This window comes from Vespa mandarinia, chromosome 8 (genome assembly GCF_050613455.1).
Source record: "Vespa mandarinia isolate Hongniang chromosome 8, ASM5061345v1, whole genome shotgun sequence".
Taxonomy (NCBI): Eukaryota; Metazoa; Arthropoda; class Insecta; order Hymenoptera; family Vespidae; genus Vespa; species Vespa mandarinia.
In genome coordinates, this window is record NC_140817.1 from 8,742,187 (window position 1) to 8,803,822 (window position 61,636).

The following is a 61,636-nucleotide window of genomic DNA, read 5'->3' on the forward strand; positions in this document are numbered from 1 at the left end:
AATATAAATTAAGTTAAAATAGTATGTATAATACAATAAAATTATACTTTACTCTTTTGAATCATTTTGTACTTTACTTTTGCCTTCATTAACAACATCATTAAATAATTTAATTTCATCATCTCGTTTAACTTGTTCCTTTAATCCTATTTCATAAAATTCATAACATATAGAAGAAATTTTTTTTCTATATTCCTCAAAAGCATTTTCTGTATCACTATTCACTACAGATAAATCTTTTCCTTCTAATAAATAAAAATATTTTAGCACAAAATTTAAAATACCTAATATTACAGTGTATTGTATTATACCTTTATCATCAAGAAACATATGCCAAAAAAAGTTATCATCGTTCAAATATTCTACATAAGATTTAGATAGTAAATCCTGTAAATTTTTAAATGCTTCCTGTTCTTCAAATTGTTTTTTCTTTTTTGCTTCTTCCTCTTCTATATTACTAATCATATGTCTAAATCAAAATATATAGAAAGTTATATATAATTGTCCTTTGAAATTTATAACGTAATATAAGACATATTCACTGTTGTTTGATTATAGCAGATTGACGTTCTTCCTTAGTAATCATTTTATACTGATAATAGATTAATTGCGGTACAAATGCAATTAGGTATTCTTGATATCCATTTTTCTCCGTACATGGATTATTATTTATGTTAAAACTACATAGATATTTGAATTGTCTTAAATAAATGACCTGCAATTTGCTAATTATAATTTAAGTTGGAAATTAAAGGAATTATTGGAAAAAGGCTACAAAATTTAGTATATAAAGCATATAATATATAGATTCTATACATGTTCCCAGTCTGTTATCTGGTTATTTCCAATACTAAAAATGTGCAACTTATGCAAATTATTTATGCCCTCGATTTTAGAGATGTGATTATTAAAAAGTAACAATATTTCCAATTCGATTAAATGGTTTAGATTCTCCATTATTTTAATATGATTAAAAGATAGATTAAGTTCTTTCAAGTGAACAAGTACATCCAAATTTTCAATTTTTTCTATAATGTTATTTGATAAATGTAATTTTATCAAATTTGGCATTACCCAAAGATGATCGATGTTCAAAATATCTGTAGAAATATACATACGTATTATAAGTAAAGTTATCAAATTTGTAATCCTTTTTCATAAACAATTACATACTAAAAAATTCAATTCGTATTTCCGTGATAACATCTAGTTTAATACCATCTTCAAGAAAATATTTTCCAGCATCACCTTTAGGACCTTGATCGATTAATAAATTGATAAGAAGTTCTTCATTTATTACACCAGGCTCTAAAATACTTTTGGAAGCGATCGAGACATCTTGAAACATCGTTCACAAAAAAATATATAATAATAAAAATAAATAATACTACTACATAAAAAAGTTAAAAAGGTGTAATTTTTTTAATTTCGTATACTATCAATACTTATTATTATATCGATTACGTTGCCATGCAACTGTAAATTGTATTATTACTTTTCCTCTATCTTTTTGTTATGTTTTTCTTGGACATAAACAAATAAGTTTAATAATGACCTATAAAATAATGTAATGTAAGAAAATTCTGAAAATATTGTTTAATTTAATAACTTATAAACATAGTTCTACTTTCAAAAAAGCGCGGTATATCGTTGCACTTCCCATAATGCATCTATTACGAAATTTGATTAACAACATGCATTGTTATAATACTATCATTACATAATCGTTAGATTATTGGGAAAATAAGCATATTTGGTAAAACTTTTAAATTATCTATTTATAAAATTGATTATTGCAGAAGCTTTAATTATTTTCAAATATAAGACATTTCATAGATGAAATTTTTATCCAATCAACGAAGGATAAAACCAAGCTATATTGAGAGCAGTTGAGAGAATCGTAGAAGGCCACTAGGATACTGAAGCCAATCATCGTACAAATCTCAAGACGCTCGAATGAACTAACTGCTACATATCTAGTGTCGGTTGTCTTCCTACCTTTTGACATCTCTGTCTTATCATTGTGTAGGTCATATGATTCAGCCTTCTGCCATTCAACGGTGTAAGATCTTATTCGTAACGAATTACGAATATCGCCCTTATCGAAGATTTACACGCGCGCGATATATGTGCACTTGAATCAGGCTAATATAATTTATATTTGACACTGTTTCCGATCATCGACCAAGCATGTCATTTTTTGGAGTCAATGTAAATCCCTTTTCAACGCCAGTGGGCCAAAAAATTGGTAAGATAACTTCGATAATTTAGATTTCGACTGAAATTATGCGTATTATTGTTTAATCCTGCAAATTTCATTTACGTCGTCATAGATAATAATAATCCGTCAATAGTTACATCCATATGCAATTAGACGAGGATTTACTTTCTATTACTTTTCTAGATGAAATGTTATCATACGTCACGATGTTTTTTTCCCTTCTGATTCGATATTTCTATAATGTTAAAGATTAGTAGAAATGTATTTGTATTAAGAGGATTATTTATTCATTTACTCTTGTATCTGAAATTGGATTATGTATTCCAGAGCAAGCTACAGATGGTGGTTTGCCTAGTGAAAATTGGGCACTCAATATAGAAATATGTGATATTATAAATGAAACAGAAGATGGACCTAGAGATGCTATTAAAGCAATTAAGCGCAGGCTTAATCAAGCTGCTGGCAAAAATTATACTATAGTAATGTATACTCTTACTGTTAGTATCAAATCCACTTATTTTTTATATAATGGCTTGTACAAGTATAATTATTATACAAGTATAATTGTACAAGTATAAATATTATATTCTAATGATATTATGTTATATAGGTATATAGAATGATATTATCTTATATTGGTATATAAAAACACACACATAAATTTTTGGGTTGACTTTATTATAGAAATGTCTAATATTTGATCTTTAATATTTTCTTATCCTAGTTATTATATGTAATATTTGTGATTTAGGTATTAGAAACCTGTGTGAAAAATTGTGGAAAACGTTTTCATGCTCTTGCTTGTTCGCGAGAATTTGTACAAGAATTGGTTAAGTTAATTGGACCGAAAAATGAACCACCAACTGCTGTGCAGGAAAAAATTTTGAATCTTGTTCAAACATGGGCAGATACATTCTGTCATCAACCACATACTCAAGGAGTTGTACAAGTCTATCAAGAATTAAAAGCAAAAGGCATACTATTTCCAATGACTGATTTGGATGCAATGGCACCAATCATTACCCCTCAAAGAGTAAGATATTTTATATGCAAATTATACTCTTATAAAGTGTATAAACTTATTTATTATATTTTATAGAGTGTACCTGAAATAGAACAAATCTCAGGAAATTTGCCTATAAATGATCAACATATTTCCAACTCTACAGTGATACAACAACAATCGCAATTACAATCATCTAGTCAGTTAACACAATTGAATGAGCAACAGTTAGCAAAATTACAAAGTGAACTGGATGTTGTGCAAGGCAATATGCGTGTTTTATCAGAAATGTTAACATATTTGACAGATCAAACTTCCACTCAACCACCAGATTCTGCTGATCTTGAATTATTGACAGTATGTTATATATCCATTGCAATATCACTTTATATAGTAGTTTTGGTTAGCATATTAATTTTTAATTCATATACATTTACACAAACACATGTATATAAAATCTATAGGAATTGCATGCAACATGTAAAGCAATGCAAGAACGTGTGGTAGATTTAATTGGAAAACTGGCTAATGATGAGATGACAGCTGAATTATTGCGTATAAATGATGAATTAAATAACCTATTCTTGCGTTATTCAAGATATACAAAAAATAAAGCTGTACCTGCAAGTACCATATTAGCTCAAACAATAGGTCAACCACCAAATATTGATTTGAGTGCAGAATCAATAAAAAAAGAGGCAGATTCACTTATAGATTTATCAGATGAAATTGATACTGTACAAAAGCAGGTGGCAGGAATGGGTAAGCTGAGATATCATATCAAAAATAACACTTTTATTAAATCTTATTTGATTTTAGATATATCTGAATCTGATGATAATCTTAGGGTAGAAAAAAGAGAAAAGAAAGGAGGAGATAGTGATGAATTTGATATGTTTGCACAGTCTCGTAATGCAACATATGAGACAACAAAAAACAGGTGAAACTTTTTCTAACATTTTCATAATATATACACACACATATATTGGATATTATTATTTCATTCAAAATGTTATGTTATTATATAGCGGTAGCAAATATGAAGACAATATGGAACAGGTGAGCGGAGGAAGTCTAAGTTCAGCAATTCTCAATCGTAACAATCCTAAGTATTCCCATCAAACTGCTTCTACTACTGCTACTACTACTACTATTACTACTACTACTACTACTACTACTACTACTACTACTACTACTACTACTACTACTGCTGCTGCTGCTGTTGCTGCTGCTGCTGCTGCTGCTACTACTACTACTACTGTGCGTAATGCTCCTTATCCTTCTTAAGCTAAGTTACAGTATCATCTTTAATAGTAACACCATTGCAAAATTGAACAAGTTTATAGGAATTTACATGATGTAAATAATGCAACTGTAAAATCAAGTAACTATTTCTATAAAAGGCTATATCAAAAAATAATTATAATTTTATACTTTGCTTGAAAAAAACCTCCTGTAAACTTGAAATAACATCACTAGGTCCAATATTAGTCTTCCAACATAAAAATATAAAAATCGCTATTTACCTGAGAAAATGAAGGTACAGTATTATTGTAAATTGTTACTGCTTTGCATAGCTTTATATGTAATGTTATGTTTCATTATTCTTTCTTTTTTCTTTATATTTATTTATATATAATATTATTATGTATAAATATTTATTGTTTTGTTCAATGTTCGTCTTTGATTTAAATGCTTAGCTCAACCGGGAATCAGAATTCAATGAAATGGCAGCTTGGCTGAATCATACAGTGAGTAATGTGTTTTCATCTAATATTAAAATTTTTTAATATTAATAAAGTGTTACAAAGGATTTGGAACAGGTGAGAACAAGAATTTTTTAATATATAAATGTCGTCTCAATTCAATGTCATAGAATAACAACATGATCATTTTGCAGTAATATAAAATAGATATTGTGTCATATGGAATGTTACAGCCCGCTGTACAAGGTGATCAAGAATCTTTAACATCATCAGAGTTCGAACGTTTTTTAGCAGAGCGAGCAGCTGCTGCTGAAGCTCTCCCTACACTTTCAACTACAACAACTCCATCAAGTACTTCAAACTCTGGAAATCCAAACATACAACGTCAAATCAATAAAGATCAAGATAAATCTTTATTTGCTCTGTAAATGTTGCTGTCGAATCTCTTTTAAAGCAGGTGATAAAAGACAACACAGCTATATACTAATTAATGCCTCTACCTGCATCTGTTATATTAATGTTCATATTAATTTAATCAATTAAATGCAAAAAACAAATAAGAAATTAAGAAAGAGAGGCAAAAGCATTATGCATTAAATTTGCTTTTTTTTACGTACTTAACAAGTGTAGTACCACGCAGTATGTATTGGAATATTTTTGTTATAAGTTCTTACTTATAATGGATAAGTAATGATAAAATAGAAATCTAAAGAAAATATATATTAATTGTGCGACTTCTTTAGTAGAATGATAAAAAGTATTAATTTTGTCTTATTTGTATATATAGAAAATCCTATATTTACAAAATTATATTAAATTTAAAAAGAAAAAAATATAAACAGCAATGCATATCCCTTGCACTACCTTATATCCATAAGAATGCAATTTTATGTAAGGTTGCATTTATTTTTATTAATTACTGAAGCGTGGAACATTAAGTATCATATTTAATAGATCATCTGATGAATATTAATAAAAATATTTTTCTATGTTAAAGTAAATTACAAATGCTCTCCTATTTAAAATTTTGTATAGAATCATGAATTATAACTTGGTAATCATTATAGTTATTTTGTATATTATTATAATGGTTAATATTGTTATATTAGTAGTATTCTTTATGCCACTAATATCGATTAGTAATCGATTATTATTAAAATTATTCTAAAAATAGAACTTACGTATATTCTAAAAAAAGAATGTAAGAAAATTCCCCTAATATGCAATATTATGTTACTATCATAAGGACAACATGAATGGTAATTTTAGTTTTTAATATTTTTTCTTTTATTGCATGTTATATATTGTTAAATATGTGCACAATAATATTAATTTATATATCATTTTTACATTAATTTATAATAGTCTTTAATTGTTATTTGCACATGTAAACAAACGAAATGATAAAAAATTATTCCAAATATTTTCTTAATTTTTTTCTCATATACGTTCTACGTTTTATATACGCACCTTATATAAGCTAATGGGTACTAAAATAATACAATACTTTGAATAGAGAATTGTTACTGTTCCTAAATAAAAGACATCTCTTTATAATCTATCCTCGTTATTAAAAAAGAAAGGAAAGGGCCTATTATTAAGTTATTTGTGGAAAAATAGTTTATATAATTATTAGAATTCATATATTAACATTACAATGTAAAGTATGTACATGAATTTTTATATGAAGAAGCACTTTTAAACTCGTTTATTTCGTATTATTATAAAAAAATATTAACGATAGGTTAATGCAATAAATCAAAAATATCTTTCCTTAATCGTGTATGTACCTTTTATTCATCGCATTTATTATTCATTAATTATCGTTATATATTAACATGAACATTTACGTAACGTAACAATTTACGTAAAATAACGTTTACGTAATTCGTTAACAATTATTAACAATCAAATAAATAAATATCGATAGATGAAAGTTATCATGTTATTGATACATAAATACGCAATTCGATTATATGCAAGTAGTAATATGTCAATACTACTATGTACTTATATACAAAATATAAGAAGAATCTTAATAATATAACGTACAGAAATACAAATTCAGTCGTATGATAAGAGAAAACAAAAGAGAATCCTCATTATAATAAATTAATGGTTATACATACATAATTATTTGGTAATTCTCTTCAATTATCTTATTATAAATATACCTTAAAAGATATACATCAAAAGAACATAAGTTGCAAAAGCAAATAAAACGAATAGCTAAATTTGCAGTTAATCTTGTTCAAGTATTCGTTTAGTTTGATATAGGTTATATTCATATATAATGTCTGTTGTGCATTATCTATGGATATTTAGTTGTTTAATAGCATCAGTTACGTCAGTTTGACGTGACGTCATTTTTACGTCTAAATTTATTTGTCATCCTTTTGTTTTTAGATATATACATACTTAATTGTAAAAATTTATATTTTATTAACTTCTGCAAGAAAAGAAATTTAAATCAAGAAATCAAGTGTGTTGACATAATGAATCAAGGAGATATTGTCGATTTTACATCGCTTGGTAATTAAGTAATATTTTAATACTATTGTCATAGAGTTTCGTGAAAATAATTGTGCATGTACAAAACGTTGATTTTTATCTTTACAATTTTGATGCTTATATGCATGCAATACAAATCTATTTCTTACTCATTTACTATCAATGTCAATAAATTACATTTATTTAATATTGGGTTGGCAACTAAGTGATTGCGGAGTTTTGTCGTTTCCTTCTTATTTGAAATCCGGCAATCACTTAGTTGCCAACCCAATACTTGCTAATTATCCATATGGCAAAGTTAACGTAAGTCTACAAGTTATTTGTTTACACATAATTTAATTGTCTGAAATCGAACCATAAAGAAAAAGAAAAGGAAATTTATTATACTTTGTAAAATTAAAAGAATAAACTAATTACAAATTATTTTAGTTTGAAGATGTTAAAACTGTTTCCCTTTTCTATAATCTTTCTCTTCGAACCATATCTTGTTAATAAGACAATAATGCTATTTGTGTAAAATAATTCCAAAAAATATAATAGGAAGTCCTTTAAAAAGAATTTTTTTTGAAAACAATTTTCTGTTATATATTGATTTTTTATAAGTGAAATTGTGCAATTTAAAATAAAATATTACCTATTTTATTTATTATTACATATATTTATTTTATATGATTATATTACATTTTAATCACATTGACAAATACATAGTTGAAATATATATATTAATATTTTATGAAAATTTATCCTATGATCTCAATTTTTCTATTACATAAATTATCATATAACCAGAATTTGACATTATTTAATTTATTGGGAATTTGTGAACTGTTGAAAAAAAAGGGAAGAAGAACATGATAGCGATGATAAAGTAACTGTTATTATTTGACAAATTTTTGCATTAAAAAATCAGCATGATACAAGTGCATGATAATGTACATTATCCATAATAAAATTCTAAAATTTTAATAATACTAAAATATTAAATGTACATTTCTTTTTTATTTAAAAAAATTTCATATGCATATACATTTATTGATTACAGATTCCAATAAAAAACAGGAATTCTTTTACCATCTACTTTATCTAAGAAATCTTATTTTGCATTATCAATATATATACAAATAGTTATAAATAGAAAAATTAATAATAAATTTTTGCTTTTATAAGATATTTCTGTCACAAATGCAAATACATCTATTTTAGCGATAACAAATTCAGATTTTATGGATACTTTCTCCTTTTCTTCTATTATGTATGTACAAATTTATTTCAGTGTTACATATACATATGTATGTTATTTCAATTGTTGATCATATCATTATTAAAAAGAAATCTTTTAGATAAAGATCTTTCTAAACACATAATTACTGTACCATTCTATTATAATATAATAAAAGAATTTAATAAATTAAAACTTACACGCAAAATAAATAAATTATATATTTTTATCTATACTATAAGATAGAAAAGTTAAAAGTTAAAATTAATTTAAAATGTTGGAACTAAAAAATTATCTTGTATTATATGTTTTATTTTATAGATTCAGATATTCAAGAATTAATAAAACAAAGTGCAGTTGTACGAGAATACTCATATGCACCTTATAGCAAGTTTAAAGTGGGTTCTGCAATACTTTGCACTGATGGAACAATTTTTAAAGGCTGTAATGTGGAAAATGTATCGTATCCTGTTGGAATATGTGCAGAAAGAACAGCTATTGCAAAAGCGATATCAGAAGGGAAAAGAAAATTTAAAATATTAGCAGTAGTAGCAGATCAAGAAAATGGTGGATTTACCACACCTTGTGGCTTGTGTCGACAAACTATTGTTGAGTTTGGTAATATAACTATTTATTGTGCAAGGTCTGATATGAAAGATGTATTACGGACTACAATAAATGATTTACTTCCCTTTGCATTTAGTCCAGATATGAAAAATTAAATATTTTGTTATTTTATAACATAATTCTGTGACATAATTAAGATAAAAATAAGAACATAAAAATGAGGTCCTATAATAACTAATAAAATTATATACATAGATATTACTTAAAATGCTTATTTATACATTAACTTGAATAGCCTGAATATATATTTTTACATACAAAACTAATGCAGTGTAAATTTTTCTTATAGAAATAATTGATGTTTACTTATACACAAACAGTTTACACTGCATTTACTGTAATATTTTTCTTTTTTAAATAGTTTTGTTTATATTTATAGAAAAAAAATTAATGATATAATTAACTCTCAAAGAAATATTTATAATTTGATCTAGTTTTGATTACACATTAAATTAAAGTAAATATTACATCTATTTTGTTATCATTTGCATTGCACGTGCAGAAAAAGCACTGGGGCTACAATAGTCACTTCAGATTTTATTATTGTAATATATAATTTACCAAAATGGACACCTGAAAACAAAATAACATATATATTTTTCAATTTTATATTGCCTATACAAAATAATGTTTATTATATGAAGTTATTTAATATTAATTGTGGGTGATGTAACTATTTTATAAGCGTATGAACTGTACTACAATTTATATTATATTATATATATATAAAATATACATACGCGCGCGCGCGTGTGTGTGTGTGTGCGCGCGTGTGTGTGTGTGTGTGCGTGTGCGCGCGCTCGCTCGCATTATGTAAGATAAAAAATTATTTTTACTCTTTCCATATTTAAATGATATTTAATAAAAAGAATACTTACCATCCAATGTAACACTGGCAAAGATTTTCATTATTGGTAGCCTGCTGAATCAGTAAATCCACTTGATCTTGAACAGTCAGTGATTCTTCATGTGAAAAATCACGTCCTGTCAATTTGTCTCTCACTCTTGTTATAATAGCTAAAGCCTTTTTGTTTAATGCTTCTGGTTGATTATTATCACCTATAAAAAATATATTTATATATTGGTAATCAATAAATTAATTAAGTATTCATGAAAAATTCAAATAAAAAACTTTACATGCTAATAATTATATTAAACTGAAAGCTTAATTAAATTAATTTTGTAATTACAGCAGAAATTATAATTACCTCCGTTTTCAACACTACATGGTACACCCTTCTTTGGTAAAGTAGCTGTAAGAGAATCGAGAACGTCTCCATGTTCCTGGCTACTACTAGAACTCATTCCTTGTGCATCAGATCTCTTGCCCTTTAATGCTGTATTATCCATTAATCTCCAATTTAGAAGAGGGTCATAAACAAAAGCTTCTAATACAGCCATTAAACTATCTTTGTTACGATGTAGTACAGACATTACTGATTCACAAGTTCTTCTGTATGTGCCTTCAATGCCCGTGACCTCCATAGCATTTATTAACATTCGTGTCAAGCGAAATGGTATCTTTTCAGGGAATTTTTCACGAGTCATTGCAACTTCAAAACAATCTCCAAAATCAATATGAAGAATCTTGCCACTTAAGCGATCCAACATTAAATTAGATGGATGTCGATCTCCAAGGCCAAGTATGTAACCAACCATAGACATAACAGCAAGAGAACGCGTATAATTTGTTCTACGATCGAACCACACTTCGCTTGATGGTGACTTCAACCATAAAAGACGTGATAAGTCATCACCATGAGTATGTTCTAGAGCATGTTCAAAAACTTCAACCTTTTGCATAAGCATAAGATGTTCATAGTCTGGTGCCATCTATAAAAAACATATATCTTTGTAAATACAAACTATAAGATATAAATATGTATTACATTTAATTGATACTGTAATTTTACATACTCTTAGCATTATCCTATGTTCTATATTTAGTAATATTTTCTTTTTTTCTCTGTAATCCCTTATCAAAGTATGCAATGTATCACAATGTGGTACCCAACCAATAAGACCACTATTTGTTGATAATGGAATTACTGCATACCTCTAACAAAGTATGTCAAAACAGATAAATAGTATACATAATTTAATATATTTAGTATACATTTTGTTTAATAGTATACCTGAATAGTAAGATTTCTTCTAAAAGTATCTGGATCATGTAATAAAAGTGTATTTACTAAACCAAACAACTGCATTACACGCTCATCTTGTCTAAGATCTTCATGTCCTTTTAATAGAAACATATAATCTTTACCATTACTACCTAAAAGAGTTTTAAATATGACACATCAGTATAATTATTTGAAAAAAATATCTTGCCTTATGTATGTTGATATATACATACTATATGAAAAAATAATAGTATAAATAAAAATACTTCACCTTTAATACATAACTTTCTTGGTCGTTGTTTGCTTGTTATCACTTGCATTGAGCTATGAATACTTGCTATCCTGACTATAGGTTGACCTGGACTATAACTCCCAGGCACAGCTAATTCTAAATCTCTACAAAGAAGCAATTTTGGGCTTACATATTGAAGTTCTAAACTAGTCAACTGTGGTAATTGTCTTGATATTCTTCTAAATACATGATAATACACATCCCATGCTTGATTTAAATCTTTCACGTTTCTTGAAGCTTTATATCTATGGCACCACTCTTGTGCTTCCATTAAATCTTTTCCATAAGCTTGATTAAAGGATGTTTCTTTCAGAGTTTGTGGACCTCTTTCTAACATTGCATGTAATGGTTCCAATGTATCAAGCATCCCCTTGACATTTTTTTCTCCGAAATATAATCTGCTGGCTTCTTCTAATCCTTCATGCCATAATTCATGCCATAAAATTGCAACTCTAATTAATTCATCACTTGCCATCATAGCTTGTTGAACCAAAGTAGGACTGTGTTCACACATACTTTTTAGAATTTTATTTGCTGCTGTTTTTCTAGCATGACTTGCACTTTTTGAGGCAACTGTTAATGGATACACTAATGCTTGTGGATGTGTTTTTCCAATATCAATAAGAAGATGATGAATACATCGTCCAACTAAAGTTCTAGGTGTATCTATTCTTGCGATGAGTTGTGGTATTACTTGTAACCATGTATTAATTTCTATTAATCTGATACCTACCACAATAGCTTCATATACTTCAGGCCATTGACCATAATCAAACCATAATGTAAGTAATCGAAGTGTATCTTGTAAAGAGTTACCATGTGAAAGATTAATTGATCTAAAAAATCCTTCTACAGCTGGAACAGTGAACTGTGATATATATTGTGGGCTAGAAAGATTATTACGTGTTCCATTGCTAGGTGCATTCTCGATATTAGAATCACCTTGCTGATGTTTATAAAACAATACAGTTTCAAAATTAGTATAAGCAAAAGCATGCCATGCTTTATACCATGTTGGATCATGTTTTGTTGCAGCAGCATAATAAGATAATACTGCAGGTATAGAAGTTTCATTTATACCCTGTAAAGCTTCTAACCATTCTCCCAGTTTTAAATAACACCGTGCAAGCAATCTTTTTCTTGCATCCTGTATTTTTTCATTCTCTTGATTTATTACGGACACTATTGCAGGTTGTAAAGAATTTTGCACGAATCTTTGCAGATGATTATATGCTTCTTCTCGTTTGTTTGCTACCCACATGTTTTTACAATAAGCAAATGTTACTTGTGGATGTGTTGTTGGTAAAGGCTGATCCGGTGTTAATGAAGGATCTACAGCCAATAACATTACTAATGTTTTATGGCACAACATTAAACTACCACTTTTTCTACAAAGGCTAGCATATTTAAGCCATGTATACATATCTTCTTGTGGAGAAACTACTAAAGTATGTACTTGTATTATTTTTTGCCAATCCTCGACAATTTTTTGCCCACCTTGAAGTCTTTCCCACCACATAGATTTAATAGTAGATCTTCTTTCTGGAACAAGTTTATATTGTATTACCTCTTCTAATTCTGCTAATTTTTGAACTTCCACCATAGCATTATAAGCTCTTTGATAACTTTCACCAGCCATAGCAGTTAATTCTGTATCTAATAAATCTCTAGCACTATCAATAAGCTGATGAGCAATATCATATTGTTCATCATGTATTGCTAATACTGCTCTGTAAAAAGCCCCATCTTGAGTATCTTTTGGTATTAGTGAGATATATTTTTCCATACTTTCCCATTGACCCAGACCCCATGCAGCTGCTGCTGCCATTCTCGCCATTCTTTGTTTTATTTCATCATTTTGAATTAACCATTGTTTTGTAGCCTCATCATGTAATTGTCCCCATTCTCCAAGTGCTTCCAAACAACGCATTTCACCTAAAGTAGATTCCACATCTGCAGGGTCACTTTCTAAACGTTCTTTATATAAATGAAGTGCTTTATCCCAATTATGAAGTTTTTCATACCAACGTATTTGAACTTTAAGATCTTGCTGATTGTACTGATTCATAACATATTCAAGTAAACCTTCTGCAGCCTCCTTTTGTTGGAGTTTATTATTAATTGAAATTAAAGATTCAAATACATTACTATTTCTACTTTTATGAAATTCATCTTCTTTATAATGTAATGCTTTGGCATAAGCACGACAATGCATGGCTCTTTCTCCTAAGATTTTATTATCTAATGGTAGTGGTCCTTTGTCACAATGTTCCATAAATTCAGCTAAATTTAAAATTGTCTGAGTTATTTCAGGAAGATCTGGTACCATTAATGCTTGCTGCAGTGTTTGAATTAATTCTGTTCTATATGTGTCATTAAGTTCGGTCCAACAAGAAACAAATGCAGCATTAAATAAGTCACGTGGTAACTGTGAATAAGTTTGTGCAAGAGCCCAACATGATCTTAATGCTGGAGATGGAGATTCTTTAAGCAAACCAATAGAAAGACTTCTTAACCATTCAAGCCAGTCATCTTTAGATACTCTGCGAGTTGCTGTCCAAGCTTTTTGTAAATTTGAAGCTGATACATGCAATCGCTTTATAGTTGCTGTATCTGATGATGTTAAAGATAAATCACGATTCTTATTTCTTGAATGTCGATGTCTCATTAACAAGAAATCTTCACTGTCTGCAACAGTTGATTCTGTAAGAATTTTATCAACTAAGACATCATAGTGAGGATTACTAATTCTATGCTTTGTCATGACCTTTTGAACTAATGAAATAAAAATTTGATATTTTTTTCCCAACTGTATCAAAAGTGCACAGAGTGTATCCATTGCTGTGTTTCTTAATTCTGGACATTGATCCAATGTTCGTACTAATGGATGAACGATTCTTGATGCAAAATCAGTGAAATCCAATGTATCAGCTAAATGGTCTACTGTTTCCAATGCAACTTTATTCACTGCTATAGGACAGTCAGTTGCATGAAATAACTTCACAATTGGTGGAAGAACTAAATGAAGATAATTATCAAGATTATTCCCAAATTTTTGTAATGCAAGTAACAGCTTTACTGTTACTGCACGGTCTTTACTAGTATCGTGTGTTAATACTCTTAATATGTGTGGCATTAACTGCGGTAAATAAATTTTGAACTCTGCACCTAAAGCTATTGCAATATGTTCAACTAAAAGAATAAGTGTACTTTGTAGAGGGCTATTTACAATCCAAAATTCTTTAATTAAATTAAATATATCATCAAGATAATTTCGAATGTGCTGTTTCACAATAGCGATAAGAATAGCCAGTTGTTGAAATAAATATTCTCGAAAATTTACATCTGCTGTACGTACGACATTCAAGAAACTTGGCATCACTTGAGAGATGTATGGAACACATTTAATACCAAGACTTTTAAATATAAAAGTCACAGCTTGTACTACCATTGTATGATGTTGAGATAGTGTAGGATCACGGATGATACGCATAAGAGTAGCAATGGCTATTGCAGGATAATATTCTTCCAAGGTAGATGATGACATATTTACCAACATTTCACTCGTTGTCAAATCTTGTGTATTTTCTATTTCACTTTTAGTATCAGCCATTGATGTAAGTGTATCTAATTGTGAATCTATTTGGCCAAGATTCATTTTGTGTTTATATGGATCTAAAGCTCCTAATAATCCAAGAACTCTAATAGTTTCTCTTCTGATAGCTGGCTGTTGTTCTGTTTTCAAAAAATTAATAAGTACATCTAATAGAGATGGATATTGCATGTATGGTTTTACTGCATGTCCTGTACTTCCAACTAATTGCCCAAGAACCCATAAAGCAACACCTCTTTTCTCTGGTGAACTAGCATCTACTAACATTTCAAGTAATATTGATAATAATTCGGGCATCCATTGTTGCATTTCAGCACCATTAACTTCTGCTAAATCTCCTATAGCACGGAGTATGGCTAATATTACTCCAGGATTTGATTCCGCTTCTTTTAATTTTGGAACAAGAACTTTTAAAATTGGTTCCATATATGGTCGAATAAGTTGCGGTGCACTGACTACTAGTTCATCCAACATGCGGGCAGCTTGTTCTTTATTACGACCCATTCCAGAATGTTCCAATTCAGTAAGGAATTGTATAAGTGTTTTACGAAGGGATGGCATCACATAAGCAGGATTCATATTACTGAGTCGTCCTATAGTTCTGATTGCTTGTTCTCTTATATCAAACATCTCATCATTCATAGCAATAAATAATGCAGATAAATTTTCTGCCTGTGCTAAATGAATATCAAATGAGTCATTTAACGAGGCTAAAACTGATTTTCGTACATCAGAATCTGTATCTGTAATTCCTACGACTAATAATTTTCCAAGAACTGTAGAGACAGTGTTAGTTACTGTAGGTCCTGGTTGATTTAGTGCCAACCTTAATAATCGAGAACATGTTTTTACAGCCTCTAGTCGAACTTCTGGCTGTTCTGATGTTAAAAAATGATCAGCACATCTTCTTACAAATTGTAATAAAGGATTACCATCAAAATTGAATGTGCCAAGTGTTTTTAATGCAAGAACTGTAGAAGGAACATCTACTTCTGTTGATGGCATGGATACAGGGCTAGCTACAGTCCAGGGTGCTCCAGGATGTCTTAATGGCTTCTGCATTAGAACTTGAGATAGCATCCGTAAAAGACCTTGTGATATATCTGGTTTTAAAGATGGTACACTGTGTGCCAACTCTCTAAGAGAAGTTGTTAGAATAGGACTTAATCCAGTTGCTAACATTGGTTCTAAAAGATCCCTCACATCAGATGCTATAGTACGCTTTACAGCATGACCTAAAAGAGTGATACATATAAATACTGCAGGTTCCAAAGATGTACCACGTTTTTTATTAGGTGTTTCTTTTGATGGTAATAAACATTTTATAACTTCCATAATTTTTGAAAGATATGGTTTTATAGAATCTTCAACTGCAACAGCTATAAAACCAATAGTCATAAATGCTGCATATCTATCTTTTTCACGAGCTCTTAAGGTCATTAAAAGATAGGCCATAGATTCTTTTAAATGGTCCTCTGTAAATTTTTGCTTATTGAATGCTGCTAATCTTGGTAATAACATCATTAATGCATGTTGAATATGTGGATTTCTTGATATTCTTTGATTCATTACATCAGTATAAATATCGTCCAATCTCTCCTGCATTAAACATCGACAAACTGCTGACTCATGTATTGGATATAATGCATGTTGAGGCCCACAAGAATTTTGAGATGTTCCTGCCCATTTAGATACTATTGTTGTTTTTAATCTAGGCATTAATGATTGTATGTCATTTTCATTTTGTTGTGCAGAACAATTTAATCTTTCCATTAAAGTTTCATAATTTCTTTCCCACTGTACATTACTACATCTTAGTAATTCATTTAATACTAATAACGAACCATGTACTCTATCATCTCTGTTGACACCTCTTTCTCTTGCATATACTTCTTCAAATCCTGCCATTACTTCATCATAACACTGTTTGTACCATTGTGATTTATGCATTTGTTTTGCTGTTTCTCTTTGAGCAGTAACAACAAGTGCTGCTCTTAAAGCTTCAACAGCACCTTCTCGTATCACAGGTTTTGGATCACGTATTGCATTAAATATAAGATCAAAAAAAGGAGTAACTTGTTGAAAAAAATATGTTGGCATTGACACGGCAAGTTCTCTTAATACAAGTACAGCTGCATGACGTTTCCCTTCATGCCTATCTCCTCCAAGCCATTCGAAGGCACGTTTTACTTCAAATTCTACATATTCTGCTGTATATGTTCCAGAAACTAATGCTAGTTTGCCAACAGTTTTTGCAGCTAATTCCATAACTCCAACATCATTAGATGGTAAGAGATTCCGCAGATAATTTGCAAATCTTATAGTGCGTGTATTTATATTACCAACATCAGCTCCAATAAGACAAATTATAGCTAATATACCACCTTTTTTTTCATTCATATCAGAACTAGATACCATTTCAAATATATGATGATTGAATTCATCCATAAATGCTGTAATCTCTTCTTGAGAAACCTCACGTAGTTCTGTTTTAACATAAAAACATAAATCCTTTGCTGCTTTAGTACGTGTTTCTTCATGTCTTGACTTAAGTCGTTGAACATATTGTTGTACAAGTGTATTTGTCATGTTTGCAATTATTAATACATCATCAAACTTTTATTTTCTCGAATATATTTGTGTGAAACAAGTTTTTAAAATATTGCTATACTAGTTCTGCATGAAAAAGAAAGATACTTTAAGGTTATGTTAAAACATTTTGTTTCCATGCGAGTGCTTTCAGAGGCGCTTCGTAAAATCAATAAATCATGGTGGCTGGACTTAAGCTCCAGTTACTTGAAAACATAACCTTGACTTTTGTATAATAATATTTATTCATACCATAATACATTTAGGTTATATATAAGTTTCAGAATTTCTAAAAAAAAAAAGAATGAAGAAAAGAAATTATTGAAGATTTTTTTTACATGAATTTTAAAGATTTCAGTTTATTCTTTAAATTAATTATATATTTCTTTTAAAGGAATGAATGAAATAAAATACAAATTAATTATAAATTGAATTAATTTATATATATATATATATATATATATATATATATATATATATTAATTTATAAAATATAGATATTAGAAAAATAAAAAAAAAATGTAAGTAATGATTAACATAGATCTATTTTTTACTTTATTATATTATCAAAGTAATTAATTTTTAAGTTTATTTAAATGAATATAATTCTTTTTATTTAAATATGTACAATACGCATATATTGTGCAAAAAAAACGTTATATTACTTATATAGGAATTTTTAAATCTTTTGCAACTATTATCAAAATTTGATCTACACTTAAACACCAATTTACAATATTTTTAGATATTCTGCACCAATTTTCACCATGATGTGGTTCTGCTGCGATGCATCTTTTTTTAACTTCTTCTTGTTGTTCTTCAGCTCCATTTAGAAGTTCAAATTTATAAAAATAAGCCCATGCATCTCCTAAATCTGGATCTATTTTAACAGTTCTATTAAACCAGTCTCTACACTTAGAAATTTTGTGTTCGCACCAAAATAATCTACAACAAATAACACATATTTAAAATAATTAGAAATATTAATTATTAAAATTTACAGGTACACAATAAATTTTTACTTTGATACTGCAAGAAGAACATGTGGATCATGTTCACATTTTTTAAGAGCATCAACACTTTTTGTTTTTCGCTGTGGCCGTGGTTCCATAAAGATTGCTTCTCCCCAAAGTAATCCTGATGTAGGACATTCTTGTAATGCTTTTGCCATTAAAGTATGTGCCATATCACGTACACCACCAGATTTTAATTCATTTCTAATGGCTTCAAGCCATAATTCTGCATTTTTGGGATTACGTAGTCGTGCTTTTTCTAAGACTGATCTAGCTTTTGTTACTTGATTTTTTCTGTGTTCCAATTGTGCTAATAAACGCCACAAAGGAATTGAATTAGGACATTTTTTGATCTGAAAATATTGAAAAGTAAATATAAATTTCTAATAGAAAATAAAAAGTACAACAGAGTATAAAAATATAGTTACAGCTTGATTATAAGTTTCTAATGCTTTGTCCAGATCTCCTTGTTGTTCTTCAATCTGTCCTTTCATTAACCATAATTTAGGAAAATCTTCAAATGCTTCAAGGGCTTCCTTTAAAAGATGTAAAGCTGCCTCAAGATTATTAAGAGCCCATTCTAACTTAGCACTCTTCATCATTACTCTTGGCGTAGGAGCAGATGCTCTAGCTTTTGCAAGTAAACGTCGTGCTCTTTCATATTCTGCATTTTCTGATTCCAATTTTACAGCTGCTAACCAAATTTCTTCAGAATTTGGATTTGCTTGAAAAGCTAGAGATAAAATGCCTCTTGCTGCAGGTACATCTCCCTATAATACACATCAGAAAGAATATAGATTATGAGCAATATAATAGAAAATAAAAATACAAAATATAATTTGTACAAAAGATATAATTATAAATACTTACAGCCAACCATTTAGATTTAGCTCCCATAAGCCAGAGTACTTCACTTTTAGGACAATGTGCAACTGCTCTTTGTAATAAGGATTCTAAAGATTCACGTGTACCGTATGTTTTTTCGAAATAAGCTGCTCGTAACCAAATAGATTTCTTACTAGGGAATGTTGTTAATGCATATGCATATACTGCTCTTGCACATTCTAATGCTCCTTGTTGCGCACACTAGAATATATATAAAATTGTATTTATATTTATTTTATGTACGAAAAATTAATAGACATAATATAACAATTACAATAACTTACAGTTTCTGCATCTTCCATCCAAGTATGTTTCCTATCTTCCTCTTCAACACCAAAGCCAATAATGGCTTTAACAATAACTTGACAGCAGTGTACTGCTCCAGCTTTTTCTGCTTCCATAGCTTCTTTAAACCAATGTTCTCTATTAATTTCAACTCCATTTGCACTTAAAGAAGATATAGCTCGATCAATAATTTTTTCTACCATGTGTTTATTTCCATTGGCTTCTTCTAACTTAGCAGCTGTAGTCCAAATTTGTCTATCAGTTGGGATATTTTCTCTAGCCTTATTAAGAACTTTTCTTGCATTATCATAGGTTTCTAATCTGGCTAAAGCAAGCCACAAATCAACACTAGTTGGGCAACATTCTACAGCTCGACTAAGAAGAATACGAGCATCTTCTGGTTCTTCTAATTCAACTGCTGCTTTCCATAATCTTACAGAATTCGGAATATGTTCGAGAGCTTTTCGATAAACTCTTCTTTTTGCTTTTGCTTCAGTTTCTAAGTCAGCAGCTTTTATCCATATTCTGACAGATGTTGGAATATGTCGTACTGATTGAGCGATTACTGCTTTTGCAGTATCAGGTGGTTGTAATCTTGCAGCTTCTAACCATAAATCTTCAGATGTTGGATTCACTTCACAGCCTTTCATTATTAAATTTCGTGCTGCTTGAACTTTTCCTGTTACTTCTTCTAATCGAGCAGATGCAATCCAAGCAGAAGGATGATTAGGATTGGTTTCTCGTAATGATTTCAATAATAATCTTGCTTTTTTTATATCACTAAGAAATAAATAAAAATATAAATTAATCAATGCAACTTTCTATTATCCAAATTAAATAAATAAAATTCACTCACTTAATATCTCCGCCATATGTTGGAATCATACTCTGTAAATCAGTAAGATATCCTTTTGGATCGACAACAGTTTGTCCTTCTACAGAATCAGAAACTTGATTTAATTTTACATTCATAAGGGTATTTCTTGCTTGTCCAATTTTCCTTAAATCTAAGTCTCCAGTTGGTGTTAGCATTCCAGGTGTAGCTACGCCGGGCATCATAGATGCTAAACCACTTGATGGATCAATGCTGGTAGAAGTTTCGCCACCTAAATTTCTTGCTAATACAGAGTCTGGTAATGGTGTGAATTTTTCTGCTCTAGGATTTCTTTGTTTTCTGTTTCTAGCATCTCCAACTTCAGGAACATTTTTCCATTCATCTTCAGTAACATTAACTAATTCTCTTTTTAAATCTGAAAACTGTTGTTGGATTTTAGGACGTTCTTGACGGTATCGTTCCAATTCTTCTCTTAAACGTTTTTCTCTATATTCTTTACGTTTTTCATCCATTCGTTTATCAATTGCCTCATAAATTGCATCAGCTTCTTCATCATCTTTATCATAGGGATCCTAAAAGTATTTTTAAGTATTGACAATAATGTGAATAACACTTTGAATATTCTGCTAATATTGCTAATAAATATACTAACTTTACTAAAAAGAGAACCTCCATAACCAGAGAATTCATCATAATTACAATCATTTAAGTCTTCTTCGTCTTCTTCTTCCTCTTCTTTTTTCTTTGTACGTTTTGTAGGAGGAGCATGCCTATCATCTCTATATACATTAAAGATAATAAATAATTAATTTAAAAGCATATATTAAATGAACAAAGATATCAATATTATAAGAATATTTGAAAGGCTATTACATTATACTATTGCAGTCATTATATTAATTAGAAACAAATGATACAATAATACCTACAAAAATTATAGTGAATGGATAAAATAAATTATCATATAGTTTACAAATTAGTCTTGTTCCATTCTAATCTTGACTTTCAGATTGTTCGATATTTATTTATACTATTCCTCTATTCATATAGAGCAATACTTACGATACATCATTAGCATCTCGTGCTGGACCGATATCAGATCGTGTTGTAAATCCAGTGGCTCTAAAATAAATTAAATTTTAATGAATTTCTAGGAAAAATTAATTTTTGTTTAGTTTTGATGTATATATATAAACAGTGTAATAAATTGTATCGTTTAAATTACCCTCTTCCGACACCAGCTACATATCCGAGTGGAGCAGGTACACCAAGAAAATGTTTCTTGTTTCTCGTTGACAAAGATACAGATGGAACTGCCATTTTAATTTCATTCCATTTTCAACTCAAAAATGAACTATTAATAATAATTTTTCAATTATTAACAGACTAACAACAAAACTGAAAAACCACACGAAGTTTATTATCAGATCGACTCTATACAAAGCAGAAATTACGAACACGCATGAACTTAAAAATATATAGAAAGAATGCAGAATTTTATATTACGATCATGAGGATGTTATATATATGAAATAAAAGAATGAGATAGTGTCCACAAATTACATATGAACATACAAAATAAATAACGATAGAATTAAAAATGATAAATAATAGGTATGTATCTTTTGTTATCGTAAACAATTTCAATAATTATTTTTATGAATTTTAATAATCTAAAATATAAGGATAAGGAATATTCATTTGCGATTGAAGCGCCATATATATCGGTCAAATTCTTTTATAGTCGTTTTGAATTAGAATTTTAAACGAAACAACTATTTTTTTAATTTTTAGTTAGAAATATGAAAAATAATCTTATGATGTAGTCTTTCTTATATTTAATATTTTTTGGTTTTACCTAATTTGACATTTATTTCAAAAAATTTTTGAAAAAGTTTTATTTTTTTTGAAAAAAATTGTGTCAAAAATAGTGTTTCTTCGTTTATATATAGATATAAAGCTTTTTCAAAAATTCGACAAAGTTATTTCCATGTTTAAAACTTTATCTTTAAAATGAGACCTTCTTTATCAAAATCGGTGAAGTATTACATTTGGATTCATTGTTGGCGTAAATGCTTTCGACATTTTTCGTAAAATATAAGTTTTGTATAGTGGCGCCTCTTGAAATCTGCGATAAAAGAGAAGAAGTTTGTACCCCCATTACTGATTTTCATATATATGCTAAGTGGTGTATGTCGCTCCGAGAAGTAGATGATTACTTGCTTGTGTGAGCATAAATTGATGTTCAAATTTTTCGATCCATTTCAAACATAAGAACATGCTTTGCAATGTTCACACGGAGAAACCAAGGTAACTCACTTGGGAATTTTAATGAGATTTGAACAGGTGATTCTATGGAAAAAAAGGAAATATGTGATTAGCTATTAGTGCTTAAGAGCTATAGTTTCTGAGATAGTAATTTTAGAAATTTTAAAAAAATTTCTTTTTATATTTTATATACTAGCGATATATATTATAGAGAACTTAACTATTTTTTAATAGTTATACAAAAATAATTTATCATAATTGTTTATTCATTTTTATAAACATTACATAGTTCGTAACACATGTTGAATACAAAATAATTTTAATTTAATATTTCAATACATTTAAATTACGATCTAGGGATCGTCAACCGTATGTAATATCAACGAAAACGAACTTTCAATTGATTTTGACAGTTTTCGAGTACTATAGTATTCTTTTTTTTTTACATTCCGACGAATAAACATTGAAATTCTCTCTATGCATGTGGTTAAATTTAAATAATTTATATTTTCGATAATTTTCTAATTATTTAAACAATGTAAAAGTACACGGAATATAATGAACTAATACTTAAATAATAGTACATTCGTTTAAACTTTACATAGTACGTAACAAATGTTAAATATAAAATAATTCTAATTTGATGTTTCAATGAACATAAATTTTTAACTCGGAGTTATTAACTGCATGTAATATCAACAAAAACGAACGCTCAAATGATTTTTATTAAATCAGTTTTATTTTACATTCTGACAAGTAAACATCGAAGTTTTGATCTTTTACACGACTAAGCTTAAATAACATATAATTTCAATTATTTTATATTTATTTTAACAATGTATAATATATATGGAGTATATCTAACTAATATATAAATAATAGTACACATAATCGCGAAGTAATAATGTGTCGGATAGTAATTTTTATATTAATTAAATATTTCCTCAATATACTTAACAATTTCTTATTATAATAATGATACTAATAATTTTATTTTTATTTTTCTGCTTCGGAACTTTATTGCGCAGAGCAATGAAGGAATTGATTATTGTAAAATAATCAATAAAATAATAAATAAAAAATCACCAAGTAGAAGCAATGCTTATTTATTGATTAAAATTTAATCGCATTTTACGATTTAAATAACAAGTATACTTGAATTGAACCTTTGAAAAAAATATTTTTTACGATCACATAGATTATATTTACACAGGACAGTAAAGTTTCATGAATTAAGTAGAGTGTCATCTCGCTATTAATGAATAATTATCGCGCTTTAGAGTCAGTGCATCATTAAAGATAAACTCAATCTATAACAACCTACAAAAAGCTCAAGTTATTTTTTCAGGATTGTATTTGGGTTGTCGTTTTCCTTCCATATTTTAGAATCAGAGATGATTCTAATTCTTTAGCACTAATCACTGTCATGGAATACCCTGCAGCAGTGGTTAAGGTACGAAACAAAGGAGAGGCTATATATCGAAGAGACTCCGACAAACTATGGCTTAGAGAGCAACTGTAGGCTATTGAGTTATTTTCGAACCTTTCAAGAATGGCTCTTAGTCATATTTTAATTTTACTATGTTCTCGCTCAAAATGTTTTTATGATGATAGGTGTACGGTAGATTTGAAAAACTAAGATGATATCATTTTCTGTCTTCGGCCCCATTTTTCCATGCATATGCAAATAGGATTATTTCATATTTTATGCATTTTTATTATTAAAGTCAAGTCGTATACATTTTTCACTTATTTATTTTTTTTAAGTTTAATTAAATTCATTTTTTTATTTTTCATAATTATTTTTCATTAATTTCTTATTTCTATAAATTTAAATTCTCTAGATTAAAGTTATAATTACGAAACGTATAAGATATGGCAATTGAAACTGCGCTGGGTAAAGACGCACATGACGGTAAAACAAGCATACTTAAATATATGTCATATTTTTTACTTGCTGTTACAGGAAGATTAAAGGTTAAGAATTTTTCATTTTCGATATAAATTGCGGAATATTTCGAGTTACAAATATTTAAAAATTATATTTACAGGAATATAGATTTATTCATGATTCGTGCGGATTATAAAAATGATAATGAAATACATAGATATGAAAAATAGATTTTGCGGTATTATCGATTTAAAATCGATTGTGTTGAATAAATACTAATTTAAATCTTTATACGGAAGAAGAAAAAATTTTTCGATTAGATGAAATTTGAAATGGTTCTTTACTATTTTTCAATAAACTAGATTTCGTGGTACTACAGATTTTTTGCGTTTTTTTCCGAAAGGCATTGAACGTGATTAAAATTTAATTTGATTTAAAAAGAATAAAGTCATCGTCAATTTGTGAATCTCCATATGCAACAATTTCTACGTAAGATCTATGTAAGATCTAGATGCACGATATTATTTTTAGCATAATATATATAATATTTTATATCCTTGTGTGTTCTATTGTAAATGTGTTATATCGAGCTAATAGTTGCTTAAATAAGCTTTAGCTGCTTATATGAGTTTAATCAGAAACAAAAAATATAAAATTTATACAGTTACAAACACTTTTCAGTTAATCTATCTTCAAAGAAGTTTTAACATATGATCTTTTTCTGCTTTTGTTAGATGTACTAATATTTTTACTATGTACATAAATTTCTATTATACACCAATTCAATTGTTAGGTCACACATGAGAGGGTATAACTTATCAAGCTTATATATCGATACGATAAGCACACGGTGGAGAAAATGTTTCCCGCTTGCGTTTGTAGTTCATATTTTGTCCATACTTGTCGCTAAAGTCACGCTTCGAACGAAAGGTGATGAACAACCTTAATATATACGAATGGTTCTGTGAAATATTTCAAATGATTTATAACTTGATGTGTGTACGTATACTAGTCGAATAAAAAACATTCGATTCGTTTGTTCTATCTAATGTTCTATGCTATGATAAAAGTTGTTTTGTGAAATAAAAAGTTTGAGACTATTCAAATGCATCAAATTATTACAATAATAAAATCATATTGTAATATATTACGTTACATTGAATTTCTTTGAAATTGTCAAATGTCAGTATGGTAAGTATAAATAAATGTTAAAACGTTTATGGTGTGAAGGAGAATAGATTATTTAAGAGAAATATTCGATAACCTCCATTTTTTGACATTTCTTTAGTGCCAATTATTATCGTTATATTTTTTTAATCAAAGAATCTTCTGATCTTTGATATCTTGTGTTTCATCGAGTCGCAATGGTGCGAGGGAACATAAATCTCTCACGACCATCTCGAAAAAAACGATATGTCGACCTCATGACGGCTGAATGATTTTAATGATTTCTATGTGAACGTATTTTTTCATGTACATTTATAATTGACGGAAATAAACATTGAAGCACTGTGTGTTAAATGTTCAAACTTATTTAACAGACAACAGGTAATATTACAATACCTTTTTGATTTCAATAACCTTATGTTTTATAGAACATATTTATGATATTGATATATTATTAAATCTTATCAAATTATTATTAATTAAATAATTAGCAGGGTAACATTGGCTCACGTATATAGTTAATGAAATGGGTAGTGCCTGGTGGCAGTGCGCTGCATGTCTGAGAGCACAGGAAGAAGATATTTGTGAATTACAATTAAATCACTGTAATCTTTATGATGTACCACCTGATGTGTTCATTTATGAGAGAACATTGGAGAAATTATATCTTGATGCCAATAGGGTAAATATGCAGTTATATTGTTGAAATTCAATTATTATTAATAATGTATTTCTATATTATTTTTTACTTGCTAATTTAATTTAATTTTTATAATAGATTAATTATTTTATAAAACATTACAATATATTCTGCAGATAAAGGATCTTCCAAGACCACTCTTCCAGTGCCATGAATTGAGAATACTTTCCCTTAGCGATAATGAAGTTACTGTTTTACCACCCGCCATAGCATCGTTAATTAATCTTGAATATTTAGACTTAAGCAAAAACAGTTAGTATATATTTAATACTCTTATTATATATAAAATTAAATGAAATACATTAATTTTATAAATCATCTCTCTATTTCAGGTATAAAAGAGTTACCAGATAGTATAAAAGAATGTAAAAATCTTCGTTCTATAGATATTAGTGTTAATCCTTTTGAAAGATTTCCTGATGCTATTACACATATTGTTGGATTACGGGAGCTATATATAAATGATGCATATATAGAATATCTTCCAGCTAATTTCGGGCGGCTTTCAGCTTTAAGGACATTGGAACTTCGAGAAAATAATATGATGACACTTCCCAAAAGCATGAGCCGTTTGGTAAATTTGCAAAGGCTTGATATTGGTAACAATGATTTCACCGAATTAGTAAGTATAATAGTAATGGATGACTATTGTTATAAAATTTTTTTTAATTATTGAATTTTAATTTTGTCTGTAGCCTGAAGTTGTTGGTGATCTTGTTAATCTTACTGAATTATGGATAGATGGTAATGATATACGACGTATATCTCCAAATATTGAACAGCTATATCGTTTAAATCATTTTGATTGCACTATGAATGCAGTACATCTTATTCCATCAGAAATACGAGGATGGAGAGATATATCAATAATGAACCTCTCATCAAATGAAATTTATCAGCTTCCAGATACACTGTGTTATTTACGTACAATTGTGACACTTAAAATTGATGACAATCAATTAAATGCACTGCCAACTGACATTGGTCAGATGTCAAGCTTAGAAGAGCTTATAATCACTAAGAATTTCCTTGAGTATTTACCGTCTTCTATAGGACTTTTACGAAAATTGCATTGTTTAAATGCAGACAATAACTACTTGCGATGTTTACCACCAGAAATTGGAAGCTGTACTGCGTTATCTTTGCTTTCTTTACGATCAAATAATCTTACGTGTATACCGCCAGAAATGGGCCATTTATCCTCGTTAAGAGTACTTAATCTTGTGAATAATTGTATCAAATTTTTACCAGTTTCCATGTTAAATTTAACTAATTTAAAAGCACTATGGTTAAGTGATAATCAAAGTCAACCATTGGTTCCATTACAACAAGAATTTAATTGTGAAGAAGATATGATGGTATTGAGTTGCTTTATGTTACCTCAAAAGCAACGTCAAGATCTTGAACGTAAGTTTAGATTCATTTCATAATATGTAACATGCGTGCATTTAGTGAGTAAACTTATATAAATACTGTAAATATTACTGCTGCTATAGTGGATAATGATCAGCAAGATGAAGACTGAAATGGTAAAGTATAATTAATGAAATAAATTAGAATAAACCAAAATTCTTTAATTAATATTTTAGTTTGTAAAATTTACATATATATTTCTTTATAATATAAATTAATGTTATAATAAATTGTTTACGTTTGTTATTATTAGAAATGGCACAAGCTGTAGGACCAATTTCAAGCTCGATAATTGGATCTGGGAAAAGAATATGTTTCGCTGCTGAGGTAGAATCTGAAGTTCCCAATCAACTTCATCGAGCACCTACTCCTTATCCAAAAGAATTACGTAATCTTGCCAGGCATGCTCGCAATTTACATCATCAAACTACACATGACCAAAAAGTATGTTTAGAAAATATTATATAGTTGAGCAAAATTCTATAATAAATACAAATTTACAATTTCAGATGAATTTAGAACAGCAGACAATGATTAAAGAAGCTATCATTACAAAACCTTCATCTACTTTAGAAAATGCATCCAAATCTGGAACTTCGTTCTCACAAGGTTTTACTAATAAGGTATTTACATTCAATAACAAATTTTTAAACATATTTTTTGAGTACAGACATCCTAATGTAAATGTTATTTGATTTCTAGAGTTTATCTTTATCTATATCAACAATTGATCATTTACCAAAAGATTGTAAGATTAATAGTTCTGCAAAGTCAATAGTGCATCAGGAAAAAGAACACTCCAATTCAGAAGAATCTTCAGATGAGGCTAATAAAACAGTACTTGCAAAAGAAAAGAGTCCCGATATTCGAGAAGCAAAATATGTACGCAATCCTACATCTGATTATCTTGCCAAGATACCTACAGTAGCAGATTACGTAAATTCTACTTGGATGCCAGATGAATACTCTAAAGCAAATATAGCTAAGATCGTGGAATCTGATAAATTTATAGAACCATATAATACTTCTATTATTATTGATGGGAAAAGTTACGATCAAGTAAGATCAAATGAATTTCCCCCAGTTCCACCACCATATCACATTGCAGCTGCATTTTCCAAAAAGGCTGCACTTTTTCAACAATTTAATAATAGTAAGTTTTAATACATATATATGCATATACACATATCTTATTTTATGGTAATGATAGAATAATAAGAATATAAATGATTTTGAATTTTTTTTAGTATTACATCAAGAGAATCATGTAACAAACTTACAAAATACATCTAACATATCTAATGTTGATGATATCCAAAATTCAAATGGAAATATAGAACCTGTTAAAATAGAGGAATATGTTCATGCAGCTATAAAGAATCCTACATTCGATGATAAAGAAACGAGTAATGCTTCAGCTAATGAAAAAAAAATGGCACTTAATACTAATGATCTTGTATCATCGCCAGAGACAACAAATCTTAATCAAACAATTGAGACTGATCGGTTCTTTAAACCAAGTAAAATTCCAGTTCTAAGAACAAAACATTCGGATACTGTAAACTTTAATTGCAACAATGATACATTGAATAAAAGTGTAAACTCACTTATGGAAGAATGCGATTTACCGAAAACATTAAATGTATTAAGTATACCTACATCTCCTATTACAGGAAAGAAGTATAGGAGTCCACTTTCTTCACAAGAAAAAACTTTGAATCAATTAAAGAAAATAGCAAATGGCAATATTTCAAATAATAATATATCATGTGATAATACAAATGATAATAAAATGGAAAATATAGTAAAAAACGAAACAAGTACGAACGATATTTGTCATAATTCTGATTCTTTTATTACAAATTGTATGGATGTTGAAAACGATGCAGGCTCCGATAGAAGTACGTTACTTTCAGCTAGTAACAAATCTTTGAATAACACAAATAATTTAGATAATAAAGTGCATAAGATATCCAATGAACCATTAACATTAGAAAGAAGACCACGATTTAAATGGATGTTTGGACCTCACAAAAATGCAAATGTGGTACGTTAATTTATAATATGTACTAATGTTTGCAATACTATAATTTGTTAAAAATTATAATGTTTACTCTTTTATAGTTGCCTGTTCAAGTAAAAAAAAACCCTGGTCTTGGATTTAGTATAGCTGGTGGTGTAGCAGGAGCTGAAACTGTAAGTTGTATTCAACATTAATATTTTCTATGATTATAATCAATAAAAGTTTTAATTTAATTATTCGTACATATATATACACATACTATACATATATATACATACATATATATATATACACCTATATATATGTATATGCAATAACGATCATGGAACATACATGAATCTCCTATCTCAGGGTATTATTGTGACAAAAGTAAATCCTGATGGCCCAGCTCAAGGTACTCTTAGACCTGGTGATAAAATTTTAGAAGTTGATGGAATAGATTTCACAAAATCTGATCATAATAATGCAGTTGCCGTTCTTCGAGCTACTGGTGCCGTGGTATCTATGATGATCAGTCGTCATCAATAATGAAAAATGAAAAATCTTTTTAAAAGTACACTATCGTGTATAAAACTAAAATTGCGATCTACATAGAAATTTTCACCTGGATGTTCTAAAACCAAATTTATTAATGAATGTAACTGTATCCCAGTGTTGTATGTTTGCTAAGAATGCCATGTATAAATTGATACTTAAAATGCTTATAGTATGCAATAACTTTAAGCTTTTTAAGAAGATACTTGGGCAAACTAAAATGTGATCTATATAATAATGTCTGAATATGTTATTTTTTAAAATTTTAACATTTTTTATGGAATGAGATATAGTATTTGGTCCTTACAGTATAAACGTGTTTTTACTAATAGAAGACTAGACAAGGTTCTTTCTTGAATCTTAACTATCTAAAAAGCAGAACTGTGTTGTATGCAGTTCTGTAATGTTGTTTAAACAGTTGAATTATGTCAACTTGTTCTCTTTTGCGAGAATTAATAATGTGCCAGAAAACAAAATATTATTTATTAATTATGCACATACATATAGATAAATACACACACATGTTATGCATAAATTATATAAAAGATTTATTAATTATAGATGAACAGGGTTTCTACAGACATACGTATATCTGTCTCTGCAAAATGTATAATTTGCTATATTCTTGATAATTCGTGATGCGCGCGAATATTATCTTATATTTTCTATAACTTTTATAAATTTATATCACAATGTATAATAACTTTTGGAACAAGATAAATATGTATGTGTATTTTCAAATATGCAAATAATTCTATTATATTATATTTTCATTTGTATTTATAAGCAAATTAATCTCATAATTATTAAAGGATATAGAAGCATATTTTGTGTGAATGTGATGGATAATTAAAACTATAAAATAATATTTTTCTGTAGGAACCTTGTTAATATATAGAAAGCAGAAAAAGATATTCTTCTATGTGCCGTATTAAGTAACAATGTTTATATAGTTCAGTTCATTATTATTGATCACATCAAAGTTATTAATATTTTTATATTATCTGTGACTGATTGGATTCTTCACACAATAGTATATGTGTATATTTGTTAGATTTATGTTGCAGTATGTATATACTGTATTTCTTTCCTCTTATTTACAAAGGCTCCTCATTACAAAGTACAGTTATTTTTTTTGTGATTTAAACAATTTTATAATATTTAGCCTTAACTTGGTACAAATAATAATTTAACAGACTAACAATAAGAACTTATTATCATGGTTGTGATTTATCTCATGATTTTGAGAAACAAATGTATATCTTTTAAAAACTATGCTTTATAACAGTCGATAGTAGGATATTATATTTTCAGTATTTTTTTTTTTATAAAGTTGTATTTACAAGTAGAAAATTATCACAGAAGTATACAGTAGCATATAATGAAATATTTAGAATCATATAAGGAACAGATAGCTCAAATTAATATAATTTTAATAAAATTAATTAGAATAAAAACCTGTAGAAAAGTTAGAAATTCAATGTTATTTGAATTTAAATTGAATTTTTAAAGAAAGCAATAATACCCACACGCACATATATTATCAATCCATACTTTAATTTTACTTTAAGTTGGAGTTATATATATGTAATTATCCAATTCTTGGAATTGGTATACTTAATCTTATTACATCATGTCATACACACAATGTTAGATTAGATTACTGCATTTATAATGAAACACAAGTATATAACTAAATTTGCACAGTGTGTTGTTGCATTTAAATAATAATCATGTTTACATAGGTATATATTATAAATTTACATTCACCAAATTGAATAGATTCAACTGTTTAAAAGATATTGGTTATATATCTTAAACAATTATACTATATTGCTTGAATCTATAAGGAATTGTTAGTTACATAAAGAAGATAAATTATACAAAAGAGATACAAGATGCATTTTTAAAAGAAATGCATTTGAGAGAGTTGCACTTAAATGTATAAATTTTACAAAGATGAACTTATACGCATATGTATATCATTTCAAAGCAGTTCCTTCTTTTTTAACGTAACTCAGTAAGAAAAAAAGAGTAACTAACAAGGGGACAAAGAAAATCTTTTTCGAAATTCTTATTTCTAAATGTGTAGGTATTTGTAGTTACTTAATATATTTAACTATGATATGATAAGTTGTAATATACGATACTCCAGTGCAAATCTTTAACGATATACAAGTTAATATGTTAAAAAAAAAAAAAAGAAAAAAGAAAAAGAGGCAGATTAATCGATCTACGTACTTCCAACATAAATATAATTATTTTTTGCGATGATTCTTAAAAATTTATTTTTGCGATGATTCTTAATATATCTGATTTAATTTGTATAAGATTATACAATACATTTCTGTGGAAGTTAATGAACAAGAGGTGAAGATCTTGTAAAAAAAATGAACTACTTCTTAAGATTATCTATCTTTACTTATAGTTATATTATTATTTTTTTTATGCACGAGAGCAGCTTTGTATCACATTTATGTATGTACGTTATGTGTTATATAGAGAAATTCTAAACCTAGTCATAACAGACAATGACATTTACACATTTTACGTATGTGTGCATTTATTCATGAACTAGTAGTGTGACAAGCGATACCGTTACATCGTAAATACTACCATTTTTTTTATATTCGCGTCTGTATTATTATTATTATTATTATTATTATTATTTTTATTATTATTATTATTATTATTATTATTATTATTATTATTATTATTATTATTATTATTATTATTATTATTATCATTATTATTATTATTATTATTATTATTATTATTATTATTATTATTATTATTATTATTATTATTATTACTATTATTATTATTATTATTATTATTACTATTATTATTTGTATCTTTGTACAAATTCAATTTGTGACTTTTTTGTACATGATAGACACTATAAACGACATTTATTTTTTTCTTTCTATGTTCTTAAGTATTATTATTAAAGCGAACAGATTTTTTCTGTACGTTTGTTTTTTTAAGACCACCAATACAATTAAGTTAATGAAAAGCAATGGGAGTAGGAGGACGTTTTCTCGTTCTACAGAGAATAGAGTGAGCTAATAACAATCACTAAAACATATATTAAGTATTAAACGGATTTGGACCATTAATATATTATATATATACAACTTTTTCTACTATTCTAACTATTAAACAGACTGACTATCTTTTGGACGAAACACTTTAAGGTGGTGTTTGACAAAATGACTGAATGTTAGTGTATGATTGAAAAAAGGGATAATATTTAGCGCAAATGTACATAAATAAATATGTCAAGCGAATGGGAAATCAATCAAGTGGTCGTACTCGTCCTTATACTTTTGATATTGTATTTTATTTTATTTGTGAAAACATTTTATTTTTATTAGGTCCTCATCAACGTGTTTTAATCTAACGTAATAACGTAGCGTACTATTTACATTGTTATTGGTACATCCTCGATTATTGTATCGTTATTAAAAAGAGTTATAATTATTTGCATCGACTATTAGTACCACCACTTTATTAGCGTGCATGTTTGATATGATTGTCATACTTCAAAATATACATACATACATGATATAACTAGTAATAGATCGATGTATATATATAAAAGAAAATAATAATAATAATAAAATAAAATAAAAAATGTCAGCGTTCGGTCGGTCCATCATAAGCCAATCCAAGCCAATGAACGCCGAACCGAGCGCAACATTTTCAATATGTTGAGATAACTATTTTATCTGTACGAAAAAGATTCTATTTGGTTGTGCAGCAATAAATAAAGAAATAAATATTTACGTAAAAAAAATAAAAAAACAAAGAGAGTTGATTTATTCCAATATATCGTAAACAATTTCTAAGCGATAATCTAAGTAACTTTTAGTTAGATCATCGGATTATCAATTTATACATAATGAACTTATTGCTAAAGATTCTTATTTATAGTCAACCGATCAACGTAATTCTGCCAATTTGTTTATTATTGTCATAACAAAATGAAATATATTTCATAATCTTAACATTAATTCGATGGGATGTTGTACATAATATTTCCACAAGTTCGAATATTTTGCCATCGTAACACCGTCGATCACTCGATGATCCGCAGCCCAACTAACGGCAATTATATTAGCTGCTATCACGTTATCTTTTTCATCAAAACGTGGTAACTTTTGTATTTTACCGAAAGCTCCGATCGCTATTTGCGGAGGTAGAATCACTGGTTTTGTGTAACTACCTCCGATCTGTGAACAAATGGAAGATAATGTTCTTTGAATTTTAGACAATAAATAAAAAAACAAGGAAGAAGAAAATTACATTTTTTATTTTTAAACGGAACTTACCACACCAATGTTGGACAAGGAAAAAGTTGTATCGGTTAAATCAGCCAAAGAAATCGATGTTTTCTTACCGAGTTCTTGAAACCTGTTCAATTTTTTAGCGATACACAAAATACTGAGATTCTGAACGTCCTTTATATTTGGAACAATTAGACCTTCCGGAGTATCCATAGCTATACCGATGTTATGTCTTTCAGAAATTCGTATGCATTGCTTCTCTTCGTCGACCCAACCGTTTAATTCGGGAATTACTTGCAAAGCATTCGAGGCAGCTTTTATCAGAAAAGGCATTAGAGATAGAGAAATACCCTGTTCCTTGAATGAATTTTTCACTTCATTTCGATAACGTACCAATTTGGTAATGTCACATTCGTCGCTATAGACGAAGTGTGGTATATTCTGAAAAATCGTAAAGATTTTTATTTTTATTGTTGGATTATTAAGGGGAAAGAAAAAAAGATGAAGAGAAAATATTAGGGAAAAAGAGATAAAAAAAGTGAAAAAAAAATATATTAAAGAACAAAAAGAAAGAAGATGAGAAAAAGATGGTACCAAGGATTGTGTCATGGTTGTCCACATATGCTTGGAATATTTTTTTATTGGAATCATTTTTCCAGGCTGCCGAGAAACATCCTCAATTTTCTTTTTTAAATCGAATTTTTCAAGATGTTCTAGTACGTCTTCTTTGAGAACACGTCCATCTTTACCAGTGCCGATGACCTCAGCAAGATTAATATTGTTCTCCGTAGCCAGTCTTCTGACAGTTGGCGTTGCAATGATCTGAATCTTTTCGGAATGGATATCCGTCAAACGTTCTGAATTCGCTTTATCATCCCTTTTTTCTAATTCCCCGCAGTCATTTTCTTCTTCCGTCTCTATCGTTTTCGTTTCTTGCTCCTTTTCGACGATGTTTTCCTCGTCGAGCTCGATGTCTACCAAAGGTTCTCCAACAAGAGCGATTTCATCTATCTTATAATGAAGTTTTCTTATAAAACCATCATAACGACTAGTTATCGATACCGAGGCTTTATCACTTTGGACCTCACAGATGTTATCGAATTGAGACACTCTATCACCTGGTTTTACAAACCTACAGATCATTCATACGAGCAATATCAATTTCTTTCATATAATCAACATTTTTTATAATAAAATATCTATTTATGATTAACTGATTATCAATAGAAAAATATTTTATACTATACTATTATGTTTATTATACTACACTGTACAACAAAAATATATTTTAAAATTCTTTCATTAATATTGATAGTCAAATCCATTTAATTTTGGAATGAGAAAAACGAGTATGACATTAGAATTTATTTATTATCTATTATTTTTTAAATATAATACTTGCACATTCAACCGTTAGTAATGCGGTAATAGTGAAAACAAACATTAAATGAACACCACGATTACTTCAAAGAACCTATAAAGAGACAATAAACAAAATACGAACAACAACAATTCAGCATTTATGTATTCAGTTGCACCGTGCTGTGTGGACTTCAAATTTTTTAAGTATTCATAAAATTACTCTTATAGCATTAATGGGCTATAGCTAACAATCAATAGCTAGCAATGAGTTTAAAATTCATATTCATTTTAGTCATGTTGAAATCAATATAAATTGATTATTTTCAGATCAAAAAGATTTTTATTGTTGACCAATCTTATTAATGTAATTAATAAATTGTTTGTTCATTTTACTTGAAATTCGATAAATTATAAGAAAATAAAAAGAAAACGTCGATCTTGTGTGAAATCTATGAATGATCGGTATGAGGAATGCCAATTTCTTTTGAACAATCGATAATTTTTATTATCGAAAAAACGTATCTTTTTCTAAGATCGATTGATTAGCTATAGAAAGATATTTCATATTATACAATTAATTATTAATCCACTTCCAAATTATTTGTTCATTTCATTTGAAATTCGATAAATCGTTAGTAAACAGAAGGGAAATGTCGATTTTGTGGGATATCTATGAATGATCGATACGAAGAATGTCAATTTCTTTCGAAGGATCGATAATTTTTATGATTGAAGAGTCATATCTTTTTCTGAGATCGATTGATTACCAATAGAAAGGTATTTCGTATTATTCAATTAATTATTAATGCACTTTGAAGTTGTTTGCTCATTTCATTTGAAATTCGATAAATTATAAGTAAACAGAAGGGAAACGTCGATCTTGTGGGATAAAATCACTCAAATAACACTTTACTCACCATTCCTTCACAGTGACATCTCGAATGCCTTCTCCGATGTCCGATAACTTAAATGGGACAATGGTGCCTGATCGAAGAGAGCTCAGCGACAGGAAACGTCGCTTCGACGTACAGCCGTTTTTACTCTGCAATAAACGTTTTTCGATAGACAAATGTTCTCTTTCGTCTCGGATATTCCGATATATATCAGACTATCTACGCTCGATTTAAAGTACTCGCAGAAATGTCATTACATATTAATTCATTCAATTAATTCAATTCGATATTATTTGAATCGAAAATTTTTTCGATAACATCTATCAAAATTCTTTTATGTTTTCTGAACGATATCTCGTTAATCATTTTATTTATTTATTTTTTTAAACATTATTTCGATCTATAATAAAAATATTAATGAGAATAAAAAAAAGACGATTTTTATGATATTTTTTGAGATTTTCTCGAGAGGATCAAGAAAATTTTGAAAAAAGAAATTCATGTGCGATAAGATTTTTGGCTCATAGCCATATCGGTATACAGATGAATATAAAAAGGTGATAGAAAATCATCACCAAACACACTCGAAAGATCATTTTCATACATTAACACACTCGAACTATTTTTTTTTCCTTTAAAGGCAACAAGTTGTTTTTGTATCTCTCTTATTAAATTTAACTATGACATAGTTATTATTAGATTATTATATACAGATATAATAATCTTGCATAATGCGTTAAGGTCATTGAATTTTGTATAATTATGACTGAATAGCATAAAAAAAAGAGAAAGAAAAAGAAAATGTAATAAATGAAAAATATTTTTAAAAATGTTAAGTTATGAATGACAGCCATTGAATAATATCACACACACACAATATTAAACAAAGAATTTAATTACGAAAACACTGATTGGTTTTTCATAATATTTTTCAACTTTGCTATTATATTTTGTTTTCCTTTTTCTATTTAAGTTTTCCCTTCTCTCTGCTCATAATGTTTCAGATGCACACACACATACACACACACACACACACACATTATTTTTGACACTTACAATGACAAAGCAGAAATATTAAACGTATACTTTACCGATCGTAGAATGGAGGAGCCGAATTGTAAAACGAAAGCCATCGCGATTTTGAAAGAGAGATTAATTTTGATAAAAAAATAATAAAAAGGAAGAGATTCCGTGACTAAGAGAGACACGAGGAAAAGCGTAGAAATGTTTCAAAACGACTGAAATATAGAAGTAACAAAAGACCTTGAGTTATGGTGATAACCAGTAGTTATCATCATTTATCATTGAACAGTTACGATATCGAATATTCAGTGAATATTTATATAATGGTAGTAAATATGTATGGTGGTAAAATGATAAGGAGTGTTTATATGTTCCTCGTAAACATAACTAATAATCATTCTTATATATCATTCTTATATATATGTATATGTGTATATATAATCTTTTAACTTATTTCATTTCTAAAAGACTTTTATACGTACATATTTTCTTATCAACAGATGATTAATTATTTAAAAAAAAAATATTACACTTTGTATTTTATTTTCTTATTTTTTATTTAAATCTAAAAGAAAGGAATATTAATTAAAAAAAAAAATATATTATAGTATGTATTTTAGTATTATCTTTTATTTAAATTTGTTCCTTTTTTCTATCTCTTTAAGTAATTAAAGGAAAAAAAAAAATATTTTTTTTGGAAAGATTATTACTCATTCATTATAAATCGATAAATTATGATTTATTTATTTTATGAATACCACTGCTTAATATTTAAGAATGTAAATATTTAAATGTATGATCGTTATGAATACGGTAAATACTTTACTCCCCTCTCTTCAAAATGCATCAGGAAATGACGCGTTGATTCCTGCCGATGTGAAATCTATTTAAGACGTTCGGTGATAACGATTTTTCATTTTGACAACGATTACGACAACAACAATGTTGACGACAAGGCATTAATGTATTATCAATTGGCTTTTTTTTTAGAATTTCACAAGGAAAAATGTGTATATATACAATATAATATAATATAATATAAGAAATTAGATTTCCATGATAATACCAGTAGTTATCTAAGCTTTCGTTTTAAGATCGAGAAACCAAGTTTCCTTCCACTTGTATCTTCATTTCTAGGAACTTTCATTTAATTAATTTCCTTAATTTGAATTTTGTCTGTTAAGTTCTACTTACCTGTGCTTCAAGGATGAACACACATACACACACACACACACACACGGATATACTTTATATAATTTAAGTTATATATCTTCTATGTTTTTATAATATATATGTAAATGTTTCATATATTCTATAAATATTTTTCTTCTTATATAATGTATATATATGTGTGCGTGCGTGTGTGTAAGTGTATATATATACACACATACAATATATTGAAATTGTTTAAATATTTATTTGAAAATCTCTTAAATCTTTCGCTTTTAATTTTTTCATATTAATAATTGACGATAAATAATATGCTTAAATGATGCTTTTTTGCAATAATAGTAGGTAATTCGTTTAATTGTTCACTTGTTTAAGTTGATATCATTATTTCTTTATTATATTATGTAAGAAAAATGTTTGCGATGATAACAGAATTATGACAAGGAAAATTATTAATACAAAATTCAAAAACTTGACGAAATTTTTTTCAGAAATATTTAACGAAGAAGGTTAAACCTTTGAAACAAAGAACGAATTGTATCTATCTAAACATTTTTTACTTACTTAGTTGACTTATATGTTTAATCTAATGTGCTGATCCGCAAAGTTATTGTACGATACACGTAATTAAACATGTAATTGTACGATTTCCTTGTTCTTCTCTTCTTATTTTATTTTTTCCATTTTTGTTTGTTTTTTTCATTCTCTTTTCTTTTATTGACAAGATCGCAGAATTCCAATATACAGATATAGCAGCGAGATGTGTAAATTAATATGAACGATTGTGCGAAGCGATTTGGGTATAAAACGAACGAGTAACAGACGTTCATTCGAAAAATTGTTCGATTTGTTTCGAAGAATATATGAATGTGATTAAAAGAATACAAGGATGGGCACGATCAATGAAGAGAGAGAGAGAGAGAGAGAGAGAGAGAGAGAGAGAGAGAGAGAGAGAGAGAGAGAGAGAGAGAGAGAGAGAGAGAGAGAGAGAAAGAGAGAGAGAGAAAGAGAGAAAGAGAGAGAAAGAAAGAGAGAGAGAGAGAAAAAGAGAGAGAGAGAAAATCTTGCAGATGCAAGATCATTCGAAAATAAATATTTATTTCTCTCATCTAAAACGTTTGAGATCTGTATTGCTCGTTTTTCGATAACTTCTATTTTTCTTTTTCTCTCATAGTATAAATTACAAATATTTCATAATACTAAATAGATAAATAAATAAATAAATAAAAATGACTGTACAAAGAAGTATAAATAAGTAAATAAATAAATATTTAATTCGAATATGTATATCTAACGTAGATTAAATTTCTAAAACGTTGCTAACATATCGTAAAATCGATAACATTCGAATTAATTAAAAAGGAACTTTCACACCATTCTTTTCTTTCCTATCAGAATTTCACTGTCTTCCGATAGTTCCAAAAAGTATCTTGAGATTGAATTTATCGCCTAGACGATCGAATGAAACTTTCGAGCACGTATTTTTATGTTACATTTTAATAGAATTTCTTTAAAACAATGTAAAGAATAAAACGAAACACGATGGTTTCGTTCGTTATTTCCTCGTTTACTTATATTCATAAAGAAAGTCCGCTAAATCGGTTTGGTTGAATCATTCGTCTTTTTCGCGAATTATTCGAAATTAATTAATCTTATTTATGAATTTTTTGTGATACAACACGATCGTTTGATGCACACTTTTTACATACATAGATATATATCTATCTTTTTATACATATGTACGTATATTCATATATATATATGAATATATATATATATGAATATATATATACCAAGGATAACGTTAACAGTAACAATAACGACAACAATGATCGTGGTTGATTGATCGATGGTCTTGATATACATATATATACACACTGTGTTTTGTAATACATTAATAAGTATAGTATTAATGAATTAAGGATGCAAAACACAACAAAGCATTCGTACGAATGTCGTCTGTTAAGTTAATCGATTATGCAAATTATTGTTTTAACATTATCTCGATAAAGGTATAATATTTGTACTCCAACACACACTCTCGAAATATTGTATATTATGAAATATGTACTTTGTACATAATTCGCGAATGAAATAACATCGATCGATATTGTATCTTGTCTTTTTTTATCTTTTTTTTATTTTTATATTTTCTTTTTTCTAATTCACACAGTCTCGTAAACTTTCTCTCATCGTTTTTTTATATTCTTCTTAATCGAAGAAATTAATTTACGATGGAATATTGCATTATTATTTTTTCTTTTTTTCCTTCAGTAATTTACAATCCACTCGTTGAATATGTCTCAAATTTATCGAATATGTCGAAGTACGTAAAAGTAATTGGTGAATCGATTTACAATTGAGCCACCTGTTCGTTATTAGTTGTCATGCTAGACGAGTTTGGTGCAAGTGAGATTTCTGTTACACCCACCGAAGTTTGTACGGCCGCTGTGAGTGCACTTTGCAAAGGCATACTTTCGCTGACTAATTCGCAGGCAGTATCTGAAATATTAAATAATAATATGATAACATTAATTTTTAGGTTTTTAGTGATATATATATATATATATATATATATATATTATATCATATATATCGGAATCGAGTCTTTCATCATTTTTTAAATAGATAAGTTAACAGATAAATTCGTACGGATCATTCATTTCATATCAATGGGAATTGATAAAACTAAGTAAATAATCTCAATTTTATCAAGTCTTTCTATCTTACGAGATAATACCCGAACAGTTTTAAATTATCTTTTACCTAAAAAGTCACCAGAAAATCTAATACATATTCATAATCTCTGATGAAGAGAACGATGAGATAGAAATCCTCTCTCTGTATATGTGAATATAATTTAATAAATTCATTACTATTAAATGTCACTTCGACCGAATATTTCCTTACACCCATAACGTCAGTAGATAAATTATAATAGAAATTGGATAGCATCTAATATTTTACGTTTGTTCATGTAAATAAATAAATTCATTTTATAGAATTATTATTTATTTTTTTTAACGTACTATTCTAACATCACTGATTATTAATTATTGCTGCTCGCTATTATGCTTTTCAATATTAATGTATATTCAACGGGAATGGCTAAAATTAAAAATTAAATGGTACAGGAGATCCAAGAGAAGAAGATTAAGAGTCAGATAAAAAAGAAAAGATAACTTTGCATATTATTGTAAGTTTCGCATAAAACCATTGCCGTCCTTTTTTCTTTTCTTTTTTCTTTCTCCAAGTTTTTTCAATAATTAAAATAATTTGACAAAGTTTACGAAAAAAATTTAACGAAGTTGTAATCTTGATTCAGTAAACGCATCTTTCGTGTACGCCGCGTTTTAACGAAGAATTTCACATCGGAATATGAAATGGAACGCGTAGAATGCGATCGCGATAATATACGAGCTGGCCAAGTACGTATGTACATAGTACGAGAGCGAATGTACTCTGTACAGTCTAATTAAAGAGTAGCAGTTACAAAGCGCTTTGGCATTGTGCCGAGTATTCTCATTACTGTTTCTGTCTCTTCATAATTCGCAATTCATCCGACTAATTTTTCTCATTGTTTTTGCTTTAAAGTCACGTTCATTACATTTTGTCAACTGTGATAATTATTTTCAAAATAAATACGAATAAATTTGGTTTAAGAAAACGAAAACGAAAACGAAAACGAAAACGAAAACGAAAACGAAAACGAAAACGAAAACGAAAACGAAAACGAAAACGAAAACGAAAACGAAAACGAAAACGAAAACGAAAACCAAAACGAAAATGAAAATGAAAATGAAAACGAAAACGAAAACGAAAACGAAAACGAAAACGAAAACGAAAACGAAAACGAAAAAATATACAAAGATAAAAAAGAAAAGAAAAAGAACTTTTGGAAGACATTATAGAAAATATGCTAGATTTGTCTTGACAGAAAAAAGAAAAAGAAAAACATTGAGTCTAAAACCGCATAAAAAATGGGTCACGCTTATTGACAAAACTGTGCGTCGTAGTAAGGCATTAAGATTATCATTCGTTGTTACGTTTTAATGTGTCATAGAACATGATGTTTCGTCATTATTAAAATTCTCCTCCTACGTATGTACATATTATTATTATCACTCATATATATTTAGTTTAAGACGAAAATTCGATATTTCGGAGATACCGCAAGGCATTATCATGATGAAACAAATTCGAAGGAGTGATTGTAGGGTTTATAATTATCTCGTTACACGTAGAAGGCTGAATTTACTGCAATGTTGAAAACGTCGATGTTCTTCATTAAATTGAATAATTGGAAAATAAAAGATTAAACTCCCTTAAGATAGACGATCGTTTGACCTAAAATTGCTTTGTATTGTTACGATCTCGAATAAGAAGAAAGGATATTAGATAACGATATGTCTAATTCGAGATAACGAAGTACGAATAAAAGATGAAAATCGGATCGAATCGAATCGATTTAAATCAAATTTAATCTAATCTAATCGAATAACCAATTGATTTACTTTCACTCACATTTCGTGACTGAAGAAGTTCCAGCGCTGCTACCCTGTTTCTTTAAAGTGTTGCTCTTGATGAAAGTTTTGCCTCGTATATTTTTATCCGGTTGGAAGACGATAATGTAGACTTTGGGTGCGTACAGACAAACGAGGGTAACCGATGCGCTGAGACTAATAGCGACACAGAGCGTCGTGATTTGGGTCTCGTGAGCGTTTCCAGTTCCGAAATAAATGGGTACAAAGCCAAGCCAGATAATACAGGTCGTGTACATAGTGAAGCCAATGAATTTGCTTTCGTTAAAGTTTTCTGGTATCTTTCGTGTTTTTACGGCATAAACGGTGGAGACGAGGATCAGAATAGCGTTGTATAGTTGAGAGAAGAGAAAGCTCATATCTTGAATGTTACATTTCAATATGACCTGTTTGCGATCGGGATAATAATATCGCGTGCCCGGTGGCTCGACGACCATCCATATAAGAGTCAGGACGATTTGGAATGCTATCAAGGCGGCCGCTATGCAAACTTGTGAGGTTGGACTGATGTATCGAGGTCTCACTGCAGATCTCGAAGCTGCATCGAATATTCTGGCGATACGATTGGTCTTGGTAAGAAGAGCACCGTATACGGCGCTGAAACTCACGCCTACACCAAATCTTTGAAGGACACAGGTAACTGTCGTCGGTGTTACCAGTAACAGAAACGTGTTCAAATAGCAGACCAAAACGCCAGCTAAAAGAACAACGGTCAACTCTCGTCCAGAAGCACGAACTACTGGAGTGTCCCGATGTTGAAAGAGAAGACAAGCCACTGCCAAGGTTGCTGCTATCCCAAGACAAGAGATCACAGCTGGTGCTATTGCAAAGGCGCTGCTCCACTTGATATGCTTCACCGGTAAATGGTAGCAACTTTTTTTGTCTACATGAGGCCACAAGCCTGGCCCGCAATCCATGCAGGTATACTCATCGTACACGAACTCGTACTCTTCGCACTGATCGCACACCCAGCAACAAGTGTCACCCTGTTGCTTCTTTATCATACCTGATTCGCAGGGTAAAGAGCATGCTGAGATTGGTATGTCTTTTGTTCCTCGTGCCCATACCATCTCGTCCGTCTTAATATCCAAGGAGTTGTACCATTTGCCTACGACCTGAAATCTTTTGCGTTTTTATTTTCTCCCTCTTTCTCTCTCTCTCTCTCTTTCTCCCTTTTTCTCTCTCTCTCTCTCTCTTTTATATATATATAACTTCCAACATGTTTTTCTTTCAAATCCTTTTATAAGATACGTGCAATTTATAGTAAATCGGATATATGATATTGAGATAGCTATATTTTTTCGAGATCCAATAACGTTAAATGGTCAGATAGCTATCTGTTTCTCTCTTTCTTTTTATCTTTTTAAATTCAGAAATGCAAATATTAGATTTTACATCCCATTGCAATCATAAATTTATCTTCTTTAGAGAATATTTTATTTGAATAAGAATAAAAACAAATAGAAAATAAAAAAAATTAAAAAAAAGGATTAACATATGGAATAAAACGTGGACAAGTTTTGATCCGATGTCTCATATACAAAGATATTACAGAAAGTTTGTACTATAAAATATGCAAATAAAAAGGATTTTCACGCTTTCAACATCACGTTTTATTAACGAAGCTTGATTGTTCTCTGAAAAATCGCTTAAGGGCTAGCTAGCTAAGTATATTTCTGAGAATATGACTAATAGGAAAAAAGAAGAAAATTTCTTTCATGCTCTAATAAATATCTTCGTTTATACGCTTTTATGAAATATTTATTTCAACTTTAGTAGCATGTAACTATAAATTAATTGATGCTAATTCAATAAAATAGTCGACGATTGTTGGCTAACCGGACTACGTACGGTTTTAACGGAACAAGAATTTATATTTGCCGTGAAAGGAGAAGAGATTTGATATAATTAAATGATTCATCGTTGTTCACGATAAGACGAAATATTAATTAGGCATATTTAGAAGTTATAATTTGTCGAAAAGAATAAAAATTCATAAAAAAATATAAATTGAGAGGGAAAATAAAAGAAAAGAAAAGAAAAGAAAAGAAAAGAAAAGAAAAGAAAAGAAATGAAAAGAAAAGAAAAAGAAAGAAAGAGAGAGAGAGAGAGAGAGAGAGAGAGAGAGACAGACAGACAGAGAGACGATTTGTGGAAAGTTTCCAACGGAGACAATAAGAGAGGATAATAGCTTTCGTGTCAGTTCGAACGCGAACTTTTACAAAAGTAATTCGAAGAAAGCGAATTAAACGGAGGTTCTACAAATGCGATTTTTCTTTTTTGCGGATTTTCACGAACGTTAATTAATTGTGAGGAAAAAAGGAAGGAGTGATATCTGAGAGGAAACTCGTTTCTCTCCTCTCCTTTTTTCCCCTTCTTTTTTATTTTGTTCTTTTCTTTTTCTTTGTTTTATTGTCTGTTTCTCTTATCATCTTTGTACTTGCCCGATAATGATAGCCATCGGTACCGCTGAGATTCGACTTTCGGAAATTCAGGATTTCGTATCTTGCCAGACCGTCACCGTGTTCGTCGAATTTCACCTCGCTGCCTGCGGCGTCTGGAAAATGACTGAAAATCTGAATACCTTCGAGGCTTGGCCCGTGAAATGGCACGTAATATCGCGAAGATACACTCGGTGAAGCTGCAACGAATGGGTTTTGAAAATATATCGGTTAGGAGCGACGTGAAAAGCGGTTATCCTTTTCCAAGAACCTTCAGTAGAGATAACTGCCGCCAAGAGTTTCCTTTTCGAATTTTGTTTTCGAAGAAAATGCATATTGTTTGTTCTGAATTTTTGCTCTTACAGTTTTGTTCTAATAGAATATCTCGTCCGTTGGAGTACGTCCTAATCTTAATCATCTAATTCCGATTTAAACAATGTGATTTAGAAAACTGCATAATTTAACAGACTTTTTCCTTTTCAATGTCATGTTAATTTTTTCAACAATAACATTTTGCAACCGATAACAGTATTTTTCTCTCAGAAATAATAAAACAAATCAGTAGGGGATAGTTTTATTGAAAAATTTACTAATTATGTACAGATTTATATGAAATATCAAAAGTAGGAAAAAGTCAACTCAGAATTGGTTGAAAAGAAATTAAGAAACTAATTATAGTGCAAAGGGTTGAATAGTTACAAGTATGTGGCATTTACTTACTATAAAAAAATCGAAATATTTTAATCGTAGATAATGAAGCAAAATCTAATCAATAAAATATAGTTATTAAATGTTCTAATTCTTCTAGAAAAAAAAGATTGTATTTTTCATCGACACCATATCGTTGGAGACATAAAAAGACTTAAGTTTTTTTTTTTTCAAACAGTTAAGATAGATTAAATGACTTTAACAGATTTAAAAGTGATAAGATGATCTTCGAAAATAATGGAAACATATTCTTTTCGTCGATACTCTCTCTTCGTGAATTTACATTCGACTTAGATCATCGTTTTATTACTCGGTACATCGAGTACTGAGAACAGAGAGATACGAAGGAATACTTGCGCAAATCGATAAGAATTTGCTAATGCATATAGCTACGACAAATAGGATATGACGAATTGGTGGTTAATCGCACGCGATGAATGCGCATACACGGAAAATGTCTAATTATTGAGACTACGAACATTCTATAAGTCTTGATGGCCTTATTGATTCGTTTCTTATTGTCGAACAATGTCTTATCTTTCACGAATCGAATGCATGTGCTACGACCTTCGATCTTCTTTGTAAATGAAGATTGATAACATACGCTTGGTATTATTATAGTAATGTATTTTATTTTACGCTATTTTCGACTATTAAAGAAATAAAGAACAAAAAGAAAATGAAAGAAAGAAAGAAAATTTCATTTAATCCCTTTATTAGAAATATTATAATTATCAATTAATATTGTGACGAAAAAATGAAATAAGATCAGAAATACAAATATATAAGTGTATGTCTTTAAAATTATATGGGTTTATGGCGAAGAATCAATGGAAAAGATGAAAATCACGTGTGTTCTTTTGGACGATTTGTACGATTCCATTGTATGATTCTGATGAAGAAAAAAGGAATCATAATAATAGTAATAATAATAATAATAATAAAGTTTATAGAATACATTGATCAAAAAAGACACGATCGTCTTCGATGGCTCATGGAGTATTCCCTTTATTCGAAAATATCATCGAGAGATCTTCCTGTTCAGTGACCTAAATAGACGGACATCGCGTAACGTAATTTCCTCGTTCTATTGTATTATCCGTGAAGCTAATATAATAGCGAGCGAGTCACGCTATGGGAGTCAAAGTAAATCGTCGCTTACTAATTAATCGGTGTGAAATGATTGGCTGAATTATGTATACCGTACATAGGTATACATTTCTACCTATTCTTCGATTAATCGATTGATCGATCGATTGACACGTTTCTCTTCTAATTCCTCGATTATCTTATATAATTGTAACGAGTGATAAAAAATATAATTTTCAAACCACCTGTCTATACAATTGACATCATCGATCTATTGATAATATCGAAATTTTCTTAAAAAACGATTACAATTTTAAGTAAATATTTTTTACAAATGACATTCAAGATATTGTCGCAATTCATATTTGATATACATGAATATATTAATCTTTAATTTATCCTCAAATATTTTTTCCCCCTGACAAACATTTATTTGGAAAAAAAAGAAAAGAAAAAACATAGCTTAACATCGTCCATTTAACATTTATTCGTAACCTAAATACTAAATATTAAAGAAAAACTTTACAGTTCATTCCCTTTGTAACTGTATTTAAGTAGGAAGATACATAGATATTAAGAAGATCCATCTATTCGCGAAGGAGATTACTGAGATTGAAGTTTAATAATAATAATATGAATTTCAACGCGGTTATCGAATCGGGAAAGAGATCAAAGAAAAGAGACTCCACGGAGAAAGTTCGTATTCCCTTTATCACTGAAAGTACCTGCAACGGCGTGACCTTAATATTTGAGCCGACGTTCTAGGCTGCTGCTAGCCTAAAAACGCAGCCGGCGAGGAATAAATGCGAGAGCCATTATCTCCTGCGCATTTCGTGCGATATCGTCGCGTGTACGTTCGTGACACGAATCGATAATGGTACGCCCGTCGGATGAATCCGATTCAATTCGAAATATTCCGTTTAATAATACACGTATCATCTCATCGCGAACTCATAGAATCAACAAAAGTTCTACTTCCTCCTATCTAAAAACAGTCCCCATTCCCAAATCCCTTCCACCACCCTCTTCCTTCCCCATCCCACAGTTTCTTTTCATTTGATCTTCTCACTCAAGAAATAAATTCGAACATGCTATAAATATTTCTGTTGTGTGATGCGTCTATTTGTCGAAGTTCTGACCTCGATAAATGTTTTTCTTAATCTAACCTCATCCTGGACTGTACCTTTCCCCTTATGACATATGGATTCTACTCCGTCTACGATAATTTCCATTTGTATCTAGAATATTTCCTTTAAAGACTTTATATCTTCAAGGATAAAATGATCGATTACTAACGCAAAAGAAACTCGAGGGATACCCAACTATGTATACGTTCGCTTGTCTCTCTCGCACGTGATCGATCGATCTTTCATTGTTTTTTATGATTTTCGAACTATCGGTAATAGAACGCATTATTGTAATATAAGTTAAATGCAAATCGGTGTCACGTTGATTCGACTTAGAAAATTTCATTCGAAAATATATTTATCCTTCTTACTTATCCTTGACTAAATGTCATTTTATCGGAAGGAAAAGAAAAAAAAAGAAAAAAAAAGGTAACTTCGCTGAACTAAATGCTTCCGATCGATAGTAGTCGCCGTTCTGTTATATACAGTCAGTCGCAGAAATATTCGGACACTTTTTTTTGATCGAATAATTTTTTCTATATTAAATTTTCAAAGAATTTTGACATTTAGTAGGAAGTATGCGAAGAATTGAACGTTCTATTTTCAACGTTTTTTATCAAGTATTTTCCGCTGAAAAAAAGAAAAAAATTCTTTCACATCGATTGATCTTGTCTTACATTGATATAGCACGTATAATTAAAATCGAGCAATCGATAAGAAAATTGAGAATTTCTAACAATCTTTCCATTCTCATTTTTATATCCGATTGTGTAAATTCTCGGGAATTTATACAATCGAACGTTCAGTTTACTGCATATGAACCTAGTAAATAGTCGTTGCTTTTCTCGGTCGCATAATAGCAAGAAATGAATTTGATTTACGTTAGAAAGGATGATCGTTTCGTAGTATTCGAATATATAAACTACGTTCATATATACGATATGTTTTATTATAGATAAGAGTTAGATCAACGTGACACGAAATATCGATCAAGACCCATTCGTTCGAATAAGAAAATAAATAAAAAGAAAAAGAAAAAATAATAAAGAAATATAAAAATCGAATTTACCTTTGAAGGAAACGTTCAAAAGATAATCTCTGTAGAAAGCACCGCGATCGTAATTAGCCATCGCAGGACAGACTCCTTTCTTACCACAGAGATCACTTTGAAGATTATGAAGAGCCAATGCAAACGCATAAACAGCATCAACAACGAATTGGACTTTAGATTCTTGTTCGTATCCTCTGCTTGGTGTCAATCTAAATTCAGGATTACAAATCTTCCTCGCACCATTTGTTGATGAAATCGTAGTATGTGCCTGATGTTGAGACTTAGTGTTTTTCTTTAAATCGCAACTAAAAACTTCTTCCCAATATTCGGCGAACCAAGGATTCCTATGATTGTTTTCTGGCGTTAAGTTTGCCATATACTCGTCGAATTCTGGAATATTTTTTGATTGAAGTTCAACGGTAATCGCTCCTTCGGCTTCTTCCTCTAAACCTTCGACGAGCTTTATTTGTCTGCCCCAACCATCACTGGCTAACCACTGAAATGGTTGACTGAGGTTCGATCTCCTCGTTGCTTCGAGAATTCCTCGCGCATCTTCGGCTCGAGTGAAGAGGACTACTGCTCGAGCATTCGACTTCTTTATCAATCTCTGAATAATATCGTCGAAGATCTTGTCGTTTGCTGCACTCGGTACCTTTACTGCTGCTGCTATGCAAACATTTCTCTCGATTGCTTCACGCGTGAACACTTCGATCCCATATTCGCCGTAGCTACCCTCTGAATAGACGGTCGATACGTAAGACCAGTTAGCGCTCTTCACTACATCGACCAAAGCAATCGACTGGAATGTATCTGGTGGTACTGTCCTTGCAAAATAATCGAACCTGTACAAGAAGAAAATTTATACGTAACTATAACAAATATTTATATTCAACCTATCAACACGATTTATAGCATGTCATATATATGTATGTGTACACGTACCTACATCATAATAATTCATACACCTAATTCATATAAATTAAAAATAAAAAGGCTTGAAAATCATTAAAACTTATATATTATCCTATACATCATTTTGAAAACTACAAAAATGTGTTCATCGTCAAAACTTTAATTAGAATAGATTTCTGGAGCATTGATTATGTAGTCCTTTTTTTCTTTTTTTTTTCTTTAATTTTAATAATACCAGGATTTAAAACGTTTCACTGAAATGTAATAAAAGTCGTAAAGCTCAATTTACCAAGAGCATCCCATGAGAAATCAAATAAATCAATGCGGCTTTCGTTTGAGGAAAATAAAAATCACTAACCTCTGAGAATCAAAATAGTATATCATCTTAATGATCAACACATGCGGAAAGTATCAACGGTCTACACGCAATTCCGTTCGATGTCTCGAGGGTTGACGTCGAAGTTTCTCCGGAGAGATCTATAATCGAGCCCTTGGGACAAATTGGGTTACGCAGGATACAGATAGAAGCCAGTATCTCTGCCAATCGATATACACAGATGATACTCTCGATTTCAGAGAAAAAGAGTCGTTTGTAAGAACGCAAGTTTGCAAGCAATATCGTGATTCTAAGAGGGAAGACCTTTCCCGGGTATATTTTTTTTCCTTTTCGTCAAAAAAGACGACATTACAAATTTTTTATGCTGACGAGCTGCTTAGATCTAATAATATCCTTCGTCGAACAATTAATGACTTTTCTTTTATTCTTTCATATTTTGCGGATAACAAAAAAATTACTTGGAAATAGAGAAAGAGAATAGAGAAAGAAAAAAAAAAGAAAAATTAGACAAAAAAAGAAAATATGACAGAAAGTATAAAAGAGAAGGAATAGTAAAAATAGAGAAAAAATATTACAAAAGATATGTATATACGAATAAAAATAAGTGAGAAAAAAAACGATGATAAAAATGGGTACGAAGAGAAAATCTTCACCTTTTATACATGAAAACACATGCATACATTTTCGTCTAACTAAATACTTCTTGGTTAATTGAAAATTTTTTTCTTTTCTTTCTTACTGCTACATATTTAAATATTACTAGTGACATATATATATATCTTTCTCTCTTCTCTTAACTATTCGTTTCGAGACAAAAACCGGTAGAAGTACAAACGGAATAAAAACAAATGGAAAAGTTAAAAGAAAAGCTTTTTTAAAGGATACCTAATGAAACCGAAAGCAATATCAACGTTACAAAAGCAGCCTTTTCGGGGCTTGCGTTAAGATGAAAATGACAACACAGTGTGCTCCAATTGAGTACAAAGTATAGAAAAAGAATATAACTGAACTGAAGTATATAGTTATTCTTATTTCTATTGTGCTACTACCATTACTACTACTAATACAACTAAATGCAAAAACAAGTACCAAATTTCAATTTCATCCTCTCTCGATCAAGTGAATTCCTAAACATAATCTTGAACGATTGAAAGGTAACATTGAAAGACAACTTCACCGATTTACTATGTAGCTTCCTGATCACTTACCACGATTCAAGAGAATCCTTTGAAAGAATATTTGTTGTTAGTATCATTTTCTAATAAGAACTGTAACTTCGTGCGAATGTTTGACACATTATGCAATCCTTTCTAAAATAAAGTTACGCAATAGTAGAAGTGACTCTTTCTTTCTCTTTGAAATTGTCCACGGAACACGTAACTGTTTGTAATTAGTTCGAAAGTTTTACAAATCGAGCAATCGAGCACAAGATCTTTTTCGTTTTTAAAGACACGAACATATGTACCGAATAAAACGAAAATTTTTACCGGATAATTATTTCTGAAACTATTTGAAATACCCAAAAATTTTAATTCTCGATCATATAAAAGTCTAAATGTGTATATATAAGTGTGAACGCGCTTGCGTGCGTGTGTGCGTACATGTGCATTCACTTTACCATTAAAACAGATTATAGAATTAATTTGAAATTTATATCGAAAATAAAATTACTTTCAACAAAATATTCGATTCGATTCCTGCTTTTAAAAAATAGCAGTGCTTTCAAGTATTTACAAATTTGACAAAAATCGTATGCATTCGATGGAAAACGTTCAAACTCTAAAAATATATTTAAAAAAAAAAAAAGAAAAAAAAAACAGTTTTAGGCATATTATGAATTTTTTAGAAATTTTATATTAAAAATAGTGAGATAAATATTAGAATTATATGTAATATATTTCTTCCTACATATACTTCTAAATACATGCAGTGATTCATACGTATTTCTATAAAAACACATGTCATTTTCACAGTCTAGATGATTAAGTGAATTATTTTGAAATTCATACCAAAAATCAATATACCAAATATATCAAATATATGTTATGAAGATTTACAAATAATTACAATTCAATCCAATTATCTTAATAATAATAATTACATTTCAATGAAAAATTGAAAGATTTATAACTAATTATATATGTGATAGAAAAGATAGAAATTGTGCAAAAATATTTAAAATATTGGTAGCTATTAACGCAAATAGCATCGAAGACATGCCTATTGCAAAAATATGAAAATATTCGATCACACGGAACTGGTGATATTTTTTTACCCTCTATAACTCAATTTAGTTCTTTTAGTTATATCTAAGAGAAGACATGATATTATATAACATAAAATTTATAGTATACCCATAATATATTAACATAAATATAACCTTAGGATATATGAATTATCAATTAATTTTGTGGAAAAAAGAAAAATGAAGTAAAAGAAAAAATATATACGAGTTACATAATCTCATCAAGGGTTAATGTATAGGTGGAAAGAAAAGAATATTGAAAACTGATCTCATCATCTTCTTCTTATTTATTCTCGTAGTATTATAAATAAAAGAAAGAGATAATGTAAAAAAAAACAAACCTGGTTTTGTCACTAAGAGCCTTGGCCGTGGATGCTGGTGATATTTGTGGTATGTGAAAGAGGCGCAACAGATTGGCAACCTGAAGCGATACAGAACTGTAGGATCCACCGATGACGCCAAAGATCGGTCCAGCACTAGCTGTCTTCTTTACTCTGGGCGTTGATCGATCTGCACACTCGAGCACGCTTATATCCAAATTTGAAAGTGAAGCGCGAACGAAGTGTAGACTCTGATTGAGAGCGTAGGTGTCTCTTCCACAAGTGTCCAGGATGTGTACACCCAACATGATGTCCGGCAATATCCTGGTCTCTCTGTTGATTTGATCGACCGCAAAGAGCATTGCCTCGAGCCGTTGAACGCCACGATTGTAGACGTTTGGTCCGCAAGCGGAACCGCCTTTCTCGTGGACGGGAAACAGACCACCGAGAACGATATCTCCTGGTATCAAAACGGACTCCCTTTCACTGTGTATTCGAGATCGACTGATCGACGGTAACTGCTGAAGCGTCATCAAAAGGATCAACGTGTGTAATAAAGAGCGTCTCATTTTGACGAGAATAAGAAAACATCGAGCGCTACTTTTCCGAATCGAATGAAGATCGCATCTTTTATATTAGCTTATTCTCTTTCGATCGATTATGTATTCGTTGCTTTCTTTTAAGATTAACATTTAACTTTTCTAACATTCATAATGGTCATTATCGTTATTTTCAACGTTTTTAGGCCTTTCCACGTTTTACAACTCGTAGGCATCTCCTTCGTTTATTCACTTATCGAATAAAAGTTCAAAAAGTTGTTAGGCGAGACACTTCAAAGACACATGTCGAGTATCTTGAAATCTTCATTGAAGAATTTATATCCTTCGATCGATCTCGAAACATTTTCCTTCCATTCTAAGCGGAGGCAAAGAACGATCAGAACTAGAGATCATCTTGTTTATTCGTTAGTTCGTACTCTTCCGTCAAGATTGCGCAGTCGATTTTCTTTTAAAATAGATCGAAAGTCACGCAAGATGCCGCCTCAACTGGCGTATCTTAAAATTAAACGTTCTTCCGTTATCTTATCTTCTATTGAAAAATGTTAATTTGTCGATCATTATAAACATCTTCCATTGATTAAATAAATAAATACAAAGCGTTGTTATCGATCGATAAATCCTGATCGAGAGATAGCTCGTTCGTGAAACTTCAAATCTGATGTACGAAGCTTATATAGGTCGTGGATGCATTAGCTATATCCAAGTTTCCAATCACAGGGCGGAAGTTGTCCGCAAAATTATTCATCTAAAAGCCGGATATGCGGAGCCGATACGTTCGACGAAGAACGACGTTGTTAACTTGCCGATCGCTTCTCGAAAGCTTCAAGCATGAAACTCGATTGCTGTTGAAACAGCGCCATCACTGTTGAACCATCGTTTGCCACAAATTTTCTATCGATCTCGATCACAAACTGATTGGATCAATTGCCATTCGAACTAGCCCTATACAGAACTAAATCTTTCTTGTTTCTAAAAACTCGAGATACGATATTTTCCTCAACTTTCTTTCTCGATGATTCAGGTTCTCGTTCACGATCCATGCATTCTTCATTCAACTCCGGACGTCTAATTTGCAAGCAACCTCGGCATTTCCGTCGTCGCCGGAACTTTTGCTTTTTCTTCTACTTCTTCTTTCTTCTCTAGAGTCCGAAGGAGCCGTCCTTTCCTTCCTCTCTTTGTATCACTACCCTTACTTCTCGAAACTACGTCCTCTTCCTCCAAATAAAACTTTTCCAGAAATGTTGAACTTTTATCCAAAGTCGGACCATCCGTTCAATGTCATATGGTTCTCTTCAATTCACCAAGGAAATGTGTTTCTCCTTAGTTTAGTTTCGTTTCCGACCTCCCTTTCTTTTTTCTCTCTCTCTTTCTCTCTCTTTTTCTTTCTTTATCTTTTTATATATATACATATATACATACATACATACATACATACATATATACATGCATATATATATATATATATATATATATATTGATCAAAAAGTGTTGCTTTCTCGGATAGCTCGACGAACCGACCCGTTTTCTTTGACAGAAAGCTTGAAACAGCGAAGTGGTGTTCTCTTCTTTCCTTCACTTCCCTATTTCTCTTTTTCTTTCCCTTTTACCTCCAGCCTTTATTTTCCTGCTCTCTCCTTTACGCTGCAATGGATTCGAATTTCCGCGATACGTTTCAGCACTTCCTTTTTTAGCGTGCTTTCCTCCTCCTTCGATGCTTCCTTCCACGACTTTTTCGATGTTCCCTTCATCGCAAATATCGCTTTTAACTCCCAACCCTAATTTCTTTTCGTCTGAACGAAAAACAGTAACATCGCAAGGTCCCTGGTTGTGGTCCTTTTACTGATGCTTCTCCTCTTGATATTCGATCACTGCAAAGCCCTTTTTCGATTTCGTTTCTTTCTCTTCTCTCTCTCTCTCTCTCTCTCTCTCTCTTTCTCTCTCTTTCTCTTTCTCTCTCTCTCTCTTTCTTTCTCTTTTTCTTTTCAGCACACGACCTCTTCAAATGAGCGACACTTTACTAAATGAGTTCTAATTCGTGTCACGCTCCCTGTGATCCTTCAAACTCGGATTTTACTAACTTAACGTGCTCGAGCCACTTCGAGCTCAGCTCGAATCCTAAACGAAATATAGCTACGTATACTGAACAATTTTTTCTTACAGTGCTCGCCGTATTAATGGTACTCGCCTCTTTCTCGTTGAAAGAAATTTTCGTCCTGACGAAATTATTCGACTAGGAGCAAATTCTTGGGATGACGATAATAATAATAGTAATGATGATAATAATAATATTGATGATGATAATGCTAATAATAATAATAATAATAATTTCTCGGCAAACTCACGGTTTTGAGATCAATCGTTAATTCCGGACTGATCAATCTTTTTTTTGATCGAAGTTTAAAAGCTCAAAGCAGAAAAAAGGGAAATGGTGATGCGAGAATGAAACAAGACAACGAGGATCGATAATCGTCGATCGGTTTCCTTCTCGCTGCTCACAAATTGATGTTATCCTGTTGAGATATTTCTTTCTTGGTCTGGTTCTCATCCTTCAAATTTCCGGCTAATCCTGACGATAGCCGGGAAACTAACGTTCTTCTTTTCTTTCTCCTCCTTCTTTTTTTCTTCTCCAACAAACGTTCGAACGACGCAACGCAATGTATGTGTATACATATCTATATATATATTTATATATATATTTACATATATATTTATGTATATATAATATATATATAAATTTATATATATATAAATTACTATTATTATATATATATTTAATTATATTAAATAATTAAATTATATAAATTATATATATAAATTACATATATATATAAATATATATATATATATATATATATATCGATCTTTCTTTTTCTCTCACTCCAACTTATCCTTGGTCCAGTCACGAGAGAATCGTCGAGTATCGAGTGTCCTGACACACATTCCTCTTCGACGTTGCTACTCCCCTCTTCCTGCCTTTTTTATTTCTATTTTCTTTTTTTCTCCCACTTTCTCTTCCTCCCTCTCTCTCTCTATTCTCCCTCCTCTCTGAATCTGTGTTTCAACAAAAACAAATCAATATCACGTCACGATGTTGAACTTCCTCGTGGTTCACTGGCAACTTGTTATTTTCCCACGCAAGGAGAAAGAGAGAAAGAAGTCCTTTCAGACCTTCTCTTCTTTCCTCTTTTCACCTCCAGTAAGAGAAGGAGAAAGGGAGAGAAGAAAAGAGAGAAAGAAAGAAAGAGAAAACTTCTTTCCGAAGATAAAAGTCTCACATCCGTATCAGCTCTCGTTCAATCCGCTAAATTACCAGCTAAAAATTCAAGCTTGAAAATCGATGCTCGTTACTGCGATATTTTCTTCCAAAAAGAAAAAGGAGAGTAAAAAAGAAATCTATATATATATATATATATATATATATATATATATATATATATATATATTTGTGCGTGTGTGTGCGTGTGCGCGCGTGCGTGCATGTATACATATGTATGTATAACATTATATGTATATATATATATATATAAAGAGAACGATATATTTTAATCGTGCTACTTTTGAAGAGTCTCGGAACACGCACGTGTATGCATATGAAATTCATCTATTTCTTCTTCGAGATATGTACATACATTACAATAAGAAAGTGAGAAGAGCGTATCGTGGGGCGTGAGAAGAGTGAATGAAAGTTCGAAGGTTGAAAAGAAAGAGAGAGAGAGAGAGAGAGAGAGAGAGAGAGAGAGAGAGAGAAAAGGGCGATAACCACAAAAGCGAATTTCTAACATGCGGTACTCGATTCACGCTCTTTACCAACGTCCAACTTCTTTTCTAAAAAACACCATTCACCTCTATCCTCCAGTTTCTTTTGCTAAAATCTCGCACCCTTTCCTTCTCTTTTTCTCTCTCTTTCTTTGAAGGGTGGACGTTCAAAGACTCGGGCACGAAAATTGCTGACTGACCTAAATAACGCGTTCCCTTTTCATCCATCTCTTTCCTCACTCTTTCCCTTTTTATCTCTTTTTCTCTCTCCCTCATTATCTCTCTTTCTCTCTCTCTTTCCTTTATTTTTGTTCTTCTCTTTCATTCATATGTCAGAGATACATAATATTTTCTGTTGCCTAATAGATCCACACACGCACGAAATCACGCACCTTAAGATAGAAGAAGAAAAATGGATCGTCGAACGAACACACGCACCCACGCATGCAGAGATTGGAGGCTAACTGTGATTTGCTCCGCCTCTCTCTCTCGCTCTCTCTCTCTCTCTCTTTCTATTTCGCTTTTTCTTTCTCTCTTTTTTTCTCTCCCTATCTATCTATCTATCTATCTATCTTACTCCAAAAATGAAAGTCGAAATAACGAGCTTCGACGATAGCATGTTGGAATATGATACGTATCGAATCGATAATCTCGACGATGCTTGCGCGAGATGACTCGATGCTCGGAAAAACAAGTTACTCTCTTCCTTTATATATATGTATATATATATATATATATATATATATATATATATATAATATATGTATATATATCTTTTTTTGCTCGCTCTGTTTTCTATGTTTACCAAGCAAGCTGTCGCGAAAAGTAATCGCGCAATTGCCGTGCAACTGCAGCCTCCGCGGAGATCATCCCTCTTTCTTTCTCTCCGTCTCTGTCTCTCTCTCTCTGTCTCTCTCTCTCTCTCTCTCTCTCTCACTCTTTCACGTAGGCGTGGACTCGAGAATCAGCAACCGAGATCGCGAGAAAATAAGATCGATTTAAAAAGATAGAGAGACGTTGTTTTCTTCTCGTCGCGTTATCCTCTCTCTTCCTCTTCTTTTTCCTTGTTCTCCTTGTCCTGTCTCCTCCTAAACGGCGACAGTAGAGGAGAGGGTGGCTGTTCGATGAGACTCATCGACCGTCCATCGAGGTGTTTCATCCCTCGTGATTTCGACGATCCGTCTTCGAAAATTGTCGATAGGACGAACCAAAGGACCGTTGTTTGAAAACATCGTCGTTCAGGGAAGAGAACGGATAAGCGACGATCTCCAAGTTGCCGCCACAGCACGACTGGCCGGCCGGCCTTTCCTACCCTCTTGCCCCTTTTCCATTCCCCACTACTTCTCTATCCTCTTGCCTACCCTCTCAGCTACCCTTTCGGCTACCCTCGTCACTCTCGACGCTATTTTATCCCCCCTCTCTCTCTCTCTTTCTCTCTCTCTTTTTCTCTCCTCACTCTTTCCTCTTCTTTTTCTCTCTCTTTCTTTTCTCTATCCTCTCTTTTCTCTCTTTCTTCTCTTTCTTTCTCTCTCTCTTTTACTCGTTCTCTATCGCAGTACCAAGCTCACTCTCGCGCCACTGTTTCGCGCTTCTATCCCCACTCTATTCTCTAAGCTACTCTACCCCCTCTTATCGCCACCACCGCCATCACTACCACTACTACCTCCGAGTGCCAGTGCCACCCAATGTATACTTCGCACATTCGCACGAACGATAGGTTAAACGCCGTGACGTGCTTCACCGTCGAAGAAGACCCTTCTCTCTTCCTCCTTTTATCCCCGTTCACTCGTTTATTCACTCGCGCTTCTTTAGTTCCAGTAAGTGCAAGGATAAACGTTTGTGCCGTGGCGAGAACGATATCTTATCGTAACTTCAAACCTGTTGTTGTTACAACCTTTCCTCTTCTTCTGCTACAAACAATAAGAAAAGAAAAAAATAGAATGAATAAGATCAAGGGTTGTATCAGTCCTTTTAAAGGTTTCCAGACTTGACAATTTTATCGGATGTTACTTTACGTCCAAAATATTTGCCTGGATCAATCGGAATGGACTTAACTATTTGTAGTAGATACGATCCATCGAATATCGATCCATTGAACTTAATTTAACGAAACTAGGCAGCCCTATCGGTATTTATCATGCGATAGGACAGAAATATTCCAGGATCCTTTTCGAAGCGTCCGTTTCATATTCCTTCTTTCAAAAGATATTTAAAATTATATAAGAAATTGAAAATTCGTTCCTAGCTATACTATCTAAATAGGAAAAAGGGATTCGCGTATTTATATATCATATTTTTTTTTTTGAGTTTTAAAATACAGATATGTGGAATTCTTTTTGTCATTGAATTGAAAGTGTTCCATTATTGTGTTTTATTCTTTTTTCAGCCTTTGATTTCTTTGAAGGAAAATTTTTCGTATTTTTAGCATCGATTTTCGAGTACGACGCTTTGACGTCAGCATATCCAAACGCGAAGCGAGTTCCTTCATTGACATTTGAAAAACGAAATTCCACTCGGCTCATCCTTAAAAGCTCTGGTATATTTTTCTTCTTCTCCAAGTGCTTCTCTACGTTCCTTTTTCTTTATTGTTTTTTTTTTCTTTTCTTTTCTTTCATTTCCTTTTATTTTCCGTCAAAGTTCTCTTCATTCTCGAGCATATCCTCGCTTCTATAAAATAACCATAGAATCATTAGAATCGTTCTTATTATACGTTCGACTTTGCTGCCTTTGATCTGATCATATGACTTAAATATTTCTAGTATTTTAATCCGAAAAGAAAAGAAAAGAACAAAAAAGAAAGAAGAAATCTCTTTGCATCGAAACGATATGAAAAATGATTCCAATATGGCGTCCTCAAATTCTTTTATCGTACATGTAAAGTGTGTGTATCG

The 61,636-nt window shown here is 30.4% G+C and overlaps 8 protein-coding genes across 13 annotated transcripts in view; 3 read left to right on the forward strand and 5 right to left on the reverse strand.

Moving 5' to 3' along the window:
• LOC118451213 (dynein regulatory complex subunit 3) overlaps positions 1 to 1,716 on the reverse strand; it is a 2,775-nt gene extending 1,059 nt beyond the window's left edge. The window contains exons 1-5 of one of the 2 annotated variants that reach the window (XM_085659026.1): positions 1,174 to 1,716; positions 817 to 1,100; positions 543 to 715; positions 312 to 469; positions 53 to 146 (exon numbers count right to left, since the gene is read on the reverse strand). In XM_085659026.1, the coding sequence (XP_085515152.1) occupies positions 53 to 146; positions 312 to 469; positions 543 to 715; positions 817 to 1,100; positions 1,174 to 1,348 (884 nt within the window). In that variant the 5' untranslated portion in view covers positions 1,349 to 1,716. Of the gene's footprint in view, positions 1 to 52; positions 246 to 311; positions 470 to 542; positions 716 to 816; positions 1,101 to 1,173 lie in introns of both variants that reach the window. The other variant, XM_085659025.1, reaches the window with a different exon arrangement.
• LOC118451214 (TOM1-like protein 2) lies at positions 1,703 to 6,064 on the forward strand. 4 transcript variants are annotated; one of them, XM_035887540.2, is made up of 10 exons: positions 1,703 to 1,756; positions 1,837 to 2,248; positions 2,549 to 2,718; positions 2,973 to 3,254; positions 3,321 to 3,581; positions 3,689 to 3,986; positions 4,044 to 4,164; positions 4,253 to 4,484; positions 4,925 to 4,975; positions 5,164 to 6,062. In XM_035887540.2, the coding sequence occupies exons 2-10, from the start codon at positions 2,191 to 2,193 to the stop codon at positions 5,356 to 5,358; spliced, it is 1,668 nt and encodes a 555-aa protein (XP_035743433.2). In that variant the 5' UTR covers positions 1,703 to 1,756; positions 1,837 to 2,190; the 3' UTR covers positions 5,359 to 6,062. The 4 variants fall into 4 exon arrangements, with proteins under 4 accessions (XP_035743433.2, XP_035743435.2, XP_035743436.2 ...); XM_035887542.2 differs by lacking the exon at positions 1,703 to 1,756 and having other exon boundaries at positions 1,953 to 2,248; positions 4,253 to 4,283; positions 5,164 to 6,064; XM_035887543.2 differs by lacking the exons at positions 1,703 to 1,756; positions 4,925 to 4,975 and having other exon boundaries at positions 1,953 to 2,248; positions 4,253 to 4,283; positions 5,164 to 6,064.
• A 1,186-nt stretch (positions 6,065 to 7,250) lies between these two features.
• Positions 7,251 to 10,177, forward strand: LOC118451217 (uncharacterized). The gene is made up of 2 exons (XM_035887547.2): positions 7,251 to 7,462; positions 8,982 to 10,177. Exons 1-2 carry the CDS (start codon positions 7,426 to 7,428, stop codon positions 9,380 to 9,382), a joined length of 438 nt encoding a protein of 145 aa, XP_035743440.2. The 5' UTR covers positions 7,251 to 7,425; the 3' UTR covers positions 9,383 to 10,177.
• Positions 9,721 to 18,081, reverse strand: Tor (serine/threonine-protein kinase Tor). Its single transcript, XM_035887536.2, has 6 exons — positions 11,685 to 18,081; positions 11,423 to 11,565; positions 11,205 to 11,345; positions 10,496 to 11,120; positions 10,166 to 10,346; positions 9,721 to 9,860 (listed from the first exon to the last, which is right to left on the reverse strand). Exons 1-6 carry the CDS (start codon positions 17,905 to 17,907, stop codon positions 9,845 to 9,847), a joined length of 7,329 nt encoding a protein of 2,442 aa, XP_035743429.1. The 5' UTR covers positions 17,908 to 18,081; the 3' UTR covers positions 9,721 to 9,844.
• A 435-nt stretch (positions 18,082 to 18,516) lies between these two features.
• Positions 18,517 to 22,397, reverse strand: Prp6 (pre-mRNA processing factor 6). The gene is made up of 9 exons (XM_035881986.2): positions 22,151 to 22,397; positions 21,988 to 22,047; positions 21,578 to 21,704; positions 20,947 to 21,497; positions 20,090 to 20,870; positions 19,791 to 20,006; positions 19,349 to 19,690; positions 18,930 to 19,273; positions 18,517 to 18,852 (listed from the first exon to the last, which is right to left on the reverse strand). The coding sequence occupies exons 1-9, from the start codon at positions 22,243 to 22,245 to the stop codon at positions 18,573 to 18,575; spliced, it is 2,796 nt and encodes a 931-aa protein (XP_035737879.1). The 5' UTR covers positions 22,246 to 22,397; the 3' UTR covers positions 18,517 to 18,572.
• A 3,677-nt stretch (positions 22,398 to 26,074) lies between these two features.
• Positions 26,075 to 31,968, forward strand: Lap1 (leucine rich repeat containing protein 7 lap1). Of its 2 annotated transcripts, none has more exons than XM_035883816.2 (12): positions 26,075 to 26,275; positions 26,373 to 26,632; positions 26,743 to 26,933; positions 27,068 to 27,203; positions 27,284 to 27,573; positions 27,647 to 28,358; positions 28,618 to 28,808; positions 28,874 to 28,987; positions 29,067 to 29,517; positions 29,612 to 30,411; positions 30,489 to 30,560; positions 30,739 to 31,968. In XM_035883816.2, exons 3-12 carry the CDS (start codon positions 26,778 to 26,780, stop codon positions 30,913 to 30,915), a joined length of 3,099 nt encoding a protein of 1,032 aa, XP_035739709.2. In that variant the 5' UTR covers positions 26,075 to 26,275; positions 26,373 to 26,632; positions 26,743 to 26,777; the 3' UTR covers positions 30,916 to 31,968. The 2 variants fall into 2 exon arrangements, with proteins under 2 accessions (XP_035739709.2, XP_035739717.2); XM_035883824.2 differs by having other exon boundaries at positions 26,746 to 26,933.
• A 2,903-nt stretch (positions 31,969 to 34,871) lies between these two features.
• Positions 34,872 to 38,754, reverse strand: Dbct (Dihydrolipoamide branched chain transacylase E2). The gene is made up of 5 exons (XM_035883906.2): positions 38,557 to 38,754; positions 37,490 to 37,614; positions 35,805 to 36,342; positions 35,256 to 35,651; positions 34,872 to 35,156 (listed from the first exon to the last, which is right to left on the reverse strand). The coding sequence occupies exons 1-5, from the start codon at positions 38,596 to 38,598 to the stop codon at positions 34,920 to 34,922; spliced, it is 1,338 nt and encodes a 445-aa protein (XP_035739799.2). The 5' UTR covers positions 38,599 to 38,754; the 3' UTR covers positions 34,872 to 34,919.
• Positions 38,755 to 40,663: 1,909 nt separating this feature from the next.
• Positions 40,664 to 56,414, reverse strand: mGluR (metabotropic Glutamate Receptor). The gene is made up of 5 exons (XM_085659007.1): positions 54,451 to 56,414; positions 50,634 to 51,457; positions 46,644 to 46,756; positions 44,183 to 45,314; positions 40,664 to 42,160 (listed from the first exon to the last, which is right to left on the reverse strand). The coding sequence occupies exons 1-5, from the start codon at positions 54,996 to 54,998 to the stop codon at positions 42,012 to 42,014; spliced, it is 2,766 nt and encodes a 921-aa protein (XP_085515133.1). The 5' UTR covers positions 54,999 to 56,414; the 3' UTR covers positions 40,664 to 42,011.
• Positions 56,415 to 61,636: the final 5,222 nt, after the last annotated feature.

Bases quoted from the DNA above. Each gene is read 5' to 3' on its own strand.
- LOC118451214 (XM_035887540.2), top strand. From the start codon at position 2,191: ATGTCATTTTTTGGAGTCAATGTAAATCCCTTTTCAACGCCAGTGGGC. The intron at 2,249-2,548 runs GTAAGATAACTT...TATGTATTCCAG, and splicing joins GCCAGTGGGCCAAAAAATTG to AGCAAGCTACAGATGGTGGT. The intron at 4,976-5,163 runs GTGAGTAATGTG...GGAATGTTACAG, and splicing joins CAGCTTGGCTGAATCATACA to CCCGCTGTACAAGGTGATCA.
- LOC118451217 (XM_035887547.2), top strand. From the start codon at position 7,426: ATGAATCAAGGAGATATTGTCGATTTTACATCGCTTG. The intron at 7,463-8,981 runs GTAATTAAGTAA...TTTATTTTATAG, and splicing joins TGTCGATTTTACATCGCTTG to ATTCAGATATTCAAGAATTA.
- Tor (XM_035887536.2), bottom strand. From the start codon at position 17,907: ATGACAAATACACTTGTACAACAATATGTTCAACGACTTAAGTCAAGA. The intron at 11,566-11,684 runs GTGAAGTATTTT...AAACTCTTTTAG, and splicing joins AAGAAAGTTATGTATTAAAG to GTAGTAATGGTAAAGATTAT. The intron at 10,347-10,495 runs GTAATTATAATT...TATTTTTTATAG, and splicing joins ATGTAGTGTTGAAAACGGAG to GTGATAATAATCAACCAGAA.
- Prp6 (XM_035881986.2), bottom strand. From the start codon at position 22,245: ATGGCAGTTCCATCTGTATCTTTGTCAACGAGAAACAAGAAACATTTT. The intron at 22,048-22,150 runs GTAATTTAAACG...AATTTATTTTAG, and splicing joins GTAGCTGGTGTCGGAAGAGG to AGCCACTGGATTTACAACAC. The intron at 20,871-20,946 runs GTGAGTGAATTT...TTTATTTCTTAG, and splicing joins ACATATGGCGGAGATATTAA to TGATATAAAAAAAGCAAGAT.
- Lap1 (XM_035883816.2), top strand. From the start codon at position 26,778: ATGGGTAGTGCCTGGTGGCAGTGCGCTGCATGTCTGAGAGCACAGGAA. The intron at 27,574-27,646 runs GTAAGTATAATA...TTTTGTCTGTAG, and splicing joins ACAATGATTTCACCGAATTA to CCTGAAGTTGTTGGTGATCT. The intron at 30,561-30,738 runs GTAAGTTGTATT...CTCCTATCTCAG, and splicing joins GTGTAGCAGGAGCTGAAACT to GGTATTATTGTGACAAAAGT.
- Dbct (XM_035883906.2), bottom strand. From the start codon at position 38,598: ATGGCTTTCGTTTTACAATTCGGCTCCTCCATTCTACGATCG. The intron at 35,652-35,804 runs GTACCATCTTTT...ACGATTTTTCAG, and splicing joins CAACCATGACACAATCCTTG to AATATACCACACTTCGTCTA. The intron at 35,157-35,255 runs GTAAGTTCCGTT...ATTTGTTCACAG, and splicing joins CCTTGTCCAACATTGGTGTG to ATCGGAGGTAGTTACACAAA.
- mGluR (XM_085659007.1), bottom strand. From the start codon at position 54,998: ATGAGACGCTCTTTATTACACACGTTGATCCTTTTGATGACGCTTCAG. The intron at 46,757-50,633 runs GTAAATTCGATT...GTCATTTTCCAG, and splicing joins TTTGAACGTTTCCTTCAAAG to ACGCCGCAGGCAGCGAGGTG. The intron at 45,315-46,643 runs GCAAGTACAAAG...AAAAGATTTCAG, and splicing joins CCGATGGCTATCATTATCGG to GTCGTAGGCAAATGGTACAA.